The 69061-nt window shown below is 37.1% G+C and overlaps 10 protein-coding genes across 12 annotated transcripts in view; 4 read left to right on the top strand and 6 right to left on the bottom strand.

Annotated features, from left to right (window-relative positions):
* Positions 1–6260, top strand: part of LOC142622314 (phosphatidylinositol 3,4,5-trisphosphate 3-phosphatase and protein-tyrosine-phosphatase PTEN1) — a 6542-nt gene extending 282 nt beyond the window's left edge. The window contains exons 2-8 of the mRNA XM_075795766.1: positions 1020–1338; positions 1483–1659; positions 2316–2429; positions 3696–3884; positions 4400–4639; positions 4922–5023; positions 5592–6260. Of these exons, the coding sequence (XP_075651881.1) occupies positions 1060–1338; positions 1483–1659; positions 2316–2429; positions 3696–3884; positions 4400–4639; positions 4922–5023; positions 5592–5738 (1248 nt within the window). The 5' untranslated portion in view covers positions 1020–1059 and the 3' untranslated portion in view covers positions 5739–6260. The remainder of the gene's footprint in view (positions 1–1019; positions 1339–1482; positions 1660–2315; positions 2430–3695; positions 3885–4399; positions 4640–4921; positions 5024–5591) is intronic.
* A 7432-nt stretch (positions 6261–13692) lies between these two features.
* LOC142616299 (putative ubiquitin conjugation factor E4) lies at positions 13693–22909 on the top strand. The gene is made up of 16 exons (XM_075789179.1): positions 13693–14763; positions 15050–15254; positions 15448–15599; positions 15698–15986; positions 16135–16287; positions 17241–17444; positions 17551–17663; positions 17774–17888; positions 19706–19795; positions 19875–20078; positions 20172–20267; positions 20407–20529; positions 21641–21733; positions 21866–22030; positions 22150–22239; positions 22553–22909. The coding sequence occupies exons 1-16, from the start codon at positions 13916–13918 to the stop codon at positions 22730–22732; spliced, it is 3120 nt and encodes a 1039-aa protein (XP_075645294.1). The 5' UTR covers positions 13693–13915; the 3' UTR covers positions 22733–22909.
* Positions 22910–24072: 1163 nt separating this feature from the next.
* Positions 24073–28162, bottom strand: LOC142640944 (uncharacterized). The gene is made up of 6 exons (XM_075815279.1): positions 27705–28162; positions 27100–27616; positions 26672–26810; positions 26527–26588; positions 25306–25444; positions 24073–24741 (listed from the first exon to the last, which is right to left on the bottom strand). The coding sequence occupies exons 1-6, from the start codon at positions 27838–27840 to the stop codon at positions 24604–24606; spliced, it is 1131 nt and encodes a 376-aa protein (XP_075671394.1). The 5' UTR covers positions 27841–28162; the 3' UTR covers positions 24073–24603.
* A 949-nt stretch (positions 28163–29111) lies between these two features.
* LOC142621479 (UDP-glycosyltransferase 13-like) lies at positions 29112–30811 on the top strand. Its single transcript, XM_075794730.1, has one exon. The coding sequence runs from the start codon at positions 29112–29114 to the stop codon at positions 30498–30500; it is 1389 nt and encodes a 462-aa protein (XP_075650845.1). The 3' UTR covers positions 30501–30811.
* Positions 30812–31139: 328 nt separating this feature from the next.
* Positions 31140–34921, bottom strand: LOC142621480 (putative mitochondrial saccharopine dehydrogenase-like oxidoreductase At5g39410). 2 transcript variants are annotated; one of them, XM_075794732.1, is made up of 3 exons: positions 33972–34868; positions 31720–32444; positions 31140–31423 (listed from the first exon to the last, which is right to left on the bottom strand). In XM_075794732.1, the coding sequence occupies exons 1-2, from the start codon at positions 34635–34637 to the stop codon at positions 31755–31757; spliced, it is 1356 nt and encodes a 451-aa protein (XP_075650847.1). In that variant the 5' UTR covers positions 34638–34868; the 3' UTR covers positions 31140–31423; positions 31720–31754. The 2 variants fall into 2 exon arrangements, with proteins under 2 accessions (XP_075650847.1, XP_075650846.1); XM_075794731.1 differs by lacking the exon at positions 31140–31423 and having other exon boundaries at positions 31515–32444; positions 33972–34921.
* Positions 34922–42294: 7373 nt separating this feature from the next.
* LOC142626115 (uncharacterized) lies at positions 42295–43014 on the bottom strand. The gene is made up of 2 exons (XM_075799906.1): positions 42595–43014; positions 42295–42408 (listed from the first exon to the last, which is right to left on the bottom strand). Exons 1-2 carry the CDS (start codon positions 43012–43014, stop codon positions 42295–42297), a joined length of 534 nt encoding a protein of 177 aa, XP_075656021.1.
* Positions 43015–44531: 1517 nt separating this feature from the next.
* Positions 44532–44873, bottom strand: LOC142626106 (uncharacterized). The gene has a single exon (XM_075799895.1). It carries the CDS (start codon positions 44871–44873, stop codon positions 44532–44534), a length of 342 nt encoding a protein of 113 aa, XP_075656010.1.
* Positions 44874–44886: 13 nt separating this feature from the next.
* LOC142626099 (uncharacterized) lies at positions 44887–45678 on the bottom strand. The gene has a single exon (XM_075799884.1). It carries the CDS (start codon positions 45676–45678, stop codon positions 44887–44889), a length of 792 nt encoding a protein of 263 aa, XP_075655999.1.
* Positions 45679–55833: 10155 nt separating this feature from the next.
* LOC142622751 (pentatricopeptide repeat-containing protein At1g71210, mitochondrial) lies at positions 55834–60060 on the bottom strand. Of its 2 annotated transcripts, none has more exons than XM_075796276.1 (2): positions 57067–60060; positions 55834–56454 (listed from the first exon to the last, which is right to left on the bottom strand). In XM_075796276.1, exon 1 carries the CDS (start codon positions 59866–59868, stop codon positions 57133–57135), a length of 2736 nt encoding a protein of 911 aa, XP_075652391.1. In that variant the 5' UTR covers positions 59869–60060; the 3' UTR covers positions 55834–56454; positions 57067–57132. The 2 variants fall into 2 exon arrangements, with proteins under 2 accessions (XP_075652391.1, XP_075652392.1); XM_075796277.1 differs by having other exon boundaries at positions 55834–56408.
* Positions 60061–62702: 2642 nt separating this feature from the next.
* On the top strand, positions 62703–65028 carry LOC142626093 (uncharacterized). The gene is made up of 3 exons (XM_075799873.1): positions 62703–62919; positions 63579–64085; positions 64370–65028. Exons 1-3 carry the CDS (start codon positions 62703–62705, stop codon positions 65026–65028), a joined length of 1383 nt encoding a protein of 460 aa, XP_075655988.1.
* The last annotated feature ends 4033 nt before the right edge of the window (positions 65029–69061 follow it).

The following is a 69061-nucleotide window of genomic DNA, read 5'->3' as shown; positions in this document are numbered from 1 at the left end:
TCTATTGTTGAGAAAGCTTTGGAACATGGAAAAGTTTTAAGCTTAAAAAAAAAAAATGATTCAAAGTTATGATTTTTATTTTATTTTTGTTTTATTGAATTGTTTCAAATAAGAGTTATAGAGGGAGGTTTGTGGATGAATTACTAACCATAGAAAGAAGTTTTGTTATACTTATTACGTTATTGTTGTGCGTTCATAACAATGACACTAATTACTTTGAGATATTACAATATGTGGAATTGTTTTGAAATGTAAGGCAATTTTGGCATTTCTGTTTCTTCAAGGTATTGCATATTTCCTAGAGTGATCAAATAAATAGTGAGTGGCATTAAATGGCCTGTGATATAATATGAAGATGTTCCAATCCCTACCCTTAGCCAAAAAAGATTTGATAATCATCTCAATAAATCAAAAAAAAAAAAAATTACGAAGCAATTTGATTAGCCACTGTTGAACTTTATTTTAGATGGATGATCAGCCACAATTGATAAATCATAGGCATATCTCTTCAAATAGTCAAATTCCCTATGCTTCTGAGTGTTTATTGACTCTGCAATTGTATACTGCAGCTAATAAAGAATTTATTTATTTATTTATATATTTTGATAAGTAGCTTATAAAGAATTTATTGAAAGAAAGAAATGATGCATGGCACCTCAGCCTACTCAATTGCAGAGTTACAGATGACCAACCATCCTCTAGAAATTGTTGGTCAGGTTTATCAAAATGTTTGTCTTTGACTGATGTAGAGCTTCTCATACATTCAATAAGTTTAGCAATTTTTTTTTCCTACAACTCTAGTCATCTTGGGGTAAGGCTACCTACAAATCATTTCTCTCAACTCAAAAAAATGGGAGTTTTGTGCATTGAATTTGACCTTTTTAACTTTAGTCAAATGGATAAGAGAACTTTCGTCACTTTCAGAAAAATATTGATAACTGTGGAAAGCCAAAATCTATGCTTTTGGACATAATAGTTCGGAATAGACAGATACTTTATAGTTAAATTTTCTTCAACAGGTATATTATCATCTATAAGTTGCTTTGCCAAATTAGCCAAATGGGGTTAAAAGTTTCAAAGCAAGGGCCAGGGCAGGATGAAGACCTTACCATGCAGCATCATCTGATTAATTATATCAGCACAAGTTGTTACATCCGTAACATGGTATCTAAGCAACGAAGGCGCATGCTTGTTGCTGGTTATGATCTTGACATGTCATATATCACAGATCGTGTGCTTGCAATGTCATTCCCTGCAGAACGTATGCGAGCAATGTTTCGTAATCCTCTTTGGCAGGTCAAGTCTGTGCTGGACATGACACATCAGGGTCATTATAAGGTGCACATATTCAACCCTGACTCATCTATTATATCACCTCACTTTTGCTTACTTGGCAAATATTGGCATTATACTACTGATAGAGTTTTTCTCTCTCTTCCCCCCTCTCTGTAAATATAATGTTTTTTTGATGGAATCTTGCAGATTTACAATCTTTGTATAGAAGAAACTTATGATCCATCAAATTTTGATGGCCGAGTGGAGTCATATCCTTTTGATGACAACCATGTTCCCTCTCTCCAACTGATCAAGATTTTCTGTGAAAGTGTACATTCATGGCTATCAAGTGATCCAAAGAATATTGTGGTTGTACACTGCATGGTAATAGTTGCAAACTTACCATTTCAATTTGAAAGAGGGTTCGTTTATTTGTTATCTTTTCAATTTTCTGTAGTTTTCATTTTCCCTATATCCGTATTTGATAAATCTACAATTTTCTATGGTAAAATTTAAAAAATCTAGTCATTGTAGCCTCAATACTTACAACTCCACTAGCCACTTAGCTGACCACAAAACATAGACTGGTTTGCATGACCTCAATAATCAACTTAAGATCCTTGTAGCATTCTACTGTTTATTATCTTAGCAGCTTGGCATGTAGCATAAGTATCTCTTGCCATTCTTTGGTTTGTAATAATTTCTTAAGCTTAAGACTTTTTTGGCTCATTTAGTAAGTACAAAATACTATATCAAGATACACAAGAGGCTTTAGTATGTTTACTGAAAGATCAGGTTATATAATTCCCATATGTTTCCTTCATTGGTGCAACAGTGTAATGGATCTCAATAAATTGCAATGTGGCATGGCTTGCTGATGACCACTGAACACAGTCCATTGTTTCAAAATAATTATTGAATATAAAATGCACAAACTTTGTATATATCTGTTTAGAAACCTGAATTTCATAATTTTAGTGAAACATTAAATTTTTTTTTTTTTGGCCTTAGTTTTAGTGGTTCTCACTACAATTTTGCAGGCAGGCAAAGGTCGAACAGGCTTAATGGTATGTGCCTATCTAGTGTACACTGGCATGACTGCAGATGCAGCGCTTCAGTTATATGCAGATAGACGGACCACCAATAATGAAGGAGTAAGTCATATTAGGTATATCACAAACAAGTTAAAATGCCAAAGTTATCATTTTGTTGTGTGGTAGTGAAATGCAATGTCAGCCGCTTGATAATTTTGAAATCAGATCCTTTCATTCAGTGAAACCTATGCTGACATGGTTACTGACAAATTTAGAATTCTGAATTGTTTGCCAGTGGAAATTATTTGGAATTTTTTTAATTAGGCAGGACAATATTGTGATAAGACTTTGAGTGACACAAAAATTGTGGATGTTAGAAGAAGGAAATTGACATCATATAATATTGTCATTCTAAGACCACTTTAGATGCAAAAGTGATTCAAATTTGTTTGAAATTTGGGACACTTATGAGTCATAGAATTTTTATTTTTAATTTTTATGACAAGGAATCCCCTCAAGATATGGGCCAGTGGGACCACTCCTGAGGGGCGAACCCCAGATGCCTAACACACCCCCACTGAGCAGGCATCGGGTAAATCACGAAATGTCTCAGCTAGGAGTCGAACCAAAGACTTCTGGGTTTATAGTTAGTCTAGATACTCTCCCTTACCGTTGAGGCACCCCGAGCGGGGGCATTTATGACTCACAGAATTATAAGTGATCCATTAAAATTCAAGAATTTAGTAATCAAAGCTATATGACAAGTGTTGTTTAAAAATTATATCCGAGTACCAATGTGTTAATCCATAGGATTTAAACTATTGTTTAAAAACTATTCAAGAATTTAGTGATCAAACCTATAGGATTTAAACTAACTGCAGTTGAGAACAAAAAAGAATTGAAAGGAAATCTGGTCAGATCAAAAGTTTGAATAAGAAAAACAGAAACTTTTCATGAATTTTGGGTGTGAGATTGTCAGGAGATTTCCAAATTGCAAACAGGATACCATATACAGATATTTTATGCTAAAAAATGCCCCAATGCCCTTCAAGTGACATTTCTTGGAGTTTCTAACAGAGACATCAAAGACCACTTATAATGTATAAAAGAAATCTGCTGAAAAATGTCAATTTCAGTAATTTTTTTTTGGTGAACTTTTGTGTAATGTCCTATATGTTTTCTAAAAATGTTCTTTAATGGATAGAGAATGGCGAAAAAAGAATACATGTGACGCTGAATGGTCTCTTAAGGATCTATAGCTGACCCAAAATTTTGGAACCAAAACTTGGTTGTTGTTGTTGTTGTTGTTGTTCTTTAGTGGATGGTGAGAATATTTTCTGACCATAAGTTGATAAATGAATGCATTATTTTGCATATGTTGCATAGGTCTCGATACCAAGCCAACGCCGTTATGTGGGATACTGGGAGAGTATACTTTCATCTCCTGGGGGAAATACTAATGGACTGCCAGATGTGAATTTGCCTAAACCATGTAGCAGAGAATTGTGGCGGATTCGACTTTATGACATGGTTAATGTTGACACAGTCTTCTTTGTGGTCTCAGAAATGCAAGAGGTAAGAGTTCTTAGAGAAAAAAGGGCTTTATGAGACTTGGTTTTCTCATATGCAAATCTTTGTAATTCTTTATAAGAAAATCATGATACACTGAAACTTCATTAAGATTTTCTTATGTTCCAATTAAGTTGAATGTACTCTGCAATTATTTCAGCTCTTGGTTAAAGTTTAAACTCTGATCTTTATCGTTGTTTTCAAGTTTTCTAAAATTCATCAAAGGGAAATTCACATGACTCGTTTTCAACAGCTTGTGACTTTGTTATTCCATTATGTCAGAACTTGGGTTTATGTTTTTATCTTGTTTTTTGACGAGAAGTAGGTTGCTTAACAGGTCTTGAAGCATGCATGCAGTTGCTATTTTCTTTTTTGTTCTCATTTTGCTTGTTTGTTTCCCGGCAAGAATTCTTTATTTTGATCCTCTAATTTCTGAACCAATCTTTAAGATTTGAATATTATTTGGTTAGCTACTCTCTTTATCTGCTCACAAGAACTTTATCATCGCCCCTTTTTTACAGATACCTAATCAGCTGTACCGTCCATCTGTGGAAGTTTTACGGAGTAGCTGCAGACAAGTTAAGAAGGGTTATCAAAGAGGTTGCAGTCCTCGGTATTATCTATCCTTCATTGGAGGTGATGAAGAAGAAGAAAAGGAATTGGAGTTAAAAGAACCAAATCGTGTAGTCCAAATGGACACTGAAAATGCCATTATCTACCAGAAAACATGCCTTGACCATTATTTCAATCAACCTTTACGTGTAAGTAATTGATGACTTATGCGTACATGTATTTAATTTAGTATGATTGATAAAGTAATCTTGAGAGACATTTACACGTTTTAAAAAAGAAAAAATTTATCTTTACATCTGGAATCTTTTGGTTCATGGGAAATTTGGATATCATTGCCACTTCTTCTTCAAAGTGCATAATTTGAGAACCTATTGAAATTTGTGACAGCTTATGTGTGTAAGGAAGCTTGTATCCTTGGCACTTAATTGTTCCATGCCAAAGTCTTAATTTGAATATATTTGATTGGACAGGTTACTGGTGATGTGCGTGTCATATTCTACGAAAAAATGTTTGGAGGTCGACTTTTCTATTGTTGCTTCAATACAGCTTTTATTAGGAACAGCTTGTTACAGGTACTGTTATGGTTATTTACACAGGGCTTTGTCTGCCTTCTAAGTTCTATCTATAACAATAATAAGAAGAGAATTCTTAGTTGCTAATAAACAACCCTTATTAGAACTGTAGTTACTCAGGAAAGTGATGCAGAACAGGACAGGTGTAGAAAAATAGAGATAAAAGAGAAAACAGTTTCTAATATTAGAAAACAATTGCCTGAAAACCTTAAAATACGACCACCTTAATTACCTAAGGTGCTTGTAATCACCACCAATTCCAAGCAAGAGAAAGATTCTCTAATAATAAATTTCTTATTCAATTTGCACTGCAGCATCTTTTTAATAGGCTGCAGGGATTATTTGAAGCCACGAGATTCAATCATAAAATTAATTAAAATTAAAATCTGGTATCTCAAAGTAAAGCTGAAATAAGTAACATTGGTGCTTTTTGCATCAATAAGCTGTTGTTATAAACTATAATCACCTCCTTTCAATGCTGAAGTCTAAAGCTGACACTTTTTTCTGATTTCTGCTTGGAGTTTATTTTGACATACTTATCTTACACTTTCTAAAACAATAATTGCAGCTCACTATGGAGGAATTGGATAAAGTTGGGAAAAAAGGAAGATCAATATGTGGTCCTGATTTCTGCTTGGAGTTGCTATTTGGTCCAGCTAATGCAAAGCACTCATTACGTTCTTCATCTGATGAAGATGTTGCAAGTGATGACTAGTTTTGAAATCTTTACAGAGATTTGTTTAAAAGAGATCACATTGGTTCATTTTTACAATATCTTTTTTTTTTTTTTAAAGAAAAATTATTTAAAACACGTCTCCTCCTTGCAAAATTCTCTCACAAAGTGGGCCATTTTGTAAATCCCTGGGGTGTTACTAACAGTATACACCCTGATGCATCTGGCTGTCTTGCCGTCTAATTTTTAATTGGCGGAAGGCATTAGGAATAAAACGATTTTTTTTTTTTTAACAATTTGATAGTTAGGGGTGATGAATTTAAACCTTAGATGTCTCCATTGAAAACACTAGGTACCAATAGAGCTATGAGAGGGTCTTGGCTGTCTTTTAGTTTTTCAGAGTATGTTGCAGAAATGAGATTTATTTCTTAATTTTTTTGGTAGGTTTTATCAAATGTGAATTTTATTGTGGAATTTTTTTTTTTTTAGTTTTTTATTTTTAGATTGTGGAGGGCACTTACATTTCAATCTTAGTGAACCATTACCATTTCCTCATCGATTTTTGACCGGATGGTCAATTTGTAATTCTTTTTGTGTTATGTAATGATTTTGTTTTTTTTTTTTTTATACTTTTTTTTTTTATCTTTTTTGTTTTTTTTTCCTTTTAATTACAAGCCTAAAAAAGAAAAGGGCTATTTTGCTTACTTGCTTGGGTTCAAGTTCAACAACAATTAAAGAATAAAAACAAAATTTTCTATATCTTTTTATTGGACATAAATTTTGATAAATCCATTACTATATTGCATTTTCTTATTACATCTTCCATACTTACAAAATTTCAATAAGATAAAAAGATCAATAATTATGTAATCAATTAAATAATAAAATTTCAAATTTTTGTAGTCTTAAATTATACATAAAAAAAAATTTCTAAAAAGAATTATACATAAAAAAAAAAAGTTCATAGATTGAATAGTAAATAAAATCTAATTTCAACGAGATTTGACATGCACGTTAAGAATATAAAAAACATACAATTTAAAAGTTAATTTTTCAAAATATATAGTCATGTTAATTTTAGTGGGAGTTTGTAGCCACTGGCTATAACCTAATTTATAGGCGAAATTTGTCCTTTAAAGAGAGTTGAATTCAGATTATAAAGAGGTAAAGTTTAGCCCTAATCTAGTTTGGAGCTATCTCTTTCAACTAACTACATGACAATAACTACTTAGTAAACAAGTTATTATTTAAATTATCCATTTGTATTATTTAAATAAGTCATATAACTCATTAAAATTCATATAACTAAAATTACATATAGATGGCTTTTTCAATCGCAAAATAGTGGGTTGTAGGTAGATAGATTCAAATTGGTTTGGAACTAAGATTTGTTTTCTATTATAAAGTAAGGCTAGATTGAAGCCGCATTGTATTATGCTTATTATCTGTGTGTTCCATATGATTTCTCAGCAAAATTAAAACTCTATGTACATTCACCGTGAGAAAATTTTTGTTCTCATTCACATCTTATTGATAACGAAAATTGGATTCAAGTTTGACTCTTTACTGTGTACATGTTAAATCATGTTCGGGCCATAAACAAGTCAAATTAAAATGGGTTGAAAAGCTTATGACCTTTTTTCTATGTGTGTGTGTGTGTGTTTGGCAAATTGTGTGTGTGAGCTTCGTGATGGGAGGCAAATTGTAATTCCTCTATCTCTTTATCGATCTCTAGAATCAGTCTCAGACTACTCAGTCTCGGAGAGTGAAGCTATCCCAGGTACAAATTTTGTTCTTGGTAATGGGCCAATTATTAGTTGGGCCGATGAGTGTGATGGTGAGGTGGATGTTGTTTCTGTAAGCATGGTTCCAAAGTGTGAGTTTTAGGAATTTGATAAGGGTATTTTGACTTCTGAACGTAATGGTGAGTTGTTGGTTGTGGATATTTGGCAATGGAAAATCTGGCGGTATCTGAGAATAACCATTTGAGGATGGATGAAAGGAAATTACAGGAGGAAGCGGATTTGGAAAAAGTTGATACTAGTCAGTTATTGTTATTGGTAATAAACAGGTTTAACGCTTTTAGGAAATCTATGGGGACTTCGTTGGAAGATGTTGAAGATCAGGTTACGAGTTTGTTTTTAGCTTTAGAATTTAGAAGAAGAAGAAGAAGAAGATAAATTGTGTGTAGAGGGCTCATAAAAAAAATAGTCATGGTAGGGCACAAAGGTCACCGAGAATTGAAAATTTTGGTGAGTACCTAGAGTGATGAAAATGAGTCACCTAGAGGAAGAAGTGTTAGTAGGGATCGGGCTGTTGTGTTACATCAATGAATTTGAAAATGATCTCATGGAATGTTAGAGGGTTGAATGAGCAGGAAAAAAGGCTTTGAGTTAGAAATTTGATTAGGTCTTGGAGGGCAGATATTGTTTGTCTTTAGGAAACTAAATTGGAGCTTATAACTAGAGGAATTATTCGTCGTCTGTGGGGTGGTTAGCATGTGGACTGGGTTTATTTAGGTTCTGTGGGTTGCTTATGATGTGGGACAAAAGGGTGGTGGAGATTTTGGAGAAAGCAGTGGGGCGCTTCTCAGTTTCTTATAGGTTTAAAAATATGGTTGATCAATTTGAATGGGCAATTACTGGAGTGTATGAGCTTAATTCTAATGGGGACAGAAGGTTATCATGGGATGAGCTATTTGGCTTGTGTAGTTGGTGGAATATTCTTTGGCGTGTGGGAGGAGACTAATGTTGTGTGGTTTCCTTCTGAACGATTGAGCTCTGTTTTTTTTACCCAGGCTATGCATCAGTTCTCAAATTTTATCTTCGAACATGGTTTGATTGAGCTACCATTAGAAGGGGGAATTTCACTTGGTTAAACTCTTGTGAGATTGTTTCAAGATCGAGGTTGGAAAGATTTCTCATGATAGCAAATTGGGAGGCTAAGTTTCTTGCTATTTGTCAAAATCGGTTGTCTAGGCTAGTATCAAACCATGTTTCGATTCTTCTAGAGGGAGGTAATTTTCATAGAGAAAAGAGGTCTTTTTGTGTTTGAAAATATATGGCTAACAAATGAAGTTTTTGTGGACAAGATACACTCCTGGTGAAAGTCTTATCATTTCCATGGAGCCCCTAGTCTTATTTTAGCAAGTAAATTGAAGGCTTTCTAGGTTGATCTCAAGATATGGAATGTGGAGGAGTTTGGTAATGTAGAAGAAAAGGGGAAGAAGTTATGGAGTGATCTTGGGATATTAGAGACTATTGAGGAAAGTCGTGTTCATACGGTAGAGGAAAAACTGAATAAGGAAAGAATTAGCTGAAAGTTGGGAAAAATGATGTTGTTGGAAGAAATTTGTTGGAGGCAAAGATCAAGAATGGTTTGCATTAAAGAAGGCGATAGGAACACAAATTTTTTCATTGTATGCTCAACTCTCACAGAAGGTTTAATTTTATTGATAAGCTTATATTGGATGAGGTGCTGTCTTTTGACTAGGGATCCATTGAGGAGTGTATTACTCGTTTTTATAGATAGTCTTACTCTGAAAATGAGGTTCAACACCTTATTTTGGATGATGTGGAGTTGGAAAGAATTTATGAGGAAGATGCTAGATGGTTGGATAGACCTTTTGAGGTGGATGAGGTATTTGGGGTGGTTAGTGGATTCAATGGCAATAAGTCACCAAGTCTAGATGGTTTCTTCATGGCTTTTTTTCAATCTTGCCAGAGTATTTTGAAATTAGATATTATGGCAATTCTTCATAGTTTCCATGAGCAAGCTGTTTTTGAAAGGAGTCTTAATGCCTCTTTCCTTGCTCCTCATTCCTAAGAAACTTGATGCTGTGGAAGTGAGGATTTTCGGCCTATTACTTTGGTGGGATGGATGTATAAGATTATTTCTAAGGTTCTAGCTAATCGCTTGCGTAAGGTGGCTCATAGTCTTATTTCAGACTCATATAATGCCTTTGTTAAAGGTAGAAAGATCTTGGATTCTGTGTTAATTACTTCTGAATGTATAGATAGTAGGATGTAGTCAGGGGTGTTGGGAGTTATTTGCAAGTTGGATTTGGAGAAAGCTTATAATCATGTGAATTGAAATTTTCTTATGTGTCTGCTTAGGTGGTGTGGCTTCTCAGAAAAATGGAGAATGTAGATTATGTAGTACATATCAATTGTCAAATTTTCTATTCTGATAAATGGTACCCCAGTTGATTTCTTTGGAAGCACTAGGGGTGTTCATCAAGGGGACCCATTATTTCCGCTTCTTTTTGATATTGTCATTGAGGCTTTGAGTCGTATGTTGGATGCAGTTGTTATTTTGGGATAGTTTTTGAGCTTCTTAGTAGGTAATTCAGCTGGTATATTGCTTACAGTGTCCCACCTCTGATTTGCAGATGATACACTCATTTTTTGTGATGCTAACTCACACCATTTAGTTGCTTTTGGTGGGATTCTTGCTAGATTTGAAGTGGTGTTAGGGCTAAAAATTAATTTGTTGAAGTCAGGATTGGTACCAATTGGTATTGTGCCTAATATAGAGGAATTAGTAGAGATTCCGGATTGTAGGCAGTCTTTGCTTCCCTTAAAATACTTGAGCCTTCCATTGGGTGCTACACAAAGAGGAGACAATTTGAAACCCTGTTTTGGAAAAGATGGAGTGACGTCTAGTTGGATAGAAGATGTTATATTTATCTAAGAGGGGCAAAGCAACTCTTATTAAGAGTACTCTGTCCAACTTACCTACTTATTTCCTATCTCTCTTTTTTGTTCCAGCAAAGGTAGCTAATCATATGGAGAAATTACAAAGAGACTTTCTTTGGAGTGGTATTGATGCTCCTAAGATGCCTTTGGTAGAATGGGCTAAAGTTTGTATGCCGATGCAGAATGGAAAATTAGGGATTCGAAGGTTGAGATAATTTGTTAGGTAAATGGTTATAAAGATATGGAACAGAGAGAGATGGCCTTTGGAGGAAGATTATTGAGGCAAAATATGGGGATGGAGGAGGTGGTTGGTGTGTGTGTGGAAATCCATTAGAAGTGGTTGGATGGACTTCTCTAAATTCCTTCAGTTTGATGTGGATGATGGAACTAGAGTAAAGTATTGGGAGAATGAATGATGTAGGGATTGTGCTCTTAAGGTTGCATTTCCAAAATTGTATAGTATTGGTCGGACTAAGGAGTCCTTAGTGTCAGAGGTTATGCAGTTCTCTGATGAGTAGCTGCATTGGGACTTTCAGCAACATCATCCTCCGCAGGATTGGGAGGAAGCATCAGTGGATTTGCTTTGGGATATGCTTTATTCCACAAATGTGCGGGGTGTTGGTGACGACAGACTTTGCTGGAAGCCAGCATTGAATAGAGGTTTTGCGGTTTGGGGTTTCTATCACTCTTTATTTACTTCTTTTGGCATTGATTTTCCTTTGAAAATGGCGTGGAAATTGAAGGTTTCTCCTAGAGTAGCATTCTTTTCTTTAATTGCTGCATTAGGTAAGATCTTAACTACGGATAATCTTTAGAAGAAGCATATTGCAGTGCTAGAGTGGTGCTTTAAGTGTAAAAGGTGTGGGGAATTAGTGGATGACCTTCTCCTTCATTGCCCTATAGCTTATGATTTACAGTCCATGGTTTTTTGTTTGTTTGTTATTTATTGGGTTATGCCATATCATGTTAGTGAGCTATTGGCTTCTTCTTTTTTTATTTTTTATTTTTTTTATTTGAGAAACACACACACACACACACACACACACACCTATATATAGGAGAAGAGAGATGAGATAAATGAATACACTCACACGTCAACACCAAAACTGCATGCCGGCATTTAGTGTCGCAGAGCAAGTGATAAATCCCTTCTTAATATCGCACTTCACTGATATATGATGACTCGACAACACTAAGTTCTTTTTTTATTTAAGAAACACGCGCAAACACACACACACACACACACACACACACATATAGAGGAAGAGGGATGAGATAAGGGAGGTTTGTGCCGCATTATTTATTTTGGTGCTTATGATGGGAGCGGAATTCTAGATACTTTGAGGATTTTGAACAATTTATTCTTGACATTAAATCTTTTTTTTTCTGTACTTTCATTTTTTTTTTTATACAAGATAGAATTTTTACTCTAGCCTAATCTAAGTGTATATGTGTGTGAAACTCCCTCCTGGAGACTTGAATCCCGGCCCTTGCCCTTACACCCTACAAACATTTATACTTGTAGAGTGACCATTGCACCAAGGGTGCGTGGTGGTTTTTTTGAACTCTCCTTAATTGGACTTTAGTTTTTCCATTTTATTCTTGTTTTTTCTCTTCAATCTTATTGATCGACATAATTTGGGCTCTTGATTTTTGCCACTATAATACACTTCTAGTGTACTTTGTTAGTTTTTTTTCTAATAAAATTTCTTATGTTACTTATAAAAAAAAGGATATAAAAACAAAAATGAATAATTAAAACTTATTGTTATATATTCTTTTACATAAAGTCTTTGATAGTTGTATAAGAGATCTGAGGTTCAATTCCCGTTTACACAAAAAACTGATTGATGTCTTGGTTTGATAATAAAAAGCTATCATCAGAAGCGACGCCATAGGTTGAAACTCTCTAAGAAAAAAAGTTATAAAAAAATAATAATAATAAGGTTGAGTAGAAACAAACTCACAAATTAAGAGGGTTTTGAATGAAAGTAATTTTTGTCAAGATCTTTATAAACGATAATAAAAAATCATCAATTGTTAAGTGAGAATCTGAGACAAAAAAGGTTAAGATTAATTGCAAGCCAAGCCCTATGAACCATCTTTGGGATTTCTAGCAACACCAAAATTAAATAGATGTAATATGTTGCACATTTGATAAAAAATAAGATGTAATTGAAGGAATCAATGGAAGGGAATCCTTTCCCCACAATTTCTTTTACTAAGGAGGCGTTTGGATATCGTTTATTTTGTTAAAAATTGAAAACTGAAAACTGAAAACACTGTCGCAAAATAATTTTTGAATGTGTGAATAATGCCGTGTGACCAATTTTTAATGAAAAAGTTGTTGAAAAAAGAGGTTTGTGAGTCTCGTGAATTGTGTGCAGGACCCATTGACACACACATTTTTGTAAAATATTTACTGGTCAAAGAGGTAGTGGGTCCCGTGCACAGTGCACAGGATCCATTGACAGTACTGTGTCCCACGTGAAATGCAAGTGTCTCAATAAAAAAAAGAAAGAAAGGAAAACGCAAACGTAGCATAGAGAAACGCAATTCAAACGCTTACTAAGTGCCTTTCTTTTCATGTCCATAAGATAGAGTTCAAATAAAGAAGCATAAAAATTTCACACAACACAAAAGTTTTCATAATATTTATCACTACTTATTATGCCTATGATTTACTATAATTGAAGTAATGAACAAGAAAGATAATAAAAAGTTAAAATTCAATTTCTAGTCCATTGAATCTTACTTCAATCGTAAAAAATTATCCTTTTATGGTTTATTTTAGCCAATGTAACATAGTCCCTCACTTTGTCTTAAATGAGTCAAATGGGTTCGGGTGAGAGCATAAAAACATGTTATCAAATGAAATCAATTAAGCATTTATTTTTGCTAAATAAAACTAATCTCATGATTTTTTAAATTTTAAAAAAAAAATAATATTAATAATAAAAAGAATATTTAAACATTGTGGTTTAGTAATGAAAGGATTAGATTTGTAAGTTGTTTATACAAAGTAATTGAATAATAATAAAATAATATAAAAATTATGGTTAAGAAATTAATTTGACAATTTAAAAAATAAAAGGAATTAAATTGGAATTTAGCCTAATAATAATAATAAAAATAAATAAATAAAAAAGAAAGAAAGAAGAGACGACATCGTATTGAGTTAGGAATCAGCAAAACAATGCCAACGGTGTTTGTTTGTTTCCACAAAAGTGGTAGCTAAGTTAGACCTCTACTACTACTCTGACTCTGACTCTCATTCCTTCTCCTTCTCCTTCACCTCCACCTCCTCCTCCTCCAAACTAAAACTAAAAACTATGTACGTAAAATTCCAGACTTCAAACCCTAAAATACCTCTTTGTTACTAAACCAATCAACACGAAAGCTCTAGACTTTTCTTTATATTATTTATTTACATACTGATAGATAATTCTATATCTCTATCTCTTAATAATAGCATAGCTTGGAGACGAGACGAGAAGAGAAGAGAAGAAAAGCTTCTTAGCTATGGCGACTACTACTCCTACTACTGCTTCTCGGAAACCCCAAAGGTCTCCGGAGGAAATCGAAGACATTATCCTCCGTAAAATCTTTCTGGTTTCCCTCACCGATTCTGAATCCCCCGATCCTCGAATCGTGTACCTGGAGCTAACCGCGGCCGAGATTCTAAGCGAGAGCAAGGAATTAAGGCTCTCCGGGGATCTCATGGAGCGAATCTTAGTCGATCGCCTCTCTGCTTCTGCCACCGCCGAACCCCCCTTCCAATACCTTGTCGGTTGTTATCGTCGCGCTTACGATGAGTCCAAGAAGATTTCTTCCATGAAAGACCCCAATCTCAGGTCCCAATTGGACTCTGTCGTTAAGCAAGCCAAGAAATTGTGCGTCTCCTACTGTAGGATCCACCTGGGAAACCCTGAATTGTTTCCCAATAATGAGGTTAAATCCGGTACTTCCCTCTTGTTGCAGCTGGTTTTCTCTGAGGTTTCCAGCTCCGTCGACGGCTTTGGAGGTAGCAGCAGTGGGGGCACTCAATCCCCGCCTGGCTTTTTGGATGAGTTCTTCAGGGATTCAGATTTCGAGACATTGGACCCCATCTTGAAGGGCTTGTATGAGGATTTGAGGGGCACTGTCATTAAGGTTTCGGCCCTCGGAAACTTTCAACAGCCTCTGAGGGCTTTGTTGTACTTGGTTAACTTTCCTGTGGGTGCCAAGTCCTTGGTGAATCATCTTTGGTGGATTCCCAAAGGCACTTATTTGAATGGCCGGGTTATCGAGATGACCAGCATTTTGGGGCCATTCTTTCATGTTAGCGCTCTGCTTGATGATTCTATTTTCAAGACCCAGCCTGATGTAGGGTAAGTTCAATTTATTTATTTATATTCATTGATATTTTGGATATTTGTATTGTTAGTGCATTTTGTGGGTTGCAATTGTTATTGTTATCATGGTTTTTACAGTCAAAATCATCTGTTTATCATTGTAGAAAACAATAGTTCCCAATCAGCTCTGTTTAGGCATGCTTAAAATCTACTCTTTTGATATTTAAGAATTAAATATAATTTAGTAACAAGTGAACCTTGGACTGCTTTTGGATGGATGGATTATCTAAGAGTGCTTTCTTTACCATCTGTAAAACACCAGGCAGCAGTGCTTTTCAGAAGCATCAACTCGTCGACCGGCTGATTTGTTATCTTCATTTACCACAATTAAAACAGTTATGAATAGTTTATATGACGGCCTGTCAGAAGTTCTTCTCTCGCTTCTTAAAAATACTGACACCCGTGAAAATGTTCTTGATTATCTTGCTGAGGTTATCAATTTAAACTCGTCAAGGGCACAAATTCAGGTATTTCCCCATTCTTTCAAAGCATTGTTCCAGTTGCAGTTATATATAGATAGATAGATAGACAGATAGATTGATGTATTAAAACAAAAAACTGGTTCTTTTCTCTACTCTTCTACAAATAAGGCTAGTTATTGGTAATATTTACACTAACTTCTTCTTTCCTACCCTAACATTGCATGCACTTTTGTTATAGGTTGATCCTATATCTTGTGCAAGTTCAGGCATGTTTGTTAATCTCAGTGCTGTCATGCTTCGGCTGTGTGACCCTTTTTTGGATGCAAACCTAACGAAAAGGGATAAAATTGATCCCAAATATGTATTTCATAATAACCGTCTGGATTTAAGGTACAGGTTTTCTGTTTAATGGACTTTGCTTTTCTTCTCTAAGTTTTTAATGATAAATATATTTCTTTTCCTAACTATTGGTCATGACATTGTTTTAGTGGGTTGACTGCGCTCCATGCATCATCAGAAGAAGTTGCTGATTGGCTTAATAAAAAAAAATTGGGGAAAACTGATGGCTCTACACAACATACTGATGGTGAAAATCGGTTACTACAATCTCAAAAAGCCACCAGTTCTGGCAGTAGTGCCAGTGGTTCTAATGTGAAGCCAGCATCAAGTAGTGATAAAACTAAGTACCCATTTATTTGTGAATGCTTCTTTATGACCGCAAGGGTGCTACACCTGGGATTATTAAAAGCATTTTCTGACTTTAAACATTTAGTTCAGGTAAAAATATATGTTACATACTTATGGACAGTTAGAGTTAATGATTTAAGTAGTTGGTGTATTGTCTTTCATAAAATGGCTTTTGTTAATATATCTTACTATATTTGACTGATTGATGGTAAGTAATTTTGAATGAAATAATACCCAGGACATTCAAAGGTCTGAAGATACTCTCTCCACTCTTAAAGCCATGCAAGAGCAGACTCCTAGTCCTGCATTGGAGCGGGACATTTCTCGCCTTGAGAAAGACATAGAGTCGTATTCACAGGAGAAGCTTTGTTATGAAGCTCAGATACTAAGGGTGCGTCAGACCTCTGTGTGTGTGTGTGTGTGTGTGTGTGCGCGTGTGCGCGCGCGTTTGTTCATGCAGAAAGACATGCCCACAAATGATTTTGATATTTGATGACTCCTTGAAGTCGAACTGATATTATGGTGGATTGGTGACCTAAAGGTTTGAGTCATTATGGTGGAAGGTGACTTTCTAGTGTCCTTGGTTTGGTTGTTAGTGTATTGTCTAGTCCTTGGTATTCTTGTCAACCGAGGAGAAAACGATCTGTCACCTTCTTGATGGACTTCATTTTACTTTTTGTTTGTTATTTTTTAATTGGTAAGTAACTGAAGCTCCCCATATGCTTTGAACTCATACCACCCACCATCACCATGAGGGGTGCCATTACCCAAAGGCCACTGGCCACCTTCTTGATGGACCTTATTCATTGAATTCTTGGGATGGTCAGTCTGGCCCAATACTTTAGCCAAACTGAGGAGCTTCTGTAATTCATTTTTGCTAGAACCCCACTTTCTACACCCTTAGATGGAGCTTTTCTTTTTTACTTTTTCCTTTCTTTACATTCTTCTTGATTTCAGGCTCTGCAGTCTTCTTCTTTTTATTTTTTTCTTTTTTTATTTATTTATTTTTTTATAATGTTTATTTCTTTGAGAGAGGGAGGACAAGACTAAATATTGTTTCTTGTGGTTGTGAAGTAGGGTTTGTCACATGTTTTCATATTTCGTTTATCTTATGTCGAAGTAGTTTTCATTCTTTTTCTTTCCCATGAGGGAAGTGCTTGCCTCAAATTAAAACCCTTTCTAGAATTATTTTATATTTTGTTTTTAATATCTTTACTTGGTGTCAAGATTTTGAAGGATGTTTTCAACCATTAAAGTGTGTTTTTCTTTTTTTCTTTTTTATTTTTTATTTCTCTATTCTGATTGTTGACCTACTGACCCTGTAACTGATTTCTTTTTTCATAGGATGGAACACTTATTCAGAGTGCCCTTTCTTTCTACCGGTTAATGGTGGTTTGGATGGTTGGCTTGGTTGGTGGATTTAAGATGCCTCTGCCATCAAGTTGCCCTATGGAATTTGCGTCTATGCCAGAGCATTTTCTAGAAGATGCCATGGAATTGCTTATATTTGCTTCACGAATCCCAAAAGCTTTGGATGGGGTCTTGCTGGTAGACCGCTAGACCTTGAGATTGGAACCTTTAATACTGAATATTTGTTTCCTTCTCTAGAAGGTGGTTGGCCTTGTAGTACATCTAATCCATTCTTGTTTGCCAGGATGACTTTATGAACTTTATTATCATGTTCATGGGGAGCCCAGATTTTATCAGAAACCCTTATCTCAGGGCAAAGATGGTTGAAGTCCTGAACTGCTGGATGCCCCGTAGAAGGTTTTTGTATTTTTCTCTTTATTATAGAAAGAGATATCATTGACTTACCCCTTTATTTTTCCTAGCTGGATATTAATGTGCCTGTGGCATTTTGTGTATTGCATGTGCAGTGGCTCATCTAATACGGCATCTCTATTTGAAGGGCACCAACTATCTCTTGAGTATCTTGTGAGGAATCTTCTGAAGCTTTATGTTGACATTGAGTTCACTGGTTCTCACACACAGGTGATTCCCACTTAAATTATGTCAGATGAGTTATTGTGAGACAATTTTTTTAAGGGCATAGAGACAGCTGGTCATTTTGAGCCAATCTTGGTGGCATAGAGTATTCATTTATTTTTAAAAATGTCCTACTTTTTCCATATGAACACAGGAAATATGCGTCATTGTACTTTCTTACAACTCTTCTTGACCATTTTTAAATTTTATTTATTTATTTATAGGTATGAATAATTTTATTGGAAAAAGACTACTTCGTGCAAAAAAAGATGCACGAAGTAGCCAAACGAATTACAAAACCACTAGATATTATGTACAAGAAGAAAGAGTCTATAAACATTTGAATGGAATCACTGGATGTGAATCACTGAGCTTGAAACCAATAAAACAAAATGCCTACAAAAGAGGCTAGAAGCTGATCCCCTGAGCCCTCCAAATCCTTGAATGTATGAAAATTATGCTCACTCCAAATGCTCCATGTCAAACACAACGGAACCAAATTCCAAATGTTCGACGAGTGCTCTCTAGCCAATTTCTCCACTCAGCCGAAAGATTAATCACCCTCACTGGGAAAACCCAAGAGACCCCAAACCTTCTAAAAACAAAATTCCATAAGTGATGAGCGCCCCCATAATGGATCAAAAGATGGTCCATTGTCTCCCCACAACACTGACACATGCAACACCAATCCACTATAGTATAGCGTCTCCTCCTCAAGTTGTCACGGGCTTGGGGACTCACATCTAGTGAATCCCTCCCTTTGTTTATTAGTTCTCTTCTCTCTTTTAATTAGGTTTTCTTCTTTGCTCTTTTCCTTTCTTTCTTTGTACTATTTGACTACTTTGTGCTCCTCTTCATAAAGTAGATTTATTTATATAGATTTTTCTTACTCGTCAAAAAAAATCTTCCCCCAAGCTGTTGTCCAAACCAAGGGGCAATATTTATGTAACTCTTTATGCATTCCTTCTATCTACAATTGAACTGGGGTCTCTCATGGATCCTTACATCACTGTTTGTTAAGTCTCTCTCACCCTTAGGCAAGAAAATGAGATGAGAATTATGCTAATATGCTTTAGAAGAAGGGTTTGGGTATGATGCACTGAGTCTACTCTGTCCTTGCAATGGACAGAGTTAAGTCCACAGTCAGATTGGTTTGGCATTACATGCCATGTATTCCTCAAAATAGGTGTTTACTGATAAGAATTAATGACTAGATGGTCCTTGAATGGAACCTATCTTGCCAATAAGGAGACCATTGGGGAAAAGCCATCTGGTGGCCAATGGCTAAGGTCCATTCCTTGCCAACTTTTTCTTATGCGTTCAGGGAGAAATTAAAACTTCCTTTCTCAATGTATCGAGTATTTTTTTATTGTTGTTTTGAACACCTTTGGATTTGAATACGTTAATGTTCTGCGTCTTTATCTCAGGAGAATCATTCTTTCTTGTTTCTATTTTTTTCATGATACTAGTGCCTGTCTGGTCATTATGTACTGGCTGGCTATGGATAAAAGGGCCAACCTGTCTAGGTTTTTTGAAGTATGTAGCTTTAGGTGCAAAATGGGCAGGGAATAGGGTTCAACCAAGTTATTTTTGCTGGTATCGGCTAATTTGGTTTATTAGCATTTCAAAACCTTTAATTGTGATGCTGTTGCAGGCAACTCTATCATAATCATTGTTAAACCTTGTTTCATCCTTAACTCCCTCTTTATAGTTTCACTTGTTTTTAGTAGTCTCAAATGTTCAGTCTCATCCGTCATTCAGTGTTGTTGAGTACAGGAAGCCCTTTGTTGATGGCCTGTTTGTTTGTTTGTTGTCTTGTGCAGTTCTATGACAAGTTCAACATCCGACATAATATTGCTGAACTTCTTGAATACCTGTGGCAAGTCCCTAGTCATCGTAATGCTTGGAGACAGGTATAATCTTCTACATGGACAATATACTCCTATGTTTATGGGTCTGTGTTTGACTGCTCTAAATTATTGAATGTTCCAGATTGCCAAGGAAGAAGAAAAGGGAGTTTATCTGAATTTCTTAAACTTCCTTATCAATGATAGCATCTATCTTCTTGATGAAAGTCTCAACAAAATTCTTGAACTCAAAGAGTTGGAAGCTGAGATGTCCAATACTGCAGAATGGGAGCGAAGACCAGCTCAAGAGAGGCAGGAGAGAACCCGGCTATTCCAATCCCAAGAGAATGTCTGTTTGACTTTTTTCTTTTTTATGTTTGCATGCCTTTGCATATACTCCTTTCAAGAACCTAATCATATAGATATTGCTGGGAATTTTCAGATTATCCGGATTGATATGAAGTTGGCAAATGAGGATGTGAGCATGCTGGCATTTACTTCAGAGCAGATTACTGCTCCTTTCCTACTTCCTGAGATGGTAGTATCTTTTCCTTTCTTTCGTACTAAGCATTTTTTTTCCTAACAGTTTCGATGGCTAAGATTTAGTTTTAAGCTCTTAAATTTTCTTTTGAACGAATGCTGAATCCCTCTCCTCCTCTTCTCTTATTTTTTTCCAGGTCGAGAGAGTAGCCAGCATGCTCAATTATTTTCTGTTACAGCTTGTGGGTCCCCAAAGAAAATCTCTCTCTCTTAAAGATCCTGAAAAATATGAATTTCGTCCAAAACAGTTGCTTAAGCAGGTTTGTGCAAGAAGATTTCAATTTTCCTTTTTGTTAAAATAAATCTCTTATATCGTGAGTGATATGATTTGTGGCTAAATTATTGGGTTTTAGTTGGTGGGTTTGTAGTTTGATACCAGTTTGACTAAATGCAGTCTGACTATTTTTGCTTATTAGGTGTCTCGTTAGGTTAAACTTAGGCAATACAAAACCTTCACAGGGCCAGATATTACCTTGATTTACAGCTAGTCTAGGCTCAATGCAGTGAAGTATCCTGTAGTACTAGGGGGTTGGTTAATATCAATTATTGAAGGGTTCATCAGTTTTTCATTTTTACTATGTTCGTTTGACCTGCCCCCAATATTAAATTTAGCAGGCTTTTAATATTGATACTCCTCTCCCAATTTCTTAAAAAAAATATGAACTCTAGAATAGTGGCCACCAGTTAATCATGTGATCACCATCGTCTGTGTCTGCGCTGTTGTTCAAAGTGAAATGTTGTTTAATTTTTTTAGGTTTGATTGCTCCTGAGCATGAGCATAAACTGCTTAGCCTAATAGGCTGTCAGGAGTGAATGCTCTTGGATTACCCAGCAACTAGTTCTGGTGGGTGGAGTTAGTTTACCATAGATTTTACTAGCTAGAGGCTAAAGTCCAAAGGGCTCTCCTTTAGTAAGTTCCCTACATTATCAAAAAAAAAAAAAAATTAGGGTTGATTATTCTGATTGACTTCCAAATTTATGGACTAGGCAACACAATTGTCATTGTTATCTGCTGAAGTTGGGTAGGACTGAGAGAGTTTGAGCTTGTCTGCATGCACATATATACTCTTTTATTTTCCTCTCTACTTGGATGATACAATTGGAGAATATCAATCTCATGGTGGTTTGTTTAAAACAAAAGGTAAGTTTGTTTTATTTTTTTGCCCCCTTGTATTGGAGCTGTGCTTGAGATGCACAATCTAGTGTGGTGTCAAGCTTAATGCTGATTTGGCAGAGGTTGAAAGTTTTTTAATCCTTCAATGGAAAAGCGATACAAGCTGACTTGGAAGAAAAGAAAAAGGTCTTTTATGCATATGCTTTTACGGACAGGACAGAAATACAGCCACTTACTTTAAATAATTTTTTTTGAAGATTGTCTACATATATGTTCATCTGGCAAAGGGCGATACGGAGAACATTTTCCCAGCTGCCATTTCTAAGGATGGTCGATCATACAATGAGCAGGTAATTCAGCTGTGCAAAGAGTTCATTAAGCTCTATTTTTACAGTTATTGTTTTTCCTTTGTATTGGGTTCTGCAACTCTTTTGAATCATATTGTTGGCTGAACACAATTTGACAATTGGAGCTTGCTCCAGTTATTTAGTGCTGCAGCAGATGTTCTTCGAAGAATTGGTGAAGATGGGAGGGTAATACAGGAATTTACTGAGCTAGGTGCCAAGGCCAAAATTGCAGCTTCTGAGGCAATGGACACTGAAGCTGTTCTTGGAGAGATACCTGATGAATTTCTCGATCCAATTCAAGTATGTTTGCTCCCTTGATTTTGGTCATTCTTTTGGTAACTTATGGGTAGCGTTTGACATGCACTTAAACCCTCCCCCCCTCATGTTGTTTTAACCTGTGATTTTTATTTTGGTGGCAGTACACTCTAATGAAGGATCCAGTTATATTACCTTCTTCAAGGATCACTGTGGACCGACCTGTCATTCAAAGGCATCTTCTTAGTGATAATGTAATCTTCACTTTTTTTAACTTTTATTATTATTTAAGTTTTCTGCTCCACACACAAATATATATATTCTCTCTGCTAAATTGTTTGTCTATCTTCCAATTTTTCAAGAACTTGCCATTTAATGCATTATCTTTGAAATAAAAAGCTATCAGTTTGCAAAATTATAGGGACTTAATAAAATTTGTCTATTGTTGTGATGTTTGAAAGTGGACAACATTTTTGGGTCATCTAACAATTGAATAGTGGGCAAACAAAATGAGATGGAGAGAGTTTTTATTCAAAATTGTTCTCATATATTTGATATGATATGCAGTCGGACCCTTTTAACCGGTCACATCTTACGGCGGATATGCTGATTCCAAATACGGAATTGAAGGCAAGAATTGAAGGTTTTATCCAGTCCCAAGAAAGGAAGAAGCAAGGGGAAAGACTTAGCATGGAAAGTGCTAAGGTGACGATACAAACAACAAACAGTGAGATGTTAATTGATTGAAATATCTGTATAGTATTTTGAACTTAAAATGGATTGTAATTATTTTAATGACAGTCATATCATATTTATTTTTAGAGTTTAATTTATTTTATTTTATTTTTTGTAAAAATTTTATGTAAGAAAAATAAGTAAGAAGGAACTTAACTTATAATTGCGGAACAAGTTTTGTTGTTTTAATAACAGATGCGTCTCTAACAGTCATCGCTAAATCTTTGTCAAAGTGAATAAAGGGGATAAGGGGGATCTGAACAGAAAACGATGATATGGGTTTACATTGTTAAAACCATCCATCAAAGAGGGTTTACCTAACGCAGTCTTAGTCTACTGCCATTAGGAAGTTCTGTTTGGTTGGGGAGTTTGTTCCGAATACTCAAATTAGTTCCGAGCAAGATTTATATATTAAGATTATGGGCGAAAATCTGTCCACAACTGTTAAAGTTTGTTTTGAAATAGTTTTCAAAGACAGTTACAGATGATTAGGTGCATTGCATTAGGTTTTCTAATCAAATTCAAGGGTTAATTGCACTTGGGGCATTAATAATGTCCCCATAAACTATAAAATCGACCAATGGCTCACCTCAACTATTGGATATAAGCGAACAGTCACTTGCCGTCTACTTTATTAATAGGAGCTAATAGAATCTTTTGATTTTGATTTTTGATTTTTGATTTTTTTATTATATATATTCCATGTTGAATTGATTAAATTACCTTCCGCTGGAGAGTTGCAAAAGACTCAATAGTTAAGGCGTAATTAACCCTTAAAATACAATCTCTACTATCTTTTCAAAAAACAATTGAATTTAATGTAGCTATGTGTTCAAATTTAATTGACAAACTTAATGTATTGCACTTAAGGGATTGAACTTAAGTTTTACTATTTAATTGTCCTTATAATATAGTTAGATTTTCTCATTCACAACAATTGGCAAAGACATTTCCCCTTAATTTAAGTTTATGAGAAAACCAGGATAAAAATCATTGTGAAAGCTTCCCCACTTTAACGTCTTCTTTTTTAACAAGCAAAATCAGTCACATTTATGTAACCTCTATGTTCGAAAATGAAGATTTAAATGTTAATTTAGGTAATCTCATTATTCACATCTCACACACCAGCTTATATTACTCTATTGGACTAGACTAGACGATCCCATGGCCCATGGGAGTGGTAAATGGAGGGCCCCCAATTGGTAACCCCTTTACCTACTTCATACCATTTTCCACCTTCTGCATATAAATTTGGCACCAAAGATTAAGAACTTGAGTTCTCAATTCTCATGTTGCAATTCCAACAATCTCAATTTAATAAGTAACTTAAAATGCCCAGTAAAAGTTTCATCAACAAGAAGCAAGTTCATTTTAGAGAAAACGCCTTGTTCTCCATGCCATCAAACAATTCCATAGCTTGGATTACGTTGTTGCATTTAGAATACAAATCATTGCATTTTAATGCAAATCAACCAGAACAGAGATGGCTACCAGATCAAGGTGAACTATGTTGAAGAATGATGACACTTTTTTGAGCTATAGGATGAGGTAAATGCATACGACAATACTGAACATGGAAGTTTACTATAAGAAAGAGAACATGCAAAACTCACTTGGCAACATATATTTCTCTAATAATTTTATAACCAAAATGGGCAATCCTTGGCCTTTGCATCAGAATCCTTGTCCCTAGGTTGTGCCTTTCCAGTAATAAGCCCCCATATTACCTTCTCTCACCTGAGCTGTCACATCATACAAAGATTTGTCAAGAACATTACTTCTGCCTCCAGGATGGCTAAAAGAGTATCATTCTGAATTGCTTGCAACTATTTTGAAGTCTTTTTCTGCAGAATTTCTTAAATGGTTGAACTGGAAATTCTTTATCACAGCTTAGGTGTGCACATAGCTGCCTTTCGCTTGGCATATTCGTGAGCAATGCTAAGCGCACTCTTGCTATGACGCAAAGAGAACTCTGCAAGCAAAATTTGGCTTTCTTTTGAGGTCAGATCACCATGACAGCCCTGCAAACATGGTGCAGCATTTATTAAATTCTGAAAATTGAAAATGGAATCCAGATACAGAATCTGCAGCTTAACATAACTACCATGCAAAAGTGACTTGATGACATAGATATTGAAGTTCTTCACTATGAACTTATTCACTCAACAGTTAGCCTGGCTTTGCCCTTACAATGATGATCCCAACAGACTATTGAAAATATTGAGCACCCCCCTAGTATGTTTAAAAAGACACAATGCAGATACTCCAGCAAGATTTGGACATAGGTAAACATAAACTCATTTAATAATTCGCCTTCTCTCATGGATTTCCTCACAAATGTACTAGGATTTTTAACCAGGTCAAATAGCTATGAGCCATTGAGTTTTAGTATGGATGCTTTGAAAATATGCTAACTGCCAGGGCATCAGATGCAGGCTCATTAAATATGGATACTAAATGAATTTGAACTGATTTGAAGACAAAATGATTAGTCAGCAGAAAATAACAGTCATGAACTCATTTTCAAAATAAGAAACAGCCCGATTTTCTCTACTCTGCTGCTGAGTGCACAGAATAGTCATTACCAGTCGTGATGTTCTGTCGCAAACAGCGTGGTGCATGAGGATGCCAGCAGCAACTGAAACATTGAAAGAGTCCACCATACCTTTCATTGGAATACTGCAATGCAAATCTGACAACTCCAGAGCCTCATCACTTATCCCCCTGGAAGCAGAGAGTTGCCAATCTCAACGATTAATACAGATTTCAGAAAACTATAGTTTACAAGAAAATATGAAAGAAAAAATGACTATCTTGAGGCCAAGCAGACTTAAAAATTAATATGATGAAGGCTATCTTTCTTGTGCACAACATAGCAGCCCGTCACTAAAATGCATCTGTAGGACTTGTCACATTCAATGAGAACAGAGATTATCAAAAACTCCAAATATATTTCAAAGAAAAAAGGGTAAGGGTCAAACAATTGCACGGCTAGAAAAGAAAAATCCTCTTTGGAAGCCTAAGAGTAAGGTAAAGCCATGTAAGAAGCATTCATTGCGTTTTTTTGATAAGTAAATTTTGGCCCCAAGAGGAAGGAGAAAGGGAGATTGGAACTAGCAACCCTAGTCTCATGAGGTGTGGTTCCCAGTCAATTGTGCTACCCCTTGGAGTTGCCAAGTAAGAATCATTCTTGGTTAAAAAATAAGTCCCTTTACTTATTCTTCTTTTTTCATGCACAAGCATAGTTTGCACTATTTCTAGTACTGTACTGTTCACACACACACACACGCACACTATATACATGACTGTTAACAATCTATGAATAAAGCCAGTCTCAATATCAGTTTCAAACAAGCTATTTATGCTCTTATTCATGCATATTAATCATAACCGGTGGACAGAATCAATCTCAATTTCTTCATACCTCCTGTACAACCTTAAAATCAAACTTGTTTCTTTTCCTGCCAAAACCCTAGTCATTCTTTGAACCCCTAACCTTTCTTTTCAAAACTCTAAACTATAAATACTCAATTTATGGTAACCGGACCATAAACAGAATCCCCAATCTGTCCTATATCAGATGTCTTTAAGAAAACACTTATTGTTTTGGATTGCTAAAAGTTAGTACTAGTGAGACCTTACTTTGTAGTTTCAAATAAAGGAAATGCCATTTGAGTTAAAAGCTCATTGGTGAGGGCTTAAATTAGAACATCAGCTGAAAATAAAAACAAAAAACTAAAAGGTTAAAATTATAAATTTACATCATAATTTTGAGAATAACAATTGCTGCAACAGAAGGTAATCACCTGTTCTCATTTCCAACAACTATCGCAGTTGGGTGTGACCAATCCATGTCGTAAATGGATACCTAAGCAAGCATACATAGACCAAAGAGTCAGCCAAACACAAGATGTAAATTATTCAAAGCACTGCGGAAAGATTAATCAGTACCGCATCCATTCCCACATGCGTAGTTGCAATTCGGTAACCACGCGACTTAAGAACTTGAAAGCACTCGTGGATGGAGCTCCAAAGTTCAATGTCCAACCATTTCTCCGCACCCATGCTAACATGGCGGTTGTCTCTATACCTGGAACAAGAACGAAGGTGCTGTTGGCAAAAGAGATAAAGTAGTTTTGGATCAAAATATTCAACAATTAAATGTACCGTGACAAAATAATTGCAACCATCATCAACACAAAATGAAAAAGAAGGATTAATTTAATTTTAAAACAGGAGGCAAATGCAAGTGACATCAAACTTGCCTTTTTATATGGTTTAAGAAGAAGAAATGAGAAAAAGAGTTAGTAATTGAGTTAGTAATGATAAGCAGAACAAACAGTCAATCATATTCAAAACAAAACACAAAACTTGGTTACTTTTTGGAATCGCAAGAGACGACATGGACAGACTGGAAACCGAGGGCGTCGGCAGAGCGAAAAGTGGCGGAGACATTGCCGAAATCACAGAGACCTTCAACGACCAAGCAGAGGGAATAGGTGCGGTTGGTGACGACATTGCGAAACTTGTCCCTCCTCACCTCCATAATGTGGGGACTGAGAGCCTCCAGAACCTCGCCGCTGTTCAGGCATTGGGCCCCACACCTGAACTCGTCAAGGTAAGGGAACCAGCGGCTGCGGCCTCCATCGGCATTGGCATTGGCATTGGCATTATGATCACGGCGGCGCTCCATCTTCATGAGGCGTGCGACGTCGTCTGGGTTTGAGAGGAGGTGTTCCACTTTGGAGAGGTCATCGTTGATATCTGACTCTGACTCAGACTCAGAGGAAGAACAAGAGGAGGCAGCAGCAGCAGCAGCAGCAGCAGCAACATGAGAAGAATAAGGTCTTGCAACTAGTTTGTAGTTATAGGGAAGAACGATTCTGAGCCCTAATCCTAATAATTCAATTCAATTCATAATGTCAAATTTGGGAGAACGAACAAAATGAATTTCAAATTATATAATAGTAGAGAAAGAGATTACCTTGATGAGGAGGAGGAGGAGGAGGAGGAGGAAGAAGAGAGGAGAAGGAGAAGGAGAAGGAGAAGGGGATGGAGGGCGAGTTTCGGAGGAGTCGCAGCGAACTCAGTGATGTACGGAGTAGGAGGCTTTTGCTCATTGCTAACTGTTGCTCTCTCTCTCTCTCACTCTCTCTCTCTCTCTCAGACACACACACAGTCTAAAGAATTTGGCGCCAAGAAAGAAGTTACAGAGAGAGAGAGAGAGAGAGAGATGAAGCAGAAAAAAAATCATGTGAGTGAGTGAGTGAGGGGTTTTGTTTTGGTAAGCAAGCTGCAGGCTGCAGCACTAAACGGATAGCGTTTGGGATGGATGATACGATACGGTCATGTTTTCATTACTCATACATTCATTCATACTCTTCTTCTTTTTCCTCTTTTCTTTTTTTTTCAGCAAACATTTCTTTTCCTTCCAATCTACTCACTCACATATATTCCTGATGTTGATTTTTATAGCTACGTTTGATTTTTTTTCTCTTCCTTTGGAAACCTCTACATGAGTTGAACTTGTATGTGACCCTATTAATTCTTCCACGCAGGGTAATCAATGACTATGAATTTTTAATTCTTTTCATTTTCTTTTGTTGCAGCAAAATCTGGATTGAATTTGAAAGTTCAATATCAATTCCTTTTTCAATAACATAAAATTGTATGATTATTTTACTTTTGTCACTTTTTAATTTCAGTAATTTAAGAAGCTCAAACTTATTGTAGATCTGATGAGTAGGTTCTTTGTATTTTTTCAAAAATGATTACGTTCATGGTAAAACACAATTCATTCATTTAAAAAAAATTAATGTCATCACCAATGATAGTCAAACCCACTTAATTCTTAATTCCATTATATATATATATATATTTATTTCTCTTCTCTCTCTTTCCTGCATTCTCAACAACGATTCTTATATAAACTGATAGTCAATAGTCTTGCATCAATTCCTATATAATACAAAATGTACCTATTTACTTCACTATAGATCTTAACTTTGATATTATCAACAAATATATATTTAATAAATGCATGTAGTAGAGTCAAAGACAAATAATTCAGTAAACAATTCAAAAAACAACTAATCATTTTTTGAACTACGCATAACAGTTGCAAGTAATTGACTTAAAGCCCAAAAGTCGGTGACACTGATCATTTAAAAAATTCTTATACAATGTTGCCCACTGCGTCTTCAGTGGTTGGTGAAGACTGAAGCATTTGGTTAAGATTGTTTCACATGAAGCATATGCTTCACCAAGAAATCCATCTATCTACTCATATCATATCCCTACCACCAATCGATAACAAAAATCAACTCTATGATCCAAGGCAAGGACTAGGAGTCAATCTACAGACAAACCTCTTGAGTCTTTACCACCAACAATGGCAGACAACATTGGTTCCCAAACTCCTCCCCACATAGCTCTCTTTCCAAGTGCTGGAATGGGTCACTTGACCCCCTTCCTCAGGATTGCTTCCATGCTGTTATCCAAGAACTGTATGGTCACTCTATTCACAGCCCATCCAACAGTGTCTGCTACAGAATCCACTTACACTTCCTTGTTCCTTTCTACTCATCCACAACTCAAGCATATCAACTACCAAATCACTCCCTCCCACCACTCCAATTCCACCACTGATGACCCTTTCTTTCTCCAATTTGCAGCCATCAGCCGCCATGCCCATCTTCTCCATCCTTTGTTATCATCTGCATCTCCATCTTTCTCTGCCATCTTTTCTGACTTCTCTTTAGCTTCTAGTATCACACAAGTTGCTGCTGATCTTGCCATTCCCAACTATATGGTCTCCACCTCCTCAGTCAGATTTTTTTCTCTTATGGCATACCTTCCAATACTCACTTCAGAGCCTGCTAAACTTAGTAGCAGTTCTTTTGAAGTCAATATCCCAGGACTGACCCCTCTGTCCATATCAAGCATTCCTCCACCATTCTTTGACCCAAATCATCTCTTTACAGAAAATATAGTTTCAAATGCTCCAGCCTTCTCAGAAGCAAAAGGAATCATAATAAACACATTTGACTGGTTTGAACCAGAAACTCTTGCTGCAATCAACAGTGGCAGGGCTTTGTCCAATCTCCCACCAATCCTTCCAATCGGACCGTTAGAACCTTATGAGCTTAGTAAGGATCAATTCCAGAGCCTGCCATGGCTAGACAACCAACCAGAAGAATCTGTAGTTTATGTGAGCTTCGGAAGCAGAACAGCCATGTCAAAAGATCAAATAAGAGAACTGGCAGATGGGCTAGAGAGAAATGGGTGTAGATTCCTGTGGGTAATCAAGAGCAGTAAAGTCGATAAAGAAGATAACCAAGAGCTGGAAGACCTACTTGGCAGTTCCTTTTTAGAAAGAACACAAAACAAAGGAATTGTAGTAAAGGGATGGGTGAACCAGCAAGAGATTTTAGCACATCCTGCCACTGGAGGGTTCATAAATCATTGTGGGTGGAATTCAGTAATGGAAGCAGCTTCAAGAGGAGTGCCTTTGCTTGCATGGCCACAACATGGGGACCAAAGGGTAAATGCAGAAGTTGTGGAGAATGCAGGGTTGGGAATATGGGCAAGGGATTGGGGTTGGGGTGTGGAGCGGTTGGTGAAGGGGGAAGAGATTGAAAGAAAGATTGGGAAACTGATGAAAAATGAGAAACTGAGAGATAGAGCCAGGAAGGTTGGGGAAGAGGCCAGGAAGGCTAGAGGGACTGATGGGAGTTCAGACAAGGTGCTTATGGGAGTCATTGAAGTTCTAAATCTCTAAATCAGAAGACAAGGATAAAGTTAGTTCTACTTTTTTTTCTTGTATCGTTGTGTTAAAATTGCCTCCTGGAGTTTAGTTCAATAAAGGACTTCTTCAGTTGCATGTGACTAGGAGATTAGATTGCTTTCTATCTTTTGTTATCATCGTTTGTTATTAGATTGCTATTATTATTTGGAAGGATAGGTGTTATAGTCTTATAGTTATTATCTAGTTTCGGCTAAGGGAGACTAACTGTCATTGTTATCTGTCCTTGTTACTTGGTATGTATTTAAAGTGAGTAAAATGAAATAAGAGGCAACAGAAAATCAAACCAAAAATTCCTTCTCCTTCCTCATTCTTGGAGATTAATCATCTCGGATTGACTACAATTCCATAAAATCAACCGGGACAGACCACGTTGGAGGCGAATCAAGTTAATTAACATTTTGTAGTATCATTCTCATTTTTGTTATCAATCTTTTCTTTTGCCCTCCATCTTAATTTGTCTTCCTCAGGATTTTTTGAGAAGCAATTTTTCTTCCTCAGGATTACTAGAAAAGAGTACCATTCTACCTAATTTACCAAACACATTTCCCTAAAAAGAATAAAGGATTACTAGAAAAGAGTATGCTACAATTTGATAACAGCTTTGAGCAGCTGGGAGAAAAAAATAAAAAGATTCTCATGAATGGATAGGTACAGATCAATATAGCTCTTACAAGAGTTTGATGCAAGAGTATGCTACAATTTGGTAACAGATTTGAGCAGCTGGGAGAAAAAAAAAAGATTTTCATGAATGGATAGGTACAGATCAATATAGCTCTTACAAGAGTCTGGCTTGCATCAAGTGCTCCAACAGCACAATGTGACACATCCAGTACACCAGAGCACTGGACGGAAGCCTTACCTCTCACAAAACCCTTATTGCTGCATCCAAAGATTATCTAAAGATTTAGAAAATTCCAAAAATCAAATCAAAACTTTGATCAGATCGGATAAAAAGACCCAACTTATCAAAAATTGACATAAATCAGATGCAAACAAGCCATAATTTCATTCAAATCTATAACAATTATTTTTATATTTATACACATAAAAATATTCAATTCTATAATTATTAATTATTCTTTCCTTAAAAAAAAAAAAAGTCTATAATTATCCTTCGGTGAAAAAACCAGGTATAATATATAAAATGGAAAAAAAGAGCACAATTTCCAATTTATTATTGGCAAGAGTTTACATGAGAAAACTTCCACGTTACGAAGACTGTAGAAGTCACGCAGAAAGAGAGCTCTTTGAAATGACATCAAAAGATATTCCATTCTCTTGAAGTCGCTCTTGGAGATCCGTTGGGCCAAATACAATCCCAGGAGGGAATACTCCATTTGGTAGGTTGTCTCGTTGGTTCAGAAGAATAAGAGCACACTGAAGTAGAATAATTGGGGTGGTCAGGTAGCCAATCTCCGGTCCCATTACTCTTGTTATTATTTCCATATCAGGTTTCATGTTTGCCTCTGAAACAAGACTGTTGTTGCTAAAACCACATCCAACAGACCACATCTTAAATGAAGCACTTCTAACCTCATCATCAGAGGGGCCCTTCTTCCTGAACCATCCAAGGCTGAAAATTGAGGGAAATTTTAAGAGAAACCACCTTCCAAAAGCAGTTCTACCCAGAAGTCCCATAAACATCCCAACTGTGATGAATCGGAAGACACCCAACAAAGATTTAGAGCCTATCTTCACCCCAAAATGAGCTGGCTTCACAGTTGACCAGAAAGCCTCCCTCTTTTCACTGTGTTCAGCACTCTCATTAACCCCAGGAAGACCAGCGGGGTTTTCTGTCAGAGCAGCGAGCGTTCTTCGAACAACAATAGAATCTGCTGAAGGTAACTTTACGGCCCAAAGCCCAATCTTTTTCTGATGCTCTATAAGAGGTCCTTTGGGAGGTGATGGACCAGGAATCTACAAGCATAAAATAAATCTGACATCAACAGCTTGTGTCCCAACTAGCAAGACACTACAACAGTGAATTTAAGTTGATTCGGAAGTCTAACATCATACATTTTTAAGAAGGGTAGAAAGAGAAAAATCAATATTGCGGTTCCAAACTTCCAATGTAGTGTTGCCATTACATAACAAACTGAAGAATGACTATGTCATTTCCATTCCAAAAGCTACTTTGTAAAAAAATCATATCATTTCCAAGATTATTTGAAAAGTATTAGCATCTTCACAAAGAAATTAAAAAAACAAAAAAACAAACAAAACCAAAACCAAAAAAACCCATACGACTGTCCCATCCCACTTGAAACTCCAAGGCAAGTTCATTTGAGTGTAAGTATTCACTTGCATTGCCTCAACCTTGCAGTAAGATTGATAATATGACTCTCTTACTCAACTAAGTATGATCAGTAGAAGACAAAAATGAACACAAAATTAGCAAAATTATAATTAATGTTAGGTTTGTATGCTTGGTATTCCAACCTGATTTACACACAAATAAAAATTTTTTTACTAGAGAACTATATAACCCATTATTTCTTATTTGATGAAAACTTTGAGAAGCACATACATTGAGTGTATAGCTCTTAATAAGGATCTACCACCACCATCATTATGAATACCACTGTAGTCTTTTCTGCCATTATGGCCTCCAAATACAACCATGAATGCCATTTTAATGCTGCTACTTTTGCACTGAGGTTTTTTCCAAGACTACCACTGGAAATGACAGTGTTAAAGGCAGCAAGGTGTACAGGATAATGGTGTGATGGTGGTCATAGTACAACTCCACTGCCATCAATCCCATTTGGCTTCATTTTCTCTACTGCTGCTACCAACAAAAAACTTCCAAAACTATCATCACCATGATCGATATTCCAACCTCCTTAAGACTTCCAAAGCCTCAAAAAGCCTTCCACACTTGCCTCCCCCATGACACACAATTTTTTAAGGAGTTCTCCTATAGTTAGTGCAACACTTGACTATTTGTTAGTTTCACTATAATGGCTTCAAGTACATAACTACGCATGCCTCACTCTGTCAGATTAGAAATCTCTACAACTCAATTTAATAGTTGATAACACAACCCCACCCTGTAAACAACATCATTTCGTTTTTCTAACTTCATTATTTTTTACTGATCACCCCTCCCAAACCCACAAAAGTGAAGTGTTTTAATAATTTCCTACAAGAACTACCTTAGTCTAATGCAATCTTAGTTTATTCCAATCACTAAGATAATTAATAGATTAAAAAAAGAAAAGGTCCTACCTTGGTGAGGTTTGATGTCAAAACAGATCCAAAACAACCCCCCAAAAAAATAATAATTAAAAACCATATGACATCTAACAGTTGTTCAAATGAAACCACCACTAACACTTAACAAGTTACAACTACAAAAAATACCACATATATAAGTCAGAAATATACAACTCCCATTAATCAATTAATTATCGAAATGACATTTGACGAAATAAATTCTCCTACCACAGGCCTAGCTCTTCTAGGCCTAGATCGTCTCAGCTCCTGCAACTTATCAGCATTAGCTATGCCAAGAACCGCGGACTCAAAAGTGCCGAAATTTCCAACAATCCTCTTCTGGGACTCCAAGCTCAGATAGGCCTCGACCCTGTTGGGCACCGCAGGGGGCAGCCACTGCCTAGAATTGAAAATCAAGCCCAATTCAGCCGGAATGGAATCAAACCCACATGCAGAAACCACCAAAGAACCCGTCTCAACCGCCTTCTCACCATACTTGGCCTCCACTCTCTCCATAAACTCAGGCTCCCCACAAATATCCAAGTAATCACAACCAGTCTCGACGCAGGCCGCGACCACAGGCTCGCCGTAGAGGCGAAAGGGTCCGACGCAGTTGAGTATGAGCTTGGTTTGTGAGCAAAGGGAGAGAAGGGATTGGGGATCTGAGGTGTCGAAGGTAAGGATGGGAATTGGAGGTGGAGGGTGAGGTTGAGAAGCCCATTGAAGGGTTTGTGTAAGTTTTGTGGGGTTGCGTCCAGCAAGAGCGATTGATTTGAGAGAATTGTGGAATTTCAGGGCTTCTTTGACAACGTACTTGCCTGTGAAACCTGAGGCACCCAGGATTATGAGGTCGTACATGATGGTTTTTGCCACTGCTTCTTCATTGCCTTGCATTGTTCAATAAATTGTTAGGAGAGACTCGAGACTTGAGTTTTGAGGCTTGCGACTTTAAAGACTGCTTTATTTATTTATTTTAGTATTGAAAAGTTGAGAGGTGTGGTGTATGCGTGTGAAACTGCCAACTGCTAACTGTGTTCCTACTGTCCAGCGCCAACATTTATTGCAGCTTTGGGGGGAGGGAGTGTGGAGATTTTGTAGGGAAAAATCTCATGCGCCCCTGTGAGAGGTATGTATTCATGTGCTTGGTGTGTGTATAAGATACCAGCTTTGATGATTTTATAGAATGAACCAACCTGATGGAGTCTACAGTGGATAGGTGGAGTGGAGTGTCTTTTTTGTCAGCTTTTTTTATTTTAATTTTTGTTATGAGGACATTTTTTCTTCCATATCTTTGGATGGTTTGGACAAAAAATTTCCCATAATCTATTATGTTTCCAGCACACGCAAAAGGATTTTTTTTTTTTTTTTTGTCTAGTGTGTCGTAACTCACAATTTTCCAATCATCTTAAATTTTAGATTAGGACACAACTCAAAAGTGAAATAAAAGAAACCAATAAGTTTTAGAGAAATTATCCTATGGTATTTAGGTGAGCAATTTGAGAAAAAAACTTGTCAGAGTCACCAGAGACCATGGTATTTGTAAAATGGTATATAGGTTCTTTTTGTGGTGTTGTCGTTGGGGTAGAGCAATTGTCGGATCGTCGCCATTTGGTGGATTACCATCGGCTGGAATTGGAAGAGACACATACCATCAGTTCGAACAGAGAGAGAGAGAGAGAGAGAGAGGAGAATGAAATTTGAATTTTGAAAAACTCAAGATAAATAAAACTTAAAAGGAGCTGGTCGGGCTATTGAAATTTGTGTGGGTATTATGACTTTAAGGTGTTAAGCGTGTCCTATTTTGATTGGAAAGGCTCACCAAATAGATGCTAACATGGAGAGAGTGTCTCATAGGATACTTTCTCTAAGTTTTAATAAAGTTAAAAAAAAATGGAGAATGTCTTATTTTGTAAAGAAACCGGTGGACTGAGATTTTTTTTTTTAATTTAAAAATTAGGATAAGTTTATTTTGAAGATATGGATTAGTAGAGGAGTGTTGTAAGGTGTCAATTTGAGCCCCGGCACAACAAGGAGGAGGACGTAGGCCCAAAAAACCTAATACAATAAATTTATAGAGAGTGGACTTGAAATCTTGATTCTAATGAGCTTCAACGGTAATGACAATAACCCGAGATCACAAAACAATATAGATGAATAGGTTTATAAGATAAAGTTTATCCTCGGACTCAAGCCGAGAACCAAGTGTTAATATTTCTTCTTACTTTAAAAATTCTTTACAAAAATCTCTCCTTTCTTTTACAGGACCTCCTTCTCTCTTATAATCCCTTCTCCCTTCCCCTAGATTCAGATTGCTCCCCTTGATACTTGTCTCATCCGCCTCTTTTGGAAGTCCCTAGGTAATAGCTGTAAGGCTGAAAATCACTGTTCGGGTATCATTTCTTTATAAATGCGGCTAGAGACTTAGGTACAGAGCATTCAATGCGGTGGTAGCAGCTTTTCCTAAGATCTTTTCTTTACCCCTTTTGCTCTCTGTGCCTCTTTTAAACATATCTTCATCCCCAAGACCTTCTAAAATATCATTTTAGTTAACACGACGTACCACTTGATCCTCGCTGTACTCAGCTGATGAGGTAGTCTTCCTTGGATTATTTGCATTCTCCTCATTCGCCACATTTGCTTTCGGGGCTGTAAGTTTGATATCCTTATTACCATTAACCCATCCTCGGACAAGCAAATGTCCTCGGCTCAAGCCCATGGCCTAAAAACGTATCTTGAGCCTTTTGTCCCCCACAATAGCCCCTCAAAACTTCATTTTTTTCTTCCTCATTCGAGGATAAAATTGGAGTTTTGACCCAACGCAACAACTTCTACACATTTCCCAAATTTCCACACATGAGAATGTCGTTCCCCTTTTGGAAACTGTTTCTGACGCTTCGAAGCCCACAATGTCTACATTAAATGCTCTAGGCGATGCCCTGTCCTCCACATTCAACGGTAGGATGTAGATCCAATGGCCAAAATCTTTCCCCCAAATTTTTAGCGGGCTAACTCCTGCTGTATCACACCTTTCATATAAAACGTTTGGAAGGGTGTAACTTTCTCATTATTTTGCAAATCAATCATCCCTTAAGAATCCTTTACTCTCTTAGTTTCCAAGAAGTTCCTGAAAAGTCCACCGTTCTTTCCTTTGTAAGTTTTCACGCTCCTAGATTCTTTTTCTCCTCGGCCATTAATTTTACCCATTTTCTTTTCTAAATCTTCATTTTTATTTCGTCCAAATAGGTAGATTCAAATGTTTAGTAGACACTCCCGCCGGTATGGAGGGTTTCCGAGCTAAATACCACATTCCCCAAGGAGTGGGTTTGAGGTACAGTGCCCCAGACCAAATATAAACCGCTAAGGAAGAAGGGGAAGTTGTCATTCCCATAATTGCATTCTCAGAAGGAGGAATGACACTTCCCATGGGGAATGTAACCCGAGATTACCTGTGTAATCATAGATTATGCCCGCACCAATATGCACCTAACGTATTTAGAATCTTAAGTAGTGTCGACGCTCTCAACGAGTAGATGGGTTTGAGACTCACATGGCACGACGTTGTCCATATGTATGAGTGTCGCTCACTTAAGGACTCGGGGTATTACCTCAAGTTTAGGTCTAACATTGTTAGGCTCATATCGTGTCTTCCCAAATCTAACAAAGGCATGAAGGTCGACGCTCATATCATGCACCTAACGTATTTAGAATCTTAGGTAGTGTCGACGCTCTTAATGAGCTGATGGGTTTGAGACTCACATGGCACGACGTTGTCCATATGTATGAGTGTCGCTCACTTAAGGACTTGGGGTATTACCTCAAGTCTAGGTCTAACATCATTAGGCTTATATCGTGTCTTTCCAAATCTAACAAAGGCATGAAGGACGATTACCTAATCGCCTCCGGGGAGTGGTACGACGGTCCTCACTGTCCAGTCGAGGAGGGAACACAGGTGTGATTCCATAGGATTAGGTCCCTTGGCATGGGGTTTAGTTCTTCTAACTTTATCATTCATGTTTTTATTTTACTTTAGTTTCTCTTTGGGTGGCGGTTGTTATTGGTCTAACCATATTTAGCTTCTCAGATGTTTTTGCAGATAAGCAATATGTAGCACCCTGTTTGAGTCTATCCAACGTCAAGGACCTTAACAGAGTTTTAAATCCAAGGTGTTTGTGAGCGAAGACGGGCAATTGAGGGCAACCCATCTCATCCTGAGCTTTGAACCCCTATCGACTACCTTCCAAGACATTAGTAACGCCATCATCGCGGGTGACCGTAGACGTAGAAGAATAAACGTCTCAAAAGTAGGATTCCTCACCTCACGGGAACTGCCTAACGAACCTTCTGTCATCCTTTTCGCATGCCAAATAGTAGCAATTCCCCTTAGACACTCCGAAGTAGCAGCCCCCAGGGAAGAATCTTCCTCCTCTCATTTGTCACTCGAAGAAGAAATAGACAAATTTCAATTAAAGAAGGAAGAAGAGGAGCGGATTAATCTTATTAACCTCTCAAACACAGAGAGTGAGCTCGGCAAGACAACAACCAGGTTTCCCTCTTTAATTAATTGCCGAAGTAGATAGCGAAGCCGAGGAAGAATCGATGGCTTGAAATTCGAGGAAAGGCTTGAAGGATCTAATGGCTGGTAGGACAAAAGGGTCATCTTCCAAAGAGGCCCCAAAACCCAACTTCAGCCCACCTTACCACTAAACCCTCCCCTATCCACAACCACAACCGGAACCGGCCTGCTCCCCATAGACGATTTAAAGAAGAAAAGAAATGAGCAGGAATTGGAAGAGGGAGAACTGGTTCCTCCAAAGGGGGCCAAATAACAGAAAGTGGCCAAAGGCAAGCATATCACACCCACAGATAACAGGGAGGAAATGACTATTCCCAAGGTGCACCAACAACGCACTTGGGCTCCTCAGCTGGAGGTGGAAGGGGTTGTCATCCCATTGAATGCCTCCATAAGAGAATTTCAAAGAGGGCACTCAGCATACATCGCAGAAGCTTTGGAGCTGCCTCTCCTTCTCCCAAAGGACATGGACGCTCTAAAGCGTATGAAGTAGCCAAACCTCTTCTTGTCACTGAAAAGGGACCTTGCTATGGTAAGCCTCACTCTCACACTAATTAAATAAACGTTTTGTTATTTATTTATTTAAGTTTTACTATTCTTGTACAGGCTATCCAAGAAGTCTTCATTGCTGAGGAATAGGTCAAGGACGCTAAGAAGGAGACCAATGCCGAGATCCAAGCCCATGCCGAGACTATCAAGGCCTTGGGGACCTTACAAGAAGAGAAAAAGGAATGGGTTGACAAATTGATTCCTGAGGAGAGAAGGCAAAAAAGTGCTAAGTCTAGCATAGAAAGTGCTTAGCGGCAGACTGAAGATCAATGCAAACAACTCCATCTTAAAGAGATAGATCTTGCCACTCAGCAGAAATTGGTTTCGGACCTCAAGGCTGAGCTGGAGAAAGTTAAGGCCACCGCTCGGGGGGCTGAGGAAGCTGCGGAGGCCTCACGACTAGCTTAATATACCCAAGGAGTTGAAGAAACTGAGATTTGGTTAGCTAAGAAGCTGGCCAAGGTATATAGGGATTACTACAAGGAGACTTGGGCAAAAGCCCTCGATCTTGCAAGGGTCCCTATTTCCTCGAAGTGGAGGCAGTCTGAAAGCATATACTACCATCCTGATATTCGTGAAGTCCCCACTGCCTTTACTTTTCCCTCTACCACCGTCCTAGGTTCTTCTGAGCAGCTTTCGGTTGCACAAAACCGCCCTCCTCCTCCCTCTGTGCCCCCCAAAGAATCTAGCCAGGTTAGTGATCAGAGCAAAAAAGATGGGGTGGAGAAAGACAAAGGCAAAGGCAAGGAAGTCAAGCCTCCCTCAGAGACCAAGGAAGCTGACAAGCCCAAGGAGGTTGCCAAGGCAAAAGAGGCGGAGGCCAAACCTAAAAAGGTTGAGCCCACAGTGAAAGCCACTAACACCTCCCAATCAAGTAAGAGAGATGACCCTCCTCCTCTAGCCAAAGAAGATCCTGCCCCCATATCCAAGGCCTAGGCCATAGGATTTTATTTCCTTAGCAATTAATTTACTTTTCTCTACAACTTTTTCGTTATATCCTCTCTCTTGTAACTATATAAGTAGATTTTTGTAAGCACATTGACCTTTTCCGAGAATTAAATCAATGAAAAAACTATAATTTCCTTATTCCTGACAGTTATGCTTGTGTGCTTTCTTTGAGTAATTCTTGTTTTTCTCAACACTTATTTAGGAAGACAATAAGACATTCCCCAAACTTATTTTACTATATATATATATATATATATATATATATATTTATCTATACATTACAGCAGAGTAAGCAATCGCATCATTCTTCATAAACATGATGCTCTTTATTAGGCATCCAGATATCAAATAGATTAAAACGATATATATGTTGTGTTCATAAATGCTTTAAGTGATGCTCATGGACTTCCAATTGTCTAGATCACTTTTCTAAGAATCCCCAAAAATATGTGGTCAGAGAGACAAACCATAATCAATATGAACACCAACACTTAGAAAAAAATAGCTTGAGATAGTAAATTACCTAACGTAGGAAATCCAGGTAACCAAGTATAACTAAAGGTCTATCCAATAACTTATATAAAAAATTGATAGACATCAATTTTTCCAAGGTATGTGGTCTGAGAGTCCAGGCATAGCCAATGTTCTGTTTAATTCATGGAGATAATGAAATATATCAATTTTTCTAAGGCATGTGGTCTGAGGAGCCAGGCATCTGTTTGAATCTTAGAGATAATGAAATATATCAATTTCTCCAAGGTATGTGTTTCGAGGAGCTAGACATAGCCAATATTCTGTTTGAATCTTAGAGATAATGAAATATATCAATTTTTCCAAGGCATGTGGTTCCAAGAGTTAAGCATAGCCAAGGTTCTGTTTGAATCTTAGATATAATGAAAGATATCAATTTCCCCAAGGTATGTGGTCTGAGGAGCCAAGCACAACCAAAGTTTTGTTTGAATCTTAGACATAATGAAATATATCAAATTCTCCAAGGTATGTGGTCTGAGGAGCCAGACATAGCCAAGGTTTTGTTTGAATCTTAAAGATAATGAAACATATCAATTTTCCCAAGGCATGTGGTCCGAGGATCTAGGCATGGCCAATGTTCTGTTTGAATCTTAGACATAATGAAAGATATCAATTTCCCTAAGGTATGTGGTCTGAGGAGCCAGACATAGCCAAGGTTTTGTTTGAATCTTCAAAGATAATGAAAGATATCAATTTCTCCAAGGTATGTGGTTTGAGGAGCCAGGCATAGCCAAGGTTCTGTTTGAATCTTTAGAGAGACAACGAATGTAACACATAAAATAGTAGATTATATTTAGAACTGAAAAACACTTCATTAATAGTAGTACCTTCGCAGGTTATTTACATTCCAAGGACGGGGTACAACCCTTTCATCCAAATCTTCCAGATAAAAAGCTCATATTCCAGCTATTGAGGTGATGCGATATGACCCTTCCTAGTTTGGCCCTAATTTTCCCTAAGCTGGATTTTTTGCCGTACCTAAAACTTTCCTTAACACCAAGTCCCCTGGCGCTAGTGGTCTTAGCTTAACGTTCGAGTCATAACCTTGTTTAAGCTTGTGCTGGTAGTATGCTAGTTGAACCATAGAATTTTTCCTTTGTTTTTCAGCTGGGTCCAAACTCTTTTCTAACAATCTATTATTATCTCTCGGACCAAAGGAACTCGACCTCAGCGTTGGGAAACCTATATCGAGAGGAATTACCGCCTCGGCATCATAAGTTATCAAAAAAGGAGTTTCTCCTGTGGACCTGCGGGGTGTAGTCTTATAAGTCCAAAGGACATGAGGCAAATCCTCTACCCATCTCCCCTTAGCATCATCCAACCTCTTCTTAAGCCCATTAATAGTTACCTTGTTAACAGCCTCGGCCTATCCATTCCCTAGCGGATAAGTCGGAGTGAAATATCTATTTGTAATGCCAAGATCACAACAATATCTTCTAAAGGCCTTGCTATCAAACTAAACACCATTATCAGAGATAAGGGAATGAGGAATCCTAAACCGAGTGAAAATATTCTTCCAGAAAAATCTTCTTGCGTCCAGATCTCTGATATTTGATAATGGCTCGGCCTTAACCCATTTAGTAAAGTAATCCGTGCCAACCAGCAGAAATCTCTTATTCCTGGCTACCTTGGGGAAAGGTCCTACAATATCTAAGCCCCATTGAGTAAAAGGCCAAGGACTGGATAAAGGATTGAGAACTCCCCTTGGTTGATGAATATTGGGAGCAAACCTTTGACATTGATCACACTTTTTTACATACTCCAGTGCTTCCTTCTGCATATTAGGCCACTAATATTCTTGAGTGAGGGCTCTATGAGACAAGGATCTTCCTCTTGTATGACTTTCACAAATCCCCTCATGCCTTCTAGCAGCAACTCCGTTGCTTTAGGGTGCATGCACAACATATATAGTATAGAAAAAGGGCGCTTGTACAACTTTTGGTTCTCGGATAATCAAAACCAAGGAACCTTCCTACGTACCTTGTTGGCCTCAGATTTTTCTTCAGGTAAGACATTCTCTTTAAGAAACAGCATCACAGGATCCATCCAACTGGGTCCCACTTTAATCTGATGAACTCGAACTATGTTTACATTTATCTTAGTAGGCGTATACAAGTCTTCCACTAAAATAACTCAAGGTAAACTCTGTGCTGAGGACGTTGCCAAGGTGGCTAGAGAGTCGGCATGTGTGTTCTTGTTTCTGGAAATTTGCACCAAAGTGAAAGATTCAAAATTTGATTGCAATTTTCTAACCTGACTTAAATCTTCCTGCATTCTCGAGTCTCTAGCTTCTAGCTCCCCTTCCACTGGGCCTACAATCAACCTTGAGTTCGAGAACATCTCTACATTCTTCCCTCCCATTTTCAGAACCATATTCATCCCTATTAGCAGAGCTTCATACTCGGCTTCATTATTCATAGCTGAAAAACTCATTCTTAAAGACTTTTCAATGACGATCTTATTTGGAGATATTATAATCAGCCCCATTCCAGATCCTCTTTGATTTGCTGCCCCATCTACGTACACCTTCCATGATAAAGATTCCTTCAGGGAGATCATGTCAACTGATTTTTCATCCATGGCCAACCTCTTCGTATGTTCTTCTAATGATGGCTCAGTAAACTCAGCCACCAAATCAGCAAGGACCTGACCCTTTATAGAGGTGTGCGGCATGTACTTTATATCTAAAGCCCTAGGATTATTCCCCACTTGGCAATCCTTCTCGTATAATCAGTGCTCTGAAGTAGAGATCTGAGTGGGAGTTGGGTTAGAACCACAATTGTGTGAGATTGGAAGTAATGGGGAAGCTTCTGTGTGGTATGCACCACTGCCAAAATGGCTTTCTTTAGCGATAAGTAGCGAATCTCAGTTTCATGCAATGATTTACTTACGTAATAGACCAGCCTCTGAACACCATTGTCGACTCTTATCAGCACCAAGCTAACAGCATGGGAAACTACAACGACATAAGCAAACAGTACCTCATCTACCTCTAGCTTAGACATAATAGGTGGCCGAGAAAGATACTCTTTGAGCTGTTGAAAAGCCAAAACACATTCCTCAGTCCACTCAAATTCTTTCCACCTATTCAGCAGTTAGAAGAAAGGCCTACATCTATCCGCAGATCAAGAAATAAACCGATTTAAAGCATCCATCATTCCTGTCAATCTCTGAACTTCCTTAGGATTACGAGGTGGTTGCAAACTGTTAATAGCCTTAATCTAATCAGGATTAACTTCGATTCCACGATGTGTAACCATGAAACCCATAAATTTACCAGACCCAATACCAAAAGAGCATTTGGAAGCGTTTAGATGCAACTTATACTTCCTCTGTGTCTTGAAGACATTTTCAAGATTTCTAACATGCCCAGACACCATTTTACTCTTTACTACCATGTTATCCATATAAACTTCAATACTCTTCCCCAACTGAGATTCGAATATCCTAGTCATCATCCTTTGATAAGTAGCCCTTGCATTTTTCAAACCAAAAGACATTACCTTATAATGATAATTTCCCAGTAGGAGTAACAAAGGTTGTTTTCTCTTGATCATCCAAAACCAAAGGTATTTGGTGATAACCTTGAAAAGCGTCTAGGAAACTCATTCGAGGATGCCCAGCCATGGCAACCACCAACTGATCAATACGAGGCATGGGGAAAGGATCCTTGGGACACGCCTTATTCAAATCAGTAAAATCCACACATACCCGCCATTTGCGATTTTTCTTCTTAACTACCACCGTATTGGCCAACCAATCAGGATAGAATACCTCCTTAATAGCTCCTACTTTCTTGAGCTTAACTACTTCTTCTTTGACAACATCAAAATGCTCTTTAGACGATCGCCGAGGCAGCTGCTTACTTGGTATCATAGCGGGGTTGACATTCAAATGATGAAAAATGAAGCTCAGATCGACCCCTGGGGCCTCATAAGCATTCTAAGCAAAGACATCAAGGTTTCCCTTAAGGAACTTCACCAATTCCTCCTTATCCTAGGAGGTAGCTGGGTGCCTATCTAAAAATATTTTTCTTTATCATCACCTATAGCAACTCGCTCCAAGGCTTCATACTCTGCTTCCACCGATAAATCCCTTGATAAACTTGGCTCCTTTAATTGCTACAAATCATGATCATCTGATGCCGATGACCTAAATCCAGACTGATGTGTAACTGCAGCCACCATACACTACCTCACTGTAGATTGGCTTCCGATCAGCTCTTCAACTCGGTCCTTAGATAGATATTTCACCTTCAAATGCAAAGTGGAAGGGACAGCCCCCATGGCATGAAGCCATGGTCTCTCCACGATGGCCGTGTATGGAGAATATGCATCCATCACTATGAAGTTGACCTCTACAACTTTTGACCCTGTTTGTACCGGCAACTTGAGTTGTCCTATTGGTATAACCATCTTTCCATCGAAACCTACTAGAGGTGAATCATAACTAGTCAAATCATATGGTTTTAACCCTAAGCCTCTATACAAGTCGGGATACATAATTTCCACCCCACTGCCTTGATCCACCATAACACGCCTTATGTCATACCCCTATCCTGAGTGTGACCACTAGAGCATCATTATGTGGCTGTATAGTTCCAAACTTATCCTTCTCCGAGAAACTCAATGCCAACTGCAGTGCAACCTTTGCTCTCTTCGGCCCACAATTAGAGTTCTCGAATAGTGGTCGAGCTACAGTCATTACCCGGGAGGGACATAAATCTGCCCTTCCAGGAGTTGCAAAGATGACATTAATGGTGCCCAACGGAGGCCTCGAAGAGATGTTCCCTTGAGTACCTGAACCTATGTGACTGACTTGCCCATTAGGCCTATATAGGAACTGTTGCAACCTTCCCTCCTTAACCAATTGCTCCAAATGATACCACAAATTTCTGCAATTCTCTGTGGTATGTTCGCGCTCCTGGTGGTACTGACAATAAAGGTTCTGATTATGTCTTGTGGGGTCTCCGTTCATCTTGTTAGACCATTTGAAGTATGGTTCATTCTTGATTTTCTCTAGAATCTGATGAACTGGCTCTCGAAATACTGTGTTTACGGCCCGTGGAACAATACCAGCCCCAATCTGCTTGGTGAAGTCTCGTTGAGGACGATTATCATTGTATTTGTCTGACTTGAAGTCCCTCTTATCTTGAGAGACCACCTTCTCTCCTTTACCTAACTGTTGGTCCTCTTCAACCCACTTATATTTATCAATCCGGTCCATAAGCTGGCGCACACTACTAACCGGTTTCCCAATTAATGACTTCCTCAAACCATGCTTGGCGGGTGAGCTGATTTTTGAAAGTTCTGATGGCCACATCATCAAAGTCCCCATCTATCTCATTGAACATCTCCTAATATCTATTTGTGTATGTTTTTAAGGTTTCACCCTCTTGCATGGCCATGGATAATAAAGAATCTAGAGGCCGTGGGACTTTACTTTATGTAATGAAGTGAGATTTAAATGCCTGAATGAGTTCCTTAAAGGAATTAATGGACCTTGATCCCAGGCCATCAAACCATCTCATCGCAACTAGCCCCAAGCTGGAGGGGAAAACCTTGCATATCAATGGTTCATTCTTGGAGTGTACAACCATTCTTTGGTTGAAATGGCTTATGTGTTCCACAGGGTCAGTTCGACCATTATACATGGTGAATGTTGGTTGAGTGAAACACTGAGGAAGCTTTCCCCCTTCAATCTTACGTGTGAAGGGAGATTTAGAGATTTGATTTAGTGCCCTACCCATAGCATTAGTTCCTAAACCCCTGGTGGATGAATTCCTATTCCTGTAATTATGGTGGCCATTATCTTCATAAGAGTAAGACTCACTAGGGGCAGTTCTCAACCTTCGCCTATAGCTATCCCTTTCATTCTCATTCTCACCAAAAGAAGAGTCAAAGATGGATTGAATCCGCCTCCATCGTTCATGACGTAACTTTCTCTTCAAACAGTTAATTTTCACTTGCATGGCCCTGGCCCTCTCTTCATGGGAGATTCTGCTTCCACCTCAGGACTGGCTCCTGCTCATATGTGTAGTATGTACACTTCCCTCCCGATCTCCACCTTGTTCAATAGTGTGAACATCATCTTGATGCTGAGACCCCCTAGACTCCACTTGGTGTGGACCTGAATTTGCCATAAATAGACTTTAGACTCACTAAAAATCCAAAACTTCACATAGACGGCGCCAATCGTAAGGTGTCAATTTGAGCCCTGACCCAACAAGGAGGAGGACGTAGGCCCAAAGAACCTCATACAATAAATTTATAGAGAGTGGGCTTGAAATCTTGATTCTAATGAGCTTCAACGGTAATGACAATGACCCGAGATCACAAAACAATATAAATGAAGAAGTTTACAAGATGAAGTTTATGCTCGGACTCAAGCCGAGAACCAAGTGTTTATATTTCTTCTTACTTTAAAGATTCTTTACAAAAATCCCTCCTTTCTTTTACAAGACCTCCTTCTCTCTTATAGTCCCTTCTCCCTTCCCCTAGATTCAGATTGCTTCCCTTGATACTTGTCTCATTCGCCTCTTTTGGAAGTCCCTAGGTAATAGCTGTAAGGTTGAAAATTACTGTTCAAGTATCACTTCCTCATAAATGCGGCCAAAGACTTAGGTACAGAACATTCAATGCGGTGGTAGCAGCTTTCTCCAAGATCTTTTCTTTAACCCTCTTGCTCTCTGTGCCCCTTTTAAACATATCTTCATCCCCAAGACCTTTTAAAATATCATTCTAGTTAACATGACGTACCACTTGATCCTCACTGTACTCAGCCGATGAGGTAGTCTTCCTGAATTATCTACATTCATCTCACCCGCCACATTTGCTTTCGAGCATGTAAGTTTGATATCATTATTACCATTAACCTGTCTTCAGACAAGCAAACGTCATCGGCTCAAGCCAATGGCCCAAAAACGTATCTTAGGCCTTTTGTCCCCACAAGTGTTCTATTTTCTAGGCATTTTAAGTGGAGCTGGAGATATATTTTTACCAGGTTGTCTCCAAGTTGTCTTGGTTAAACGTAGGGTCTAAAGATATTTTTGAACCACGTAAAATTTCAATCCAAATAAGAGAATCCTATTATAGATGATACTAGCCTTATTATACGCGCTTTGAACATGTGATGAGTTTTTATTCTTTATTTTTTTGGTCTAGTGTCATAATTTTTTTAAATTTTTTTGGATAAGTTTGTTTTGAAGACATGACTTAGTAGGAGAGTGTCTTATTTTGTAGGTATTTTAAGTGGAGTTGGAGATATATTTTTACCAGATTGTTCTCAAGGCTTTCCCCTCTTAAATTTAAGGTTTATGGGTATATCTGAATCACATAAAAGTCTAGTTCAAAGAGGAAAATCCTTTTATGTACAATACTAAGCTCTAAGCACGCACGTGTCTTCTATTTTTATTTTTAATGGTTAATAATTTTCATCTATATTAAATCTAAAACAAAAAGTTGAAACGTAGAGTTTAATGTTACTACTCTCATGTTGAGTCACATCAACACCTCATCATCGACCTATTTTCAATATTTTCTCTCTACTTTTTAATTATTTTTCTCCTTATTAATTTGTCACTTTACAATTACACATTCTCCAACATTTATTAACTTTTACTTTTTTATCTCCCCATTACTGTATACCTTAACCTTACAATTTCTCCATCTCTTCATTTTTCTTTTATTTTGACTTTTCTTCTCCTCATTTTCTTTTTACTATAAAATTTGTTATTTTCACTATCATTCAATCCATATTTTGCTCACACAAAAAGACTCTCCTTTTTAATTATCTTTCTCCTTATTAGTTTGCCACTTTATAATTATAACTTCTCCAACATTTACTTACTTTTACCTTTATATCTCCACTACTCTATATCTTGACCTTACAATTTTTATCCCTATTCCCTTCAACTTCCATTTATTTTGATTCTTCTTTTCCCTATTTTTTTTACTATAATTTTTTTTCTTCCATTCAATCCATATTTTGCTCACACAAAAAGGTGAATACTCTCTCTCTCTCTCTCTCTCTCTCTCTCTCTCTCTCTCTCTCTCTATATATATATATATATATATATATATATATATATATATATATATATATATATTGTTGATCATCCATGCACTTGCCAATAGGTGTACCTAAAGAATAAAAGAGAAGAACCAAATAGAGAGTACTAATGTGGTGCCCGCCAAAGACTCCCAGAAGGTTAAGTCAATGATTGCAAAATCTTCAAAAACTCAAGAGTGTAAGAGATAAGGAGAATTCACGTACCTCAAGAAGGTTAGAGTTTGTGGTTTATATAGTAGTGGAGAGCTGACCTGAATCCCTTGATACGGGGAGAATTTCCTTATCAAGAGAAGAATCTCAAGATATTAGGGATCACCTTCCCATATATAGGAGATCTAATTGTGCGGTAGGATTTTTGGTCATGATGTGCAAGTCATTTCCATGTAAGGACATATAAGTGGAGCCCACGCAAGTTCCATAAGAAACCCTAAGGTGATGGGTCGTCGGGATTGGGGGTTGGATCATCACCAAACCTAACCTGACGACCCATGGGGTTGGTCATCCCCTTAGGATTGGTTTTGGTGGAAGGCTGACGATCGGATGTGGTAAGTTCAGCACCCCATGTCGATCAATCAAAAAGTATCCTTATCATATATACATACATACATATTGTAGGCATAAAAGGCTCTAAATGCATTTTGGGCCATGGGCTTTGTTTGAGGTTGTTCACTTATCCGAGGACAGATTAATAGCGATGAAGATGTCAGACCTAGAGATCCACAAGCAAATTGTGATAGAAGAAACTAAGGGAGGTAATCCGAGGAGGGGTGTCTCCTCGGCTAAGTGAAGTAAGGATCAGATGGTATGTCATATTATCCAGAATGATCTTCTAGGAGGTCTTGTTGATGAAGATATGTTTCATGGGGGCATAAAGAGCAGGAAAAGTTATGAAATATCTAAGAGAAAGCTGCTACCACCGCATTGAATGTTCTGTATCTAAATCTCTAGTCGCATTAATGAGGAAGTGATATCTGAACAGTGATTTTCAGCCTTACAGTTATTACCTAAAGACTTCAGGAAGTTGCTGATGGGACAAGTATCAGCATGAGTAGTCTAGACAAAGATGTGGAAAGCGGAAATGAGAGGAAGAAGGAAGTATAAGATAGAAGAAGGTTCGGGAGAAAAGGGATCGAGAAAAAGGAGGGAGAGAAAAAAAAATATTATAGACTCAAGAACAACATTTGTAATTTGTCCTTAAGAGAGTGATATATAAGAACCAACCTCCTTGGCTTAAGACCGAGGACAGTTTATCACTATTCAAATTGTTCCAGCTTCCTCCTATTGTGATTTAGCCGAACGTTATTGCTAACAAAACTCATTAAAACCTACATTTTTAGTCCACTCTCTAGAAATTCATTGTATTGGGCTCTTTGGGCCTATCCGCTTCCCATTTGTGGGCTTAGGTGCAAAACGTGTCCTTGCATACATACATACATACATGTGTGTCTATATATATATATATTCTTTCTTTTGGTATATATGTTTAATTCTTTAGATTGATGAATTTTTATGTTTAACACTACTATAGGTTGTTATGACTTAGTTATATTTTAATTTTTTACCTTTTTAATTTTATTTTCTTTATTTGTTACATGCTATCCACTGAAATTATAGAATGATTTAATGTTATTCTATCACATAGCATGACTTGGATAATTTGGTGTTTATAACAATACATTTTCTTTTAAATATTCTTCTACTCATCTTCTTTTATATAATGTTGTTATTTGTCTCACATTCCCTTCCAAAAAAGGTGATTGTTCTCTCTCTCTCTCATTAATTCTTTCTTGCAACTCTATTTTAGGCATGATTTTTAAAACCGAACCGGACATTGAATAGTTTTTTTTTTTTTTATAAATTTCTAGTTCCGCTTTTTGACTGGTTTTTCTCAGTTTTGGGGGGGGTTTTTACCGGACCGAACTGGCTTCCGGTTCCCGGTTGAACCAGTCAAATCGGCCGGTTATTGAGATAGTGATTTTAGGTTGATATTTTTTTTTGTCTTTACTTTAAGATGATACACTTTGGGGGTATGTTTTTTGAATTATCTATCACATGTAATCTCTATCCCTCTTATAGTTTTGGTTTGAGCTAATTTTTAGATATTTTAAAAGTGAGATGATTAAGTATTTGAATGTCTCTATAAATTATTTGAGTAATATCAATTATAAATTTGTGATGAAATTTGGTTATTATGATAATCTTCTTAAGAGAATGAGAAATTCAAATAGTTAATTTTGGAACTTAAAAATTTTAGTTGTAGAAAAGAAATCATAACTTGCTATACAAAAGTTTGAATAATTAGATCACTTGAAAAAAAGAATAGTATTTTTATCTTTTATCTCAAAAAAAAAAAAAGGAATAATATCAATCAAATGCACATAAGTTTTTCAAAAAAAAAAAAAAAACTCAAAATAATAGAATGATATTTTTGTAGAGATGGAGAGATGAAAAATAATTTTAGAAATAATATCTACGTTTATAAAATAAATTATACGTTATACCACATTAATAATTGTATATTTTCATGCATTACATGGGTCTACGACTAGTTCATCGTAATAGGGGTTACTGCATTTTTTAATCACAAATTAACTTGGGAGCAAGTAGATGAGTGATTTCATTTGCTCTAGAGATTGGGCTCTAGGTAGTAGTTTTTGAGGGAGATTTAAGATTTTGAGACCGTCATCCACCGTAAAAAAGTTTTATCAATTGGTCCCTTTGGACGCATTATTGATGATTCTTACTTCTTAGCTTCAAACCATAGATCTTTTTTGTTCTCGCATGTGAAACGGATCGAAAACTGTGTGCAAGATAAATTGGCCAAACTGGCAAAGTTCTCTCGTACTCCTCAAATTTGGTTAGAAGACATCTATAGTGATGCTATTAGTCTTGTACTGTTTGAAAAAAGTTTATGTTGATTTAATGATATGATGGTCTTATTTCTCAAAAAAGAAAATTTGCTACCTATGAGAGTGATTTTTATTTTATTTTTATAAATAGATGGCGGAGCAAAGAAGAGATGAGATTCAAACCACAAACATAGGACACCACAAAGAATGCTTCCATTGTTCATATTATAATCCTCGACTTGATTTTAAAGACTCTTCAACCAATTTTAGGTAGGATTCTCAAAAAAAAAAAGAAAAAAGAAAAAAAAACCAATTTTAGGTAAGGCTTCAACCAGTCAAGCCGTCATGGAGGATTGAGAATACCGGGGCTCTCACTCAGATCTTGTTAATATTGCTTTTCTTTTCTCCTTTTTTGGTTCTTTCCGGGTTTTTTTTTTAATAAGTTGTAATTACTTGTTTATTCCTAGTAACTAGTAACCATTGAAACCAATAATTTACACAAACAGGAACGCAGGTATGTGTGTATCATATATACCAGCATTCAGCAAGTGTCAAATGCTTACATGCTAGTCTTCACTGACATATTGGTATCTTTCATGAATCACAAAAATATAATGTGGGTATGGGGGAAGCCTTGAGAAAAGGAAAATAAAGCAAAATGATGGTCATTAGGAGTTGAAATGAAGAATTACAAAAGACATCGGCTGAAAAACCAAATAATCACTAGGACATCAGTTTAGAGCTCATGCTACATAATCTCTATAATTCAATGTATCGAACTAAGAAAAAAATTGATTCTCAGCTACAAGAAGAAACTTTCATGTTAAAAAAGCTGAAAGATAATCATGAATTTGCTTAAACAATTATTTATAAATGGTCTAACTGCAAAAAGATCCAATGATAAGTTCTAAATGTGGCAATCAAAGTGAGGTAGCGGTTAAGAAAGAAAAATCAATCCAACAACAACAACAATCCAAAATTTTCTTTCACAAAACATAACCACCAGCAGTTATGTATGGTCTACTAATACAAAACAAGCCTAGGTTCCTAAACCATCATCCCTAGATGATTATGACCAAAGTTGCTAACCTGACAAAAACCAATATGCATACGTAGCTGTAAAGAAAGAACCAATCCTGGCTAATTTCAAATTAATTCAACTCAGTACAATGGGCAGTTACAAATGGTTTTAGCATATCAAATTACAATCATAGCGCACCTTTGGCGCGATGGTCACTCCACAAGTATAAGTACTTGTGGGGTGTGGAGGGCAAGGGTGGGGGTTCAAGTCTCCAAGAGGAAGTTTCATACACATATACACTTACATGAGGCTAGAGTAGAATTCTATCTTGTATAAAAAAAGAATATCAAATTACATAATTAAAAAAGTTCGGATTTTTAGACTCTAAGGTTGGAAGGATATCCGATAAAGAAATGTGTCTAATAACCCCCATAATTAATAGCTTTATTTGATTCACAAGAAGCATCAAAGCACAAATAAAGTCCCAATTCGCACTAGGAGAAACAAAAGGCCTATTAGTTGTAATTCATATTTATAGAATAACAACAACTATAGTATTGGCCACTGATAGAAACATAACAAAGGCCTATTGCTTGTAATGGTAAATGTAGAGGTAACAAGAATGAGAAGGTTTAAATGTGAGAAATGTAGCATAATAAAGATTTATATGATATCCTCCAACTAGATGAGGCACGGTGCAAGCATTAGCAAAGCCATTGAGCCAATATGGTTCATAGAATCCAAACCCTGTCAAGGGGTTCCCTGGTGTAACATTCCCAAAGGCTGCATATTTAAAGCCTCCACAGCAGAGGTAGAAGAGGTTTGTAACTATAATTGCTATTGTCGAGGCCTTCTTCATGGTCTGGCTTTCTGGAGGAGGTTACTTCAAAGTATCCTACATATTTTGCAAAATACATAATTTGTAGTAGCCTCTATACTCTTTTAAGTACATATAAGTAATGCTGTTTCAAAATTTATACCATCCTCTTTACTCTTTTAATGCATATATGAAATGGTGTTTCAAAACAGATTTCACCTATATGAGACCTTAAGGTATCAAAAGAATGAATAGGAAAATGCAACATCTCCAAGAGCTTGAGACACCAAGCATTCTTTATCAGCCGCACTCAAAGTTGAGATTCCTCCAATGATGCCCGTAACATCTACTGCACTAGAAGTTAAAGCTTACCTTATGAGTAATCAAATGACCTTTTCATTCATCATGAAAAAAAGAAGAGAGAATTCCTGTCTTGGGTACTATTATCAAATTAAACAATGGGGTTTAAAAAGGAGCCAACTTTTTATCTTACCTGAACTCATGTGGACAGCACCAAGGGAGGAGTGATTTCTGCCAGGTCCATATTCAGGATCAGGAGATCAATAGCAATTTCAAAGAAATAATATGGAAATATGAGTGATTAAAGAAAAGAACATGGCAAAAGGACCTGCAATCCACCCAAGCTGTGCCACACTCCAAGCCAGTGAGTAGTATTAGTAACCAGATACTGGACACAGCTCCAATGAGCTGACTGACGTATCTATCATATATGGAAAACAAGACAGCTGTTACTGAAAATTTGATGACACTATTTGAAAAAATCAGCCACTTGTTGGAAGTGGTGAACATGACTCCTGCAAATGTTGCTGTATATTTGATGCCCAAGACTGAGGAAGGTGATGATGATACTTGGGAAGCCTGATTCAAGCTCTGGAAACTGTTAGGGAAGAAAGGCAAAGAAAGAAGTAACACGAAGAAAGTGGAAAAGAAAAAACTAAATTTTAGTCTGACTGTGATGATGAAGAAATCAAAAGAGAATGAGGACAACTCAAAGGATACTGATAAAAGCAGCAGTTAGGATTTGTAGTTTAGATTTCACGGTTGTCCATGGCAATGGTTTTGTGTGCGTGTGCGCGCATTTATTATTAATCTTTTTTTAGGTTCATTTCTTTTTTAATCTTAGTGGTCTCTTAATCATACATTATTTCCAAGGAATTACCTGTACCAGCTACTCCTTTTAATACAGAAACAGTTAGTTTAATTTATATTTTACCATACATGTGTCCTGATTATGGTCAATATCTCCCAATTTACAAAGCAGATTCAGAAATCAGAATCATTAAATCACTAAATTAATTCGGTGATAAAGATACGAGTCAATTTAAGTAACTTAGACCAGATTGTTGAATCCAGGACACCAAAATTTATATTTTCCTCAATGGAATTCGTAGAGAATCTCTTAAAGATTGAATATGAATTGGAGCTTTTTATTTTGGAACTGCTCTGTCCAATAGTTCACATAAAAAAATTCAATCAAAGAATACATATGACATATGAAGCTTCTTTGTCATCTTGAACAAGAGAAGTAGCTGTTTTTGAAGAGAGCTTAGCTTCACAATCCAATCTCCATTGGAGTCACCATGGAAGGGTTTTGAACCAAGTGAACTGAACTGTGAACTAGTTGGCCTTTGAGCTCATGATATTAGTACTGCTTAATAGCTCAAGCTGTTACTACCGTTTAATCAATTGTTCTTAAACTTGTCACTTAAAGTGGTCTGCTTTAGTTTTCCAAATTTTCTTTGATTAGTATAAAGGCTACTTTGGTTAGCATTTTGGTGGTGGCGATGAGACTTTTTTAGAAGTTCGTCAAGATTCTAGTCCATATTTCATCTCATTTAAACAATAGACAACTTGGAGGACAACTTCAAGTGCATTATGACCTTCGTATGCAAAACTGCTACTTAAGCAATTTATCACACGGGACCAGTACCTGGAAAAGATTGTGAAAAATAGTTTCTATGAACCAACTCTCATAACTGAGACAACTAGTTCTAAGTACTACCACATAAAAGGAGGAATATGCATCTATTGTTCAGATTACAAACTTTCAAAGTCTTCTAAAAGGTCTCAAACTACACCATAATTTCCAGTGTCCTTGGCTTCCACATACAGAAAAAGAAAAGAAGTTTAAAGGTATTATTATGAAAGGTTTAAGTGTGTTAGTTGTTGATGTAAGTATGCACATGAAATCTTGCAGATTGAAGGATCACAGTTTCATTGTTGCAACAAGAAACATGTTTAAAGATCTACCGTGCTCTTGTAAAACATTCTCAAATCAACTTGCCTCTCCAATCAACTTGACCATCACAACACTCGTTTAACCATTTTCTAAATCCAATCACAAGGGCACCTGACTTTGTTGGCACAAAACAAGCTTTCTGCCAATTGGCAGGACCTACATCAATTTTCTCACCCTCCTATGGGAAGAACTCAAGGGTCAGGTACTACTAAAACTAGCGTATACCCTGTGCAATGTACAGGATACTTTTTATTATTATTAATGCAACAGAGGCAAATATATTAAGAGACACTACAATAAGATGATTCCTTTCTTCATCATCACCATTATTATCACCATCGTTGATCTTAGCCACATGATGGCAATCAATTACAATTACTGGAGTGATTGATTGCTGTGCTTTTTTAAGCAAAAATTAAGAAACAATGATTTCCATTATATCATATACCAAATGAACATGGTAATTCAAGATAATGAATAAATAACTTACCTTTCCTATTTCTTTTTACGAAGGGAAAACATATATTTTATTGCAAATAGTATTTAACAGTTACATCAAGGATAAGTTGTTGTTGGACAAAAAATGAAGCTTCTTCCATCCCCACTATCAAATCCGTCACATATTGGGCATGCCTAGCCACTCTATGAGCTACTATGTTAGCTTCTCTTCGTACAACAGAAACTTCAAAGTGCTCAAAGCTGTTCGGTAATGATATTGCCACCTCAATGATGTTTCCTAACAACGCTTGACCCATATCCATATGGATCATGGACTAGATGGCTGTAGCTGAACCACCTTCTAGAATAGGCCTTCGAAACCCAACTTCATGAGCAAATTGCAAGCCCTGCAAAACAGCTACCAGTTCAGCTTCAAGACGATCTTTAACTCGTCTAATTTTTTCGCATAGCACTGCCATTGGTAGCCACTCCCACAGATCCCAACTTCTGAAAAATTGCACCAATCAACATTCAGCCTTAAAAATCCCCCTGTGGTGGTTGCCAGTGCACTGTAGCTTGGTTTTCTGCACTATTCTGCCTCTGACAAACTGACTGGAATTCATCCAGCAGCAAGCTAAATTTCAATACTTGAAAACAACTGAAACCAATAATTTATTCAATTTCTCAATGAATTTGTTTGACTACCAAATGTATATTCAGCTACATATAATAAAACCTTGAAATAAAACAGAATAACATAAACTCGCACTTAAGAAAGGTAGATTTCTGAATCCAAAATCTTCTCAACTGCGTTACCACCAACGAATCATCTCACATGTCCCTCCCAAATTATGAAACATTAAAAACTTCACCTGGAGTCGTAATCTTCATAATTAGGAATCCTAGATAGAACAACATCTGCAAAATTGAGCCTACCACAACTATTTAGCCTACTTAACTGAGACATTCCAATTTTGTAAATCCCCAGAACAGGCTGTTAACAAACCAAACACCAAACCCCACAAATTTTGGGTAATCTCTACTGATCAAAGCATACTGCATCACATAGAGAACTTCCTAGTCCAATTAATGTAATGAAAGGTAATGGTATAAAGCATATATCTTTACCCAGTGCCTCCATATGAAAAATAAAAACAAAAAATACATCCTATTCTTTCACTGCAATAATAGCTGATGAAACAAATGCACATATATTTAAAACTAATATACCATTGCATCAAAATAAGGCATGAAATGTTTTAGTTCTCACCAAAATTGTATAAACTTTGTTGATGTTTAAATCAAGTAGCTGTGGGAAACTAGACCACTGATTCCATTAGATAAGTAGTTGGGTACGCTCGGTCAGATCAAACCCTTTCTGGAACATCTCTTCTGCCCATCTCCTTGCCTCAGCTTTCCTCCCATGTTTAAAAAATCCATGTATTAGGATGTCGTAAGTCCATCGATTAGGTTCATACCCTCTTTGACACATCCGATTGAACAACTCACAAGCAAGATCCATCTCACTCATGCTGAGTCTTCTCAACAACATATTATATGTATAGACGTCAAGTGGGAAGCACTTTTCAATTACTTCTTCCAAGTCCTTGACATGTTGAGTCACTCTAACACGACCAGAAAATGCACCAATGAGCAGGCCAAGCAATGAACTATCAGAAGATTTATCATTCTGCACCTCTTTCAAATTAACCCAAGTGTCATATAGCTCTTGAGTCTTCAAAGAATGCAGCAAGAGCATGTTACCGATAAAGGATGTTACATGACGCCCTGTTTTCTCCAAGTCATTAATAAGATTTATCACCATATCATATCTTTTGTTTGAGCACAGCATCTGTATTAGAACCTCGTAACAATCAGTACCTGGAACCACTCCATTATTCCTGCTTTCTCTCAAAAACTCCAATGCAATATCAACCTTGTTGACTTTGCAGAGACCAACAATAATGGTATTATATAGTTTACTCTTAATTTTTCTTCTCTGGCGTATATCACTAAAGAAATTCAAAGCATCGGAAATTCTTTCGCTCTTTAAATAACTCTGCAACATAAGAATGTCAGAACTCAGAGTAGGCTCAATCCCACTTCTCCGCATCATCTCAAATACTTCTCTAGCCAGGTCAGGTTTTTTGGCATGCCCAGCTCCATCAATGAAGAAGTTGTAAATCTGAAAATTGGGTTCATGACGAGATAACTGCATCTCCAACAATTTGAAAAATTGGTTTTCTGGGTATTCCATATCACATAAACAACAAATAACAGCTCTGAACAAGGCACGAGTTGGGGTGTGACCCTTTTCTTGCATCTCAATAAGAAGTCTGGCTGCAATATCTCCCCTGTTCGACTTGTTAAAACCATGTATCAAGTTAAAGTAAGTAGCTTTTTTAGTAACTTTATTAATTCTGTCAAGTTCTCCATGTATCAAATAACCATCCTCTACCCTCCTAGCCCTACACAGAGCAGATATAAACTTGTCATACGAGAAAGTAGTTGGCATAAAATTCCTCTCCAAGGCAACAATGACCAACTCCTTCATCTTATCAAGCTTTCCCTCTCTGCACAAAGCATCTGCAAGTATAGAAAACGTTCTTCCACGGGGGAAATAACCTTGTTCAATAGAATTCTTCAACACACGATAAGCCTCATCGACGCTTCCATCACCACAGAGAGTATTGATTAAATAGTTATAAGCCATGCTATTAGGAGAGAGCCCGAATTCAGACCTCAAATTGTACAACTCAAGCGCAACATCCACCATCCCGGCTTTACAAAAAAAGCACAATGCAGCATTCATGGTGACCATATCAGGGGATATCTGACCCTCCTTCATCTCCATTAACAAATCACACAACTCCTCAAGTCGATTCTCCCTCAAAAGACTACATATCAAAACATTGTATCGAAACACATCGGGAACATACCCTTCCAACGACTTCTTAGTGCGCAAGAAATCCAGAGCCCCATCTAACTGGCCAGCCTGAACAAGATCCCTAATCCAAACCCCATAGGCATCCTCCATTGGCACCAAGCCAGAGTCCCGAAACTCCTGCACCAACTTCCCAGCTTTCTGGAATTGGTTAGTCTTACAAAGAGCATCAACAAGCACAGAGACAACATGGCCGTGCAATTCCCTCCCTTGGGTCAACAAGCCTCGCAAGTAGAGCTCAGCGTCATGGAACAACTGCTGCTTACAAAAACTCCTAACAACAATGGTATTTGTAAAGTCAGTCTGAAAACCCCGCAATCGAATCTGGTTTAAAATGACGTGAAAGGCATCAAAACAGCTCTCCTCGACCAAAGAATTCAATAAGACATGATAAGCAAAGGGATCCAAGTCAAGACCTTGAAAGCGCATTCTACCAAACATTTGGAGTGCAACTTGAGGTTTACCAGCAACAGCGTATCCCATAACGAGAGTGTCATAGAAACGAACCTTATGCAAGTAGCGCTGCTTCATGTAGTCATCTAGAAAGTCTAACAAGAGAGACATGAGTTGGGCTTTGGAGAGGATCTTGAAGATGGCGTGGAAGGTGGCCCGAGTGTGGTGGAAACCGGGTTGGCGGCCGGCCCAGTCGAAGAATTTGAGGGAGGAGAGTACGTCATTGCCTTTGCCTCTGCCTCTGCCTCTGCAGTAGTTAAGAACATCTAAGACGAAGGATTCGGAGAGGCGGAGGTTGAGCTGGGAGAGAGCGAGGTCGGCGGAGCGACGAGAGGATAGGTCGTCGCTGTCATTGTGGAGTTGTTGGGTGTTTAAGATGAGGAAGATTTGGTCAAGGAGAGAGTTGTTGCGGCGATTGAACCATTCCTTGAACGAGGAGACTAGGAGATCCGAATCATGGTTGGGGGTGGGGGTGGGGGTGGGGGTGGGTGCTGGGGCTGCCCAAGGAGAAGGCAGGAATGGGATCTTGTTGTTGTTGTTGTTGCTATTGGTTGATGATGAAGAAATAAAAGAAGAAGAAGAAGAAGAAGAGTAGTGATAGTAGTGGATTAGGATGAGAATTGGAGAATTCTTACTCCTCCTGTTGCTGCTGGATTTGGCTACTGTTGTAAGCATTCTGATTCTTTTTGGCACCCACAACCACAACCACCACCACCCCCGTGTGCGTGCTGCTGTCTTGCTCAGAGACCAACAACGACTCACTTCCTCACTCCTCAGGGATTATAGATTCGACACTGCTGAGCACTATTCTGCTGCTTTTTTTTTTTTTTTCTTTTTTTCTTTTGCTTTGTAAGAATCACACTGCCGTGGAGGTATGATGAAGGACACTCTAACCGAACCTTGAATTGAAAAATCACTCTCCTTCTTTGAATAAATTAATACTACCCAATTTTATTTATATTAGAAATGAAGTATTTTAAATTTTTATAAAAATCTTGAAGTTTGACCATGGTTAATTAGAAATAATTTATAAATTTAGAATAAAAATACAAAATTTTTTAAGGTATCAAAACACTTGCAATGGCAAATCCCTTCATAACCCGTTAAAAAGAGAAAAAAATAATAATAATAAGCAAAGTTCATACTAAATATTTTTTAAAATATACTTTAATTATAATTTTAAAACAATGAATTTTAATTATGAAATAGAGGATAATATTTTAAAACAAAAGGCAGTTTAGCACACAATATTTTTAATTGATTCACCTCCTCACTCCTCAGGAATAGGGATTATAGATTCAATATTGCAAAGCATCATTCAACTGCCCTTTTTTTTCTTTTCTTTTTAAGAATTACACTTTGTTGAATCTATAAGAATCTCTTTGCAAAAGTTTAATTATGTTTAACTTATAAATTTAGAATAAAAATACAAATTTTATGAAGTATCAAAACACTTGCAATGGTTGTATAAAAAAAAAACATTTGCAATGGCAAATCTCTCCATAACCCGTTGAAAAAAGAAAAAAAAAATAATAAGCAAAATTTATACTAAATAGTTTTTAAAATAGACTTTAATTATAATTTTAAAACAATGAATTTTATTTTTTAAAAACGCACCTTTAAAAACAACTAACCTAAAGAGACTCTTAGTAAACAAGTCCAATAATCTTGACTATTAAACGGTTATCTATACTACAATACTATATTCATTAAATGAACCTTTAAAAAAAATTTATATGATTGAGCTATTTTCCTTGTAATGTCATTTCTTGGACCGACTACATCAATTAGATCCAGAGACTCAATAGATTGGTGGAGATACTTGCCATGATCTTTTATTACACATTCAATAGAGCCCATAAACCTATGTAGCGTTTGGTATTCATTCGCGTATAAATTAAGTTTTACTCGTTCGAGTATAAATTAAGAGGCTTTTCTTCAAAGAAATAATATGTGATTAATCCCTTTCGTAATAATTTGTTTCTAATTTCTAATATCTTCGTTTATTTTTCTAATTGGATTATAATACGTAAAAAAAAAATCTTTAGAAATTTGATTTGAGTTTATGCTATTTTAAGTTGTTGAGAACAAGGAAAAAGAAACGAAATTTATAATAATCAGGAGTAAATTTTTACTAAAGAGATCCAATTTTTGACTTATTTGTAGGCTGATCGGATAGACTAAGAAGAAAGACTTGGGTTTTCCAATTAGAAAAGACTTTTTTTTTTTTTTTATTGTTATTCTTTTTTCCCCCTTGATGGGTTGTTGTTGTTATATATGTAGTAATGTTGAAAACAAGATAAAAATAAAAATGAAAAGCCTTTGATCACGTGCGAAGCTGTAATGAAACAATGAACAAGGCAGATGAAGATCTACTTGCATGTAATCAAATTATTTGCACTTCTTTAGATTTTAAGCTACAACTTGCAATTTTAGGCTATAGACTAGAAATGTAATGAAACAATATTTTTCATCTTATTTTTCCTTATATTCATGCATTTTATTGTAATGTACTAATGAACCAGGATTAATCAACTAAAAATATTAAAGTCAAAGCCCTGAAGCTTCTACATTGCTTAAAATTCTTATCATGGCTTCCTTATCCCTTATTACTTTGTATGAAGTTGTGACATAGAGATGTAACAAAGCTTCAAAAGTGTGGAATTAATTGTACACAAAAACATGGCCACGAATCTTGATGTTTGGAACCCAATTGATATTTGTGGACGGAATAAAAATATGATGTTGTGTAAGTTACTGTAATATAACTATGTTTCCTATTATCTGTCTTTTTTCTAAACTATTGTGAAGAGAATAAACCTTTTGGTTTCACATTTTGTAAATATTAACTCATGTAATTTACTTGCGTCTTAGTAGCACATACTTAGAGGCTCTCCTTTTTTCTAATAATATAAGTACAAAACTTTTCATATATCATAATTAAAGGTTAATGCATTTTTCAATTACAAATATACCTAAGGATGTGATGAGATATATGTATTTTCAGATGTATTTATATTTTGTGTTACATCTCATTACACCCAAAAATTTTGGTGATTGAAAAATGCAACCCCAAATTATGATGAATGAAAAATTTTGTACTAAATAAATAAGTTTATGAATAATTAACGAGATGGACTGCGAGTTCTCTAAGCATGAGAGGTCTAGACAGGAAGAAGCTGAACTTCAATGAAGCACAAAAAAGGTCAAGGAGTCCGTAGGAGCCCCTGAGTTTGGCTCTCCACCATTTTATGGATGAGATACTGGGTGCCTTTGCCCTGGCTTTCAACCTAAGTATTAATAATGAAGGGTCGACGCCTAACCTGGTGGATATGGGAGATATGGCTGAGGGTATGATAGCAGTGACACTCAACCCAGACATGGGGAGGACCATTCGGGCTAGGTGGACACATGCCTTAATAGTAAAGGTTTTTGGTTGAACGGTGGGGTTTCATTATCTTCACTCCAAGGTGATGAGTCTATTAGAACCGACAAGAAGGTTGGACTACATGGACCTAGGCAAGGATTTCTTCCTCACAAGGTTTGGTTTCATGGAGGATTATGAAAACGTTATCAGAGGTGGGTCATGGTTTATTGGTGAGCATTTCCTCACCATCAAAGCATGGGAACCCAGCTTTAGGCCTTCCAATGTCACGTGTAGTTTAGTTGCAGTCTGGCTGAGATTGCTAGAGCTCCCCATTGAGTTTTATGACCTAGGTGTTATTGGTTGATTCACACACGACAACGGAGGTTAAAGGGAGGCATGCGAGAATTTGTGTTTAAGTGGATTTGAATGAACCCCTTACTAGGAGCATTCTTCTCGAATGTATGGTCCAGGAAATTCAGTATGAGGGTATAAAATCTTTGTGCTTCTCCTATGGTTACGTAGGTCACCGGAAAGAAAGGTACCCTTATACTATTAAGGCAGCCACACCAAACTCTATGTCAGAGCCGAATCCATGCTTGAGGAGGAGGGAAATGATGCGATGGAAGGAAACAAATCTCAAGAGACGAGTACGAGTAGTGTAAACCCAAAGGAATAGTATAGGCCTTGGCTGCTTGTCAAGCACAAGAAAGCAGGGCAAAAAGGTGGAGCTCCACATAACCTTAGCAAAAAAGTAGAATTGGGCCTAGAGTCTGGTACTAACCCCCTCTCTGAAGGCCTAATTATCCAAGAGCCTTTTCCTAGTCCTAGAGTCAACTCTAAAGTGGCCCATGGGCCCGCTGATGGTAATAGGAAAAGGGGCAGATTTAACCAAACCAAACCAGCCTCGGATATTGGGGAAAGACATGTCCCATCACACCTGAAATCTCTCTGCCCCAGGCACGTTCCTTCAACTTCCACTAGAAGCTACCTCCACCCTCATAGTTCTTGTTTGGTTCAGGAAGTTCAGGCAAGACCTTTCCTGCTCCAGGCCATTCTCCTTGCATTGAGATCGATGGATTGTCTGTAAATAGTTGTCAAGCTCGCCAATCTAATGTAACAAGAAAGGAAAAGGCATGTGACCATGGAAGCAAGGCAAAGACAAGAGTGGACAATCCTTTGACAAGGGAAGATCATGGCTCTGTCTTCGAAAATGATGGCACAGATAAAAGCAAGCCTAACAATGATTTAGGGGTGGTTCGATTTGGAAGAAATGAAGGCGTGGAGCCACATATTCCCTCTAACACCAAAAAGCAGAAAGATGGGTTGCCTGCCTCTATCAGATCCGGCATGGTTGGAATGGGCAAATCCCTGGTGGATATTCCCCTCAGACAGGCCAACGATGGCAAAAAAAAAAGTTTTGGGATGGAGAGCCCTATCGACGCGTGTGCTGGAGAAAAGCTTGAGCGAATTGGGTCTGGGGGAAGAAGACGTGGGAAGGAGAATATGGATATCCAGGATGGCAGCGGTGAGGTACTGGGGAAACAAAGTCTCTAGGACCCTGGTCTAGGTGGACCCATCAATGCTAAGTTTCAGTCTGATGATATGCTCGAGGGAGAAGCCTTTAGGGAGAAGCCTTTAGGTGCTGGAGGTTGCTGAGCAGAGTGGAGGCTCATAATCAACTTGAAACCAGTCCCCAACTTATAAAGTTTTGTCCAATGAAAATTATCCTTTGGAATTGCAGAAGGGCATTAAACCCTCGTTTTCACACCATTTTGATGAACTTGATTAATTTTCACTTCCCCTCTATAGTGATCATCACGGAGACAAGAGTGGGTGGGGACAGAGCAAATGACATTACTGATAGGCTCCCTTTTGACGAAGCTTTGCATGCTGACACTGTTGGCTACTCTAGTGGCATTTGGGTTTTGTGGAACTTGGCTAAAGTGGAGATTACTCAGCTAGCCAAAAATGAGCAAGAAATTCATGTTGAGGTTAAGGTGTGTGCCTTTAACTATTCCAAGATCCTTTCTTCCATTTATGCTAGCTCTAGATTAAAGGAAAGAAAATTGTTGTGGAATAACCTAACTGCTATTGCCCTACTGCATCATCTTCCTTGGCTTATGCTGGAGGATTTCAATGAGCTTTTATCCTATAATGGTAAACTTGGTGGTAACCCTCTAAACCCCAAACATGTACAAATGTTCAAAGAATGCCTCGATTCGTGTGGGATGGTGGACTTGAGTTTTCATGGACCTAGGTTTACCTGGGTAAACAAGAGGGAGGTGGGTCATTTTATTCAAGAAAGGCTTGACAGGGGTTTTTCCAACATTGAATGGAGGGAGCTATATTCTGAAGCAGTTGTTCACGACCTAGCCCACACCCGCTTGGACCATTGCCTTGTGCTCCTTAAATTGGACAGCCCTCCTTCATCAAATCATTCTAGATCTTTCTGCTTCCAACCTGTGTAGATGTCTCATCCTCTGTTCCCAAAGGTTGTTAGTGACTCGTGGGAGGAAGATAAGGCCTTGAAGGCAAATATTGAAACTTTTACAAGGGAAGTTATAGTGTGGAATAAAGAAGTGTTTGGTAACGTATTCCATAAAAGAACCAGGTGGTGGCAAGACTAAGAGGTATTCAGTCTAGCATCACTAAAGGCCCAAGTGAGTATCTGTTGAACCTTGGGGAAGTGTTAAGAAAGGAGTACTGGGAAATTCTACAGCAAGACGAGGAGTTTTAGTCAGTTAAGTCTAGGCTTAATTGGCTTATTCAAGATAACAGAAATACAAAATCTTTTCACTCATCAGCTTTGATTAGAAGGAAGAGGAATATACTTGCTCGTTTAAAGGACAATTAGGGCAATTGGGTACATGACGAAGGGGAGATGTTATCGCTGATTAGGAAAGGGTTTTGTGAACTCTTTTCTACAAGTGTTGTTAGTGTGCAGAGGAGCATGTGGAACATCCCTTCTTGGCCATGTTTTTTGGATGAGGAGGAGGCAAATGGGCTAACCATGGGGGTGACGTTGCAGGAAGTTGAAGATGGCCTTTGGAGTCTCAAACCCCTCAAAGCTTTAGGGCCAGATGGCCTCCATAAAGGATTTTTCCAATCATATTGGAGTACAATGGGTAACTTTGTTTTCGAAGAAGTGAGTAAAACTTTTAAGGACTCTGTCATCCCACCCCACCTAAATGAAACCTTGATCACTCTTGTATTGAAATGCCCAGGGGCTGATTGCTTGATGTCCTTTAGGCCAATTAGTCTTTGTAACACAGTTTATAAAGTTATTACTAAGATTATAGTAAAAAGACTAAGACCAATGCTGCCTAAGCTTATCTCCCCCCTCCAAATAGCCTTTGTGCCAAGGAGAATAGGGTTGGATAATATGATTATAACTCAGGAAATTATTAACTCCATGAGTCTCAAGAAAGGGAAGGTGGGCTACATGGCAATAAAAATTGATTTGGAAAAAGCATACGATATATTGGAGTGGCATTTCATTTGGGATGTCCTGAATCTCTATCGATTCCTAACCTCCCTTATAAACCTTATTATGAGTTGTGTATCTAGGTCATCTATCTTAGTGCTCTTTAATGGAGGTAAACTGGACCCCAATTTGCCTTCGAGGGGTATTAGGCAAGGAGACCTTTTATCTCCCTACTTGTTCATTATGTGTATGGAGATATTGGGGTGCCTCATCTTTGGAAAGTGTGAGGAAAAGCTATGGGATCCTGTAAAAGCCTCAAGAAATGGACCAGCCTTCTCGCATTTGTTCTTTGCTGATGATCTTGTTTTATTGCGAAGGCTGACATGAAAACTATAGGAATATCAAAGAAACTTTAGACTCCTTTTGTGATCTCTCGGGTCAGAAGGTCAACTTGATTAAATCCAAAGTGTATTTCTCCCCCAATGTTGATCAAGACCATCATAGAGAGTTATGTGAAGTTTTAGGCATCAACTCCACCCCCAACCTAGGAAAATACTTGGGGTTCCCTCTCAAGAATTAGGTGCTTCCTCCCAAGAATTCAACTTTGTTATTGAGAGAGTCCAAAACAAGCTTCAGGGTTGGAAAGCGAAGCTCGTTTCTATGGCTGGTCGAGTTGTTCTATCCTAAGCTGTCATGACCCAAATCTGTACTTCAGAATTTAGAGCATGACTAGCATGTTAATATCAAGCTTACCTCAATACTAACACAAACCAACTTAAGCTGAAGGTGCTTATCAAAAATCATTTCTCATATTCCTTTTTTATTTCCTCACATGAAAGCCATAATATACAAAATTGGTTAATACTTTGAAACTTCATTTCGTTTTGAACTTGCAAGACTACAACTTGGCTGAAACTTAAAGTATTCAAGTAATTATTACATAACTAAACTTTTAGCAAAACTTTTATTTACAAACCTAACCCAAAAGACATAAAACTGGGGTTCAAAACAAACTAAGGTTCTAAATTACATATGTGCTCAAAATGATCAAGTATATCTTGATTCCTCCTATACAACAAAAAAGCTAAACTACTATACAATAAAAACTATACATTTTGATAAACGAGAATCACAAATCCCTTGCCACCTCTAATATTCTCACTGCTTCCAGACAAGAACTCGTGCATTTGAAATATAATAGGGTGAGTTGCAAAACCCAATAATGTTTTAAGCTCCATGGGCATATAAAAATGATGCATGTAAATCAAATATTTTATAGATACCTGCTTTGATAAATAGTTTTCATACTATTCTTAAAATATCTTATGAACTTAACCTTGTCTTTAAATAGATTATAAAATACTTTATTATAAACTTTCCATCAGACTTATAACACATTCAACATACTTTTCTTATCATTATATGTTTCTTATAATTTCCAAATAGCTTAACAGCTCATTTATGATATATATTAGTCAGTCCAATTTAAGTCTGTTACAACTTTGGGAGGCTTCCAGTACATATTGCCAGGCACCTAGCATTCCCCACAATGCTAGGAAATCCAAGGATCATATCAGAAAGTATCACCCCTTTTGGTGTGATCATATCATCAACCATGGGGTCGGTTGGCATCCTCCACAAGTTGGCCGTTCCCAACAAGGGTGGGTACAACAGAATCCTCACCACTTATAAAGGTCAATCAAAATCTCCATGGAAATACCAGTGCTATAACCCCTACTGGCTGAGTTCAAATCATAATAATGGAATATTCGAAAACTATATTTTTCTGATAGCTATGCTTTTACATAATTATTTCATAATAGTAGCATATCCACTTCATTTTTAAATATTATGTTTGTGATATAAGTAATAGCATTAATATGCTAAAATTATCATATATATAAGATTGAACAACTCACGAACATATATTTCACTTAAATCATGCTTATATGTAATATCTCTAATTAAAAGGTTTTAATGTATAACAATTTTCTAAACAATCTTATACTTATCAAACGCGCATGTTACATATCCCTTACCTGAAAACAAAATACACGAGAGATTTGAATAAGAGAAGCTCAAGTGTCCACTTTCTTGTTCTCGTTACCTAAATGAAAGGCCAAAACTTATTACTAACAACTCTTCCTAAATATATAAACTTATACATCAATCACAACCTAACTCTTAAACTCAACTCAAGAAAATCTTAATTCCCTTCACACAAAGGTTCCCCAAATACAAGATACATTCATCAAGCGCATTATATACCAAACCATAGAGAAACCAAGGCATAAAAATTTATCTATGATCTAGACATACCGAAAGATGAGCATATTAAATTATAACTCAAAACATTCACCCTAACTTTAGAATTAAATCCTCAAAGTCAGAGTTATCGTTTACTGTTTACTGCTCATTTCAGCAGCATATGCCTCATTTGTAAAATACAAATGGGCTATCTAAACACATCCAATCTTCATGAAATTTTACAGAGCCACTCATTTGTATGTCTATTAAATACCATATAAATTTCAGAGTCAAAGAATAAAATCACGATTTATTAAAAATCATACAAGACAACATGCTCAAATCTGTTCTAACAAAATTTCATGCAACTTAGAAATTAAATCATTATTTTTTATATTAATCCAAATTCTGTGAGACCACTTCCATTACAACCATATGTGTCTTATAATTCATAAGAACTACTCCTAGCATCCTAATTCATAGAATATGATTTAAGACAGATTTTTCATGTTGCAAACACTGAATTCGTCACAATGACAGTTTTAACATATTTTCTCACAAAATCCTCAACTAATTGCAAATGGCCTTCATTTCATTTGGGCATCTTTATAACTATCCTATACATGTTAAAAATACATGAATAGGCATCCAATTGACCAAAATATCTTCAATATTTCAAATTACTAACACAAAACCACAAATTTTGGCTTCTACAATCAAATTAGAGAATAAAGAAGGGAAACTAAAGAAAACAATCACACCATCCAAATACCCAAAATAAGATGAGGTTTTATTTACTTACCCACAAACTTTGAAGCGGAAACCTTAGG

Source organism: Castanea sativa, chromosome 1 (assembly GCF_040712315.1).
Source record: "Castanea sativa cultivar Marrone di Chiusa Pesio chromosome 1, ASM4071231v1".
NCBI classification, from domain to species: domain Eukaryota; kingdom Viridiplantae; phylum Streptophyta; class Magnoliopsida; order Fagales; family Fagaceae; genus Castanea; species Castanea sativa.
This window is presented reverse-complemented; position numbering and strand designations above follow the sequence as displayed.

Bases quoted from the DNA above. Each gene is read 5' to 3' on its own strand.
- LOC142616299 (XM_075789179.1), top strand. From the start codon at position 13,916: ATGGCGACTACTACTCCTACTACTGCTTCTCGGAAACCCCAAAGGTCT. The intron at 17,664-17,773 runs GTTTTTGTATTT...TTGCATGTGCAG, and splicing joins TGCTGGATGCCCCGTAGAAG to TGGCTCATCTAATACGGCAT. The intron at 19,796-19,874 runs GTATAATCTTCT...TGAATGTTCCAG, and splicing joins ATCGTAATGCTTGGAGACAG to ATTGCCAAGGAAGAAGAAAA.
- LOC142640944 (XM_075815279.1), bottom strand. From the start codon at position 27,840: ATGAGCAAAAGCCTCCTACTCCGTACATCACTGAGTTCGCTGCGACTC. The intron at 27,617-27,704 runs GTAATCTCTTTC...TTGAATTATTAG, and splicing joins TCCTCCTCCTCCTCATCAAG to GATTAGGGCTCAGAATCGTT. The intron at 26,811-27,099 runs GTAACCAAGTTT...TTCTTGTTCCAG, and splicing joins GTCTCTTGCGATTCCAAAAA to GTATAGAGACAACCGCCATG.
- LOC142621479 (XM_075794730.1), top strand. From the start codon at position 29,112: ATGGCAGACAACATTGGTTCCCAAACTCCTCCCCACATAGCTCTCTTT.
- LOC142621480 (XM_075794731.1), bottom strand. From the start codon at position 34,637: ATGCAAGGCAATGAAGAAGCAGTGGCAAAAACCATCATGTACGACCTC. The intron at 32,445-33,971 runs GTAGGAGAATTT...TTATGCTTGTAG, and splicing joins CTAGAAGAGCTAGGCCTGTG to ATTCCTGGTCCATCACCTCC.
- LOC142626115 (XM_075799906.1), bottom strand. From the start codon at position 43,014: ATGCCGCACACCTCTATAAAGGGTCAGGTCCTTGCTGATTTGGTGGCT. The intron at 42,409-42,594 runs GTTAGAAAATTG...CGAGTTCATCAG, and splicing joins TGCAGGAAGATTTAAGTCAG to ATTAAAGTGGGACCCAGTTG.
- LOC142626106 (XM_075799895.1), bottom strand. From the start codon at position 44,873: ATGGTGGATCAAGGCAGTGGGGTGGAAATTATGTATCCCGACTTGTAT.
- LOC142626099 (XM_075799884.1), bottom strand. From the start codon at position 45,678: ATGGGGACTTTGATGATGTGGCCATCAGAACTTTCAAAAATCAGCTCA.
- LOC142622751 (XM_075796276.1), bottom strand. From the start codon at position 59,868: ATGCTTACAACAGTAGCCAAATCCAGCAGCAACAGGAGGAGTAAGAAT.
- LOC142626093 (XM_075799873.1), top strand. From the start codon at position 62,703: ATGGACCTAGGCAAGGATTTCTTCCTCACAAGGTTTGGTTTCATGGAG. The intron at 62,920-63,578 runs GTTGATTCACAC...TGTTTGGTTCAG, and splicing joins TTATGACCTAGGTGTTATTG to GAAGTTCAGGCAAGACCTTT. The intron at 64,086-64,369 runs GTGAGGTACTGG...TCCCCTCTATAG, and splicing joins GGATATCCAGGATGGCAGCG to TGATCATCACGGAGACAAGA.